The following is a 72,089-nucleotide window of genomic DNA, read 5'->3' as shown; positions in this document are numbered from 1 at the left end:
AAGAGTGAGTGCACTACGAGAACAACTCATGTCTACTGAGCACATGTAAATCTGGCAATACACACATGCCACATAGGGAGTCAGGCATGTGCTACATGCCCAGGACACGTAAGGATGCAAGGTGACACTCCTTCCAAGACCCAGCTACACACGGTGATTGAGAACCTCCCCATGCCACGCCATGGAAATAGCTGTGTCCCAGTGCAAGTGCACTGCCCGACGCAAGACAGGAGTGACATACACCCACACATCAGCAGAAGTGTGATGCCGATTGCAGAGACTGGTAGCGGAACACTGGAGCCACAGGTCACATGACATTACACTAGTCCAGCCCACACACCTTGCCATGAAGGTGCACATGTCATGACTCACCACACATTCCTTGTGAGTTTGCTGACATGGCCTTGTCACGCTACTCCGTGTCCCATGCATACATGTGCACCTCACATCCGATAACACATGTGGCATGGTGTTGGGAACAGTGTGCAATGACAATCTACACACAGCCACATGTTGGTTGCTGCAACGGCTGCAGCTTTTGAGGGTGCTACAACATCAACCTGATGTAAATCCCAGACACATATATGACATAGTCACATTGTGCACTGTGGGTAGTGACAAGTCATGTGTCATGACCCCTGTACCGGGCATCATGGGACACTTCCGTGTGTTGGTGTCCGTGCCATGCCAGTGACGCTCACCCCAAGTGCGCAGTCCCACATGCACACATGTCAAAGGAGTCAAGGGCATGCCTGGCACACATTGCACCCTCACACAGTACACCTGTACACATCTCATCATACATCTGGTGCCTTCTCCACTCAGGAGGCATGTTCCACATCACAGCCTGTGACACCTGTGCCCCACACATGTAGTAATGCACAGACGATGCCTTGATGTCCATTCCTGGACAAGTATGTCCATCCATGGACAAGTATGTCCGCCCTATTCCTACATGTGTGTCGCCTATCACCACAGTGATGTGTAAAAACCGCCGTACTGCTGCTGAGAGGGCCTGTGCATGTTCCCAAATCACTGTGGGAGTGCTGCCGTATGTGTACCCATCGTGATGGCGAGCGTACAGGCATTTGTACGGTCCGTAGCACTACGGGTACGCATACGCGTGCAGACCCATAGTGATAGTGAGCGTAGATGCGTGTGTACGTTCCGTACCACTACGGGTACGCATACGCGTGCAGACCCATAGTGATAGTGAGCGTAGATGCGTGTGTACGGCCCTATCACTATGGGTTTGCACGCGTATGCGTACCCGTAGTGCTACGGACCGTACACACGCATGTACACTCACTATCACTATGGGTCTGCACGCGTATGCGTACCCGTAGTGGTACGGACCGTACACACGCATGTACGCTCACTATCACTATGGGTCTGCACGCGTATGCGTACCCGTAGTGCTACGGACCGTACACACGCATGTACGCTCACTATCACTATGGGTCTGCAGGCGTATGCGTACCCGTAGTGGTACGGACCGTACACTCGCATGTACGCTCACTATCACTAGGAGTACGCATACGCGTGCAGACCCATAGTGATATAGAGCGTACATGCGTGTGTACGGTCCGTAACACTACGGGTACGCATACGCGTGCAGACCCATAGTGATGGAGAGCGTAGGCATGCATGTACGGGCCGTTGCCATGCATTTGGGGTGCCCTAGGGCCCAGAAACGCACCGTACCTGTGTGTGATGCTCCAAATTACATAGGGGACAAGTATTAAGGCCTACATGCATGCTGGTTGTCATGGAGACCAAGTTCAAAATTCGAAATTGTTCTGGAAGGTGCACAGCAGAAGTCAGTTGGAATTCTTCTACTTTGTTGCAATGTGTTTGTGGGGCTGACATCATGCAGGAGAATGAAACCGATAGAGAACCCACAGACTGCTAGGTTTGAAGGGATTGGTGGAAACAGAGGATGCAAATGTGAGTGACCAATCACTCTGTACTCCTGTGCATGAGACTGGGCAGAAGGGCACATATAAGGCAGCCAGGTCCCATGAGGGAGCACTTGCCTGCACATCTTTGCATTCGTCGACCCAGCTGCTGCTACTGATTCCCTGGAACCATGTCAAGGGCTGTGGAGAGGACACAGCCATTCACCCTGGAGGAGAACATGGCTCTGCTGGATGTGATCCTCCCACAGTACTCCATGCTGTATGGGCGACCAGGGTATCAGGTGAGTGCATAGGCCACTGCCACAGACTGTCCCTATGTTGTGACTGTGACTTCTGCCATTGCGTCCAGGTGTAACACACATGCCATGTACTGTCGGGGGGGTCCCGGGGGGGGGTGCCTGATGTCTCCCAGCAGTGCCCTGAGACAGGAGGGGTGGGGGCCTATCACTCCCAGCAGTGCCCTGAGACAGGAGGGGTGGGGGCCTATCACTCACAGCAGTGCCCTGAGACAGGAGGGGTGGGGGCCTATCACTCCCAGCAGTGCCCTGAGACAGGAGGGGTGGGGGCCTATCACTCACAGCAGTGCCCTGAGACAGGAGGGGTGGGGGCCTATCACTCACAGCAGTGCCCTGAGACAGGAGGGGTGGGTGTGATGCACAGTGTGAGCCTTGATCATTGATTGTGACATTGCCATCATTCCACCTGTGTACCCACTGTGGCACGTACTGCTTTTTCCCTCACCAGAGGAGTATGTCCCTATGACAAAGGTGCAATGCGTTGGCTGCATGACATGCCTTGTTGTAACCAGCTAATTTGTACCCATATGTCTCTCTGTGACATGTGGCTGGTGTATTGATGTGGTGTCACTTGTTCCTCCTCACAGGTAGGCGCCACTGCCAAGGAGCAGATCTGGCTGACCGCCGTCAGTGCCGTGAGGGGTGTGGATGGTCGGAGGCGGAGCCTGCCCCAGGTGAGGAAACGCTGGCAGGATATCCGGTGCTGGACGCGGAGGATTGCACGGCTCCTGCTGGGGGACTCACCTGAGAGCCACAAGAACCGCGGCCGCCGCCGTCTGAGCCACCCCCACAGGCGTGTGCTGCCGGTGGTCTTTCCAGACCTGGAGAGGCGCTTACAGGCGATGCAGCAGCCGGAAGGGGGTAGGTACATATGTGTTTGTTGTGTGTCACCGGCATTTGTAGGGGCACAGTAGCATGAATTCACTGGCAGGGTTTAAAGGTGCTGTGCAGATCCTGTTTGCCCCAGTATAGCGCTGTGCCCCTGCCACCCTTCCCCTCCTTGCAATGTGTTCCCTGGTCTGTGTGTAGTCACTCCTTCACAAGGTAATGTAGGCTGGCGCTTTGTCCACGAGAACAATGACTGTAGCATCATGTGTGGGGGTGGTGTGTAACAGGTTGTGGGACCTTGCCTGTGCACTGTCAAGTTCACTGCATGTGGGTTCCATGTCAGTTGGCACTGATGCTGACTCCAGACATGGGAGTTGGTCTCTCATGTGTCATGCCTTACAGCGCGCATGTCCTATGTAGTGGCCTGTGACATGATGTGCATGAGTGTGCGATACACATATTGCAGGGATGGTGACGTGTGTTGCAGTCATTACCATTCAGTAGCATGTAGTTGTGTGCCCACTACTGTCCCCTGGGGCAGCTCTTCCTCAGTGGTGTATGTGTCATCATAAACGTGGCCAATCTCAGTGTCTACAGCGTAGGTTGTGCTCTGTGCCATTGTCCCCTGTCACCATGTATATTGACGTGCTATTTTGTACAGGTGTCCACTGTGCAGCCTGACCTGATTGTCCTTCTTCATACTCACAGTTGCCAGTGCCTGTGTGTCTTGTTATACTCATCTGAGGATGGGCACTGGTACCTCATTATTTGTACAGGCGCACCTTGGCTGTTTGGCGTCCAATCTTGCTTTTTGCCTGCCCCTGTGTGTATCACCCAGACTATGAGATGTTGGTGCCACCTGTGTCTCAACAATTTGCCTCGTGTAGGGTCTTGTTGGGGCGGGCAATGCCTATGTGTCAAATCCTGATTTCCACTTGCTGGGTCTGGGCAGTGTGTGATGTGTCTGGACACACACGCAATGTGCAGTGACCGAGTCATGTTGGGCATGTTTTCAGCATTACCTATGCAGCATGTGTCTCAAGTTCATGGATATGGTCCCTGGTCATCGGTATTTTCGCCAACGCTGTGTGGTGCAGATGCAGTGCTGGATTGTCCCCAGGGCCTGGGTGCTATGTCAGACTCCGTTTCCTGTCTTTAGCTATTGTCTCATGCTCTCCATGGTATTTCAGTGGCATGGTGGCTCAACCAACTGTGTGTTTCATGCCCTACATCGGTACCCTGTTCAGTAGATGTTAGGGATCTTCCTTTTCAGGCTATGCAATGTTACCTATGTAGATTGGACTCATGTGACAGATGTGTACAGGTGTCTGATTAATTTCTGTCTCTCCACCCTGCCCACAGCATCGTCGGGGGACACAGAGGGAGACATGGACACAGACCAGGCGGAGGGACCGAGCACCAGTGCCAGCCGTGACATCGGGTCTGGCACATCGAGTGGGACAGAGGCGGAGGAGAGTGTGGCCGAGGACCTGTCGACTGGCACATCAGACTACGAAGCTGACAGGTCCGAGGAGGATGTCTCCGAGTGGGCGGAGGCTGCACCAGCAGCTGACAGCGGAACAACACCTCGCACCGCCCCCTCAGTTTCCATCAGCCGCCTCCCACTTGCTCGTGTCCCTTCCCAGCGTGCCCGGTCACAGCATGTCTCCTTCCTGCCAGGCACCGCACCCCCTGCCCCTGTCTCCACTGCTGCCGCCAATGCAGAGTCTGTGGACATCCAGCGGCAACTGCAGGTTGGTCAGGCTGCGATCCTTAATGTCCTCCATGCCCACGGCAAAACCCTCACCAACATCGAGGCTTTCTTGGAGGGCATTCATTCATCGCAGGCTGACCAACGCAACTTGCTGAGGTCCATAGACTCCACACTGACTGCAGCAGTGGGTCTCCTGCAGCGCGACCTCCCCCCACCTACCCCTGCCCCATCCACACTTCCCACTCCCATGCCTGTCCCACGTACACCCAGACGTCGGCATGCACCCACATCAACGGACACGGCCACCACACCAGCAGGGAAGGTCCACCGCACTCCTCCTGACACGCACACACAGGGTGAGGTAGGCACACCCACTGGGTCGGGGGGCAAACGTGTGACACGCAGCCATAGTGGGAGTCCGCATTCCACCCAGTCCACTCCCTCCAAATTCCCTCCCCTCAGCTCTCCTGGCCACATCTCCCCCAAGGACTCCTTCATGGCCGCTCTGTCCCTGAGCCCCACGGTTACACCACCACGCAAGCGGTCAAGGAGGTCCCCGGTCAGGGTGGTTGAGTCTCCCCCCCTGTCTCCACCCTCCCCCAGTGGCGCTGCGACCCATCCCTCTGACCCCCCCCCCCTCCTTGGGGCCTGAGGTCCCTTCGGGTGCAGGGGACTCCCTGGAGGACCTTGCAAAGGTGTGTAGTGCCATCCTGGCCTCCGCCTTTGGCCCTGCCCCACCCCCTGTGGTGGAGTCCTCCATCCCTGCACCCACAACGCCGCCCCTTTGCCCTGATGTCCCTGCGGTGCCTGTAGCTTCCCCCCCCCCCCCCTGATGCCCTCACCAGTGTGGAAGACGATGCCATTTGACTGTGCAGGCAAGGTAGGGGACACGCATCCCACTGTGTCCCCCATCCAGCTGAGAATCATTGACTGCCCTATGGGCTTTGTGAAGATTGAACTGCCTGCGATCCACGGACATTGTGCTCATGCTGAATAAAGCTTAAATTTTTTTTCATTATCACACTACTGCTATGCTGGTATTGGTGTTGGTGGGGCTGCTACATGGTTTTGGGTGGTGTGTAAGGGTTTGGGTGTGTGGGATGTGTAGTAGTGTACTGCTCATTGGTGGGACCCTGGGATCTGTGTGCCATCACAAGGTGTTGGCTAACTTTCTTTGTTCATGTAAGCAGTTACTGCATGGTGCACTTGTCCCAGGGTGTATTCCTTCCTCTGTGTACCCAGCGTTCTTCCCTGCAGGGTGTTCCCAATGTTTAGCGCAGAGCTGTGTCTACATGAGCTGTGTGTGTGACGGAGCCCTTCTACTTTGGCCATGCATGCAGGGCCATGTCTCCACCTGCAACAATCGTGGCATCCTTGGTGATCACTGTACTTGTGTGTGGAGTCTGTTGACATGAGTTCATGGGGACATGTTCCCTTGTAGCCAGTATGCATGTGGATAATTCTGGCCTCACACACATGTGTTACACCCCTCCTGTCTCAGGGCACTGCTGGGAGGACTCTGCACACACCCCTCCTGTCTCAGGGCACTGCTGGGAGGACTCTGCACCCACCCCTCCTGTCTCAGGGCACTGCTGGGAGTGATAGGCACCCACCCCTCCTGTCTCAGGGCACTGCTGGGAGGACTCTGCACACACCCCTCCTGTCTCAGGGCACTGCTGGGTGGACTCTGCACACACACCTCCAATTTCAGGATATGTACGCTTGGAACATACACGGTGGGGGTACGCTCAATGCATTCGAGGTGAGGGTACGAGTCTACTTACACTGGTGTGGTGGGGGTACGCTCCATGCATACGCGGGTGGGGGTACGGGTCGTACTTACACTGTTGGGCTGGGGGGTACGCTCCATGCATACGCGGGTGGGGGTACGGGTCGTACTTACACTGTTGGGCTGGGGGGTACGCTCCTTGCATAGGCGGGTGAGGGTTCGAGTCGTACTTACACTGTTGGCATGGGGGGTACGCTCCATGCATACGCGGGTGGGGGTACGGGTCGTACTTACACTGTTGGGCTGGGGGGTACGCTCCATGCATACGCGGGTGGGGGTACGGGTCGTACTTACACTGTTGGGCTGGGGGGTACGCTCCTTGCATACGCGGGTGAGGGTTCGAGTCGTACTTACACTGTTGGCATGGGGGTACGCTCCATGCATACGCGGGTGGGGGTACGGGTCGTACTTACACTGTTGGGCTGGGGGGTACGCTCCATGCATACGCGGGTGGGGGTACGGGTCGTACTTACACTGTTGGGCTGGGGGGTACGCTCCTTGCATACGCGGGTGAGGGTTCGAGTCGTACTTACACTGTTGGCATGGGGGGGTACGCTCCATGCATATGCGGGTGGGGGTACGGGTCGTACTTACACTGTTGGGCTGGGGGGTACGCTCCATGCACACGCGGGTGGGGGTACGGGTCGTACTTACACTGTTGGGCTGGGGGGTACGCTCCTTGCATACGCGGGTGAGGGTTTGAGTCATACTTACACTGTTGGCATGGGGGGTACGCTCCATGCATACGCGGGTGGGGGTACGGGTCGTACTTACACTGTTGGGCTGGGGGGTACGCTCCATGCATACGCGGGTGGGGGTACGGGTCGTACTTACACTGTTGGGCTGGGGGGTACGCTCCTTGCATACGGGGTGGGGGTAGGGTCCGTACATATCCGTCCCTACGCTATGTGATGTTTGTGTGGCCCATACCCAGGCCTTTGCCACGTGGGTGCGATCCGTCCCGCCATTGTTGGGGTGACGTGTGTGGGCATGGTCCGACTCGTACCCACGCTCTTCAGGCGTGGGTACGGGACGTACCTGTCTGGTTGTGTTGCCGGTTCGCGTGGTGACGGACTTCCGTTGTGGCGGTCGCTGGCTTATCAGGACACGCCCCCACCCCCTCGTGGTGACCAGGGCATGGGAGTCAGGTATGTCCAGGCCATGTGTGGTGTGTGACTTATGTGGTTGTTTTGTGGCCTGCCCTGGTCGTGCCACCCCCACCCCACCCCACTTTCCCCCCTCCCTTAGTTATTCTGACCTTCTGCGGCGTCTGCGTCGTAACCTGTAGAGGAGGTGTACTGCTATGAGGGCAGGGATGACTCGTAGGTTCGGGTCCATGTCTGTCCGTCGCGTACTGGTACTCCTTGCTCGCGTCGTCCTGTCGCGTACGGGTCCTCCTTGCTCGCGTCGTCCTGTCGCGTACGGGTCCTCCTTGGTGGCGTCGTCCTGTGTGTCCGTCACGTACTGGTCCTCCTTGTTCGCGTCGTCGTCTGTCCGTCGCGTACTGGTGGTCCTTGTTCGCGTCGTCCTGATTTCCCGGCAGTTTTTGGCTGCCGCAAAATATTCACCGTGCGGGGTGACGTCGGTGCGAATCGTGATTCCTGGTTCGTGAATGGCTGGCTGCGAGCGTCCCGACGTCCGGTCGGCGCTTTCCCGGATCGCATTGGTAGGTGTTTTTTTGTTCGGTCGGGCTTTTTTACGATTCGTACGGTAATGGTGTACCCGTGCGAATCGTAATTCCTTGTTTGTGAAAATTGACGACCGGGTACGCGTCGGGCGGAGATTGTGCTCCGTCCGACGGTTCGTACCCGGTTTTTGCAGGATCGTGATCGGCACCTTAGTGTCCATACTCTATCATGGGTTATAAGGTGATGTTGAGTACCCTCCATTTCCGGCACATGCTAAATGGTCGCGGGAATTGGGCCAGGATCTCACCGATGCACAATGGCTGTACTGTTGTCGGCAGACAGAGCGGATCTCTGCCAATAGCAAACTTTGTGTCATACATTACAGATTTCTGCACCGCTGCTACTATACCCCAGTTGCACTGCATAGATTTGGCTTGAGGGACACACACAGTTGTGATAGATGTAGGATGGAACATGCTGACTTTCTTCACCTCACCTGGGACTGCCCCGAAATTCATACTTATTGGGACACTGTCCTTACGGCCATAGATTCTATGGTCTCTGTGCAGATTCCAAGGTCGCCACTCGTACCCCTGTTGGGGTACACTGAACAACACCCAATCCAACGCCGCAAATTTACGTCCTTTTGTCTTATTTTTGCTAAACGGCGTATAGCCTGCCGATTGGGTAGGGGTCATGCTCCCAAATTTAAGGACTGGCTTTCTGATATGATACTCTGGCAAGATCAACTTTGCACTTATGCTGAACTTCTTCCTCGCTCCTCTCGTCCCCATGATATTTTGGGCCCAATTCAGACATACCTCTTGGACCACCCATTCACTGATGAGTCCACGACTTGAATTTTAACTCTGTCTCCCTCTACATTGGGCCACCATTGTCTGCTTTGGTCCCTTTTTTAAACACAGCCCTATTTGACTATGAATGTTTCCGTTACATTCTGCTGGAGCCTCTGGCATATCCAAGTTTACCTTCTGGCTATACTAGCAAATCTATAATGTCCGCCTTTGTTTTTGCTCTCTCTGTATGGTTTTCACTCTTTGATTATGTGTACTCTTCCACATTATTTGATTTTGATACATGACTATTGATGATGCTGTACTCCGATGTGCCTTTTGAACCTGGTCCTACCTGTCCCAAAGGTATACTCCTTACAGTTTTTGAATGTTTTTGATGTATGGAAAAAAATTCTTAATCAATAAAGTTAAAAAAAAAATGTTTTAAAAAGCAGTGTGATGTCCTTGTTTCTGTTTATCACTGCCAGGTTAAACCTGTTGAGCAGGAACAGAAATAATCATAATAAAGACCATCACACCCCAGGAAAAAAAACTCAGTGAGTGTGTGGCTATTAGTTATTTATTTATCAATAGCAAACTCTCATTTTAGAAGTTTATTTTTCGAAAACAAAAACGTTGTTAAAGATTGGTGAATGGCTGTCAGAATCGTCGGTGGCAGTCAACCAAACATTTTGCATCTGACAGGGACCACCATGGCAGCCGTTTCTATCAAGGTACAGAGATCACTGCTGAGACAGCGCTGATCGCTAAATTTGGCAGATGATAGTCCATCAGGATGGCGGAAGTAATGTCTTCTGTCCCCCTGATGAACTATCTTCGATCAGCTGAACTTTCAATTTGGCACTTAGTAACTACCCTTAAAATGCATTTGTTTCAAGCTGAACCTTTAGCCAGTACGGATAGAGATAACGACAATTAGGAAATCCCCCAAAATTATGATTTTTTTTTTAATTTCATATAAAGTTCCTTGCGACAGAGACACATTCATGTCCTGCAATTGTATGCTATTTACATAAATATAGGATAAAGCATTATGATTTTACCAGCGAGGCCTTTTCTTCATGATGTCTATCTTACACCCAACCTCCATCCATTCTTTGGCAACATTGACCATTTTTTATCTTCTCTTTTTAATTTGATCAATATCACTTGAGGGCCAATTTATTATAACAGTGCACATATGGTTTTAATAATTGAAACCTATATTATAATGACTAACCTCCTGCTCTTTTACTGTATATTGATTTATCTAAAGAATTCCATGAGGTAAAACTATGAATGATGTTCTGTTTCAATGGACAGTTAAAATTCCATGTGGCATCATTTTTTAATGTCTGGCTGCCTCAAGCAGATTATACGCGGTATCTTCATAATATAGAGTAGTACATGTGCTCCTATATTTCGAGATGCAAGTATTGAAAATGATGGTCGGTATTCAAATTTTGGAGGATGGGGTGCTCCGTCAAAAGTCTTTTATATGCATAATAGGCAATAGTGCACTATGGGTGGCGAGACTTCCATACATTTGTGACAGAGTATTCCATCCACCAAACTCTTAATCAGGCCCCTGTGTTTCCCATACAACCCCTTTTGCAACATATCTTGGGGTTAGGACTCAACTGTGCTACAACAAGACAATTTTGGAATAAGAAATAATAATTTCCTTTCAAAATTGTAGCAAAATATTGGTTAGAAGTTCAAATGTCACTGGTGAAGTGTTTGCATTGTGTCATAAAATCATAGAAAAAACATAAGTTACCCTTAACATATACATCAGGGGCTCATATTGAAGTCATTCCAAAAACTAAACAAAGTCTTATTTCTGATGTGCTTTATATAGCTACATTTACTACAATGTTTACTAAAGGACACTGGAGCAGCCCCGGGCAGTGCTACTAGTATACGAAAATAAATAATTAAATACAAAGAATAAAATACATCAGTTAGCAAATGAATCGTTTTGCTGTGAGGTTATCTACATTCCCCAAAGGCCAGTGGTAAAACAACAACAGTGAATACTGCAAAAGACGTCCTTTGTATTCTGCACACTAAGGCTGCCTACTGATATCAGAGCCAGAAGAAGTCCATTGTGAAATAATATAGCCTTCTGAGCAAATGTTACCATAGCAATGCCAAATCAGAGAATGAACTTTTCGAGCATGACAAATTATAGTGGCCCCAGGCAAGTATCATAAGGGTATTATTTTCAGAAATCTTCTTTGAATTGTGCATGTTTCATTGCACTCATTTTAGTCCTTCTGTGTGCTTTCGCAGGAAATCACATTTAAACGAAAGTACTTCAGATTCTTACAAGGAAAGTGTCTAATTGCAATGTTATTCTTTTTATTCCTATATTAACATATGATAATCTAGCAAACTCTTTGCTTTATGGCGTTTTTCTTTACGGATCTATTTTAGAAATAAAACATGAATTGGTATACATACTGTATAGTGGTTTAATGAATGTATCATTTTGCCATACAATGTAAGCTTTTGTAAAGCAGAAACTAGAGAGTGTGTGCAAGTCCAAAGTTCCACTTTTGCAAATAAATATTTCCTCTGACTCGCATACTGTCAAACAAGGTAAACCATTGTTCGAGTTCCAAAATCCTTGAATTTTCATTTTGTTAGGACGTGATCAAAGGACATGAAAGCAATCTGCATAGTAAAATATGTCCAAAACGGGTCATAAACGTTGTCATAACAGGTTGAAAGGCCCGCCTTAGGATGGTGGGACATGGCCTTGTGTGCTCCAGACGTTTCGAAGCCTAAAGGTTAGTTTTTTTGTCCCTCTACTAACTTTACCATTTAGCACCCTGGAGCCAGGGCACTTAGGGCAATCTCTATTCTATTATATGTGTAAAGCACGTAGCTACCCAGAAGGGCCTCACAGCACTAGGTTAGCAACAGGTAGTTCGACTAAAAAAAGATACTTAGTTGAACAGAATACTTTTTAGCAGTTTCCTAACTGTTAGGGGGACTTCTGATTGAGTTTCTCAGAGTTCCCTGCTTCCATGTGACCAGGAAATGAAAATTAACCAGGCACACTGCACAATTGCAAGTCTATTTTAGGGCATGATCGGTCAGTGTAGGATCTGGGCATTTCCCTTTTTCTCCCCAATACTCCTGCTTTCCACAATATTGGGATCTGGCCTCTCGTAGGGGCATATCAACAAGGGCTTTATCTCTGCTTTTTTGGCTTTAAAAGCCAAAAAAGCAGAGATAAAACTAGCGCCCTATCAACAACAGGGTGCTAACACGCAAATTTGCATGTTAGCACCCTTTTACTCTACGCTTCCCCTTGCATCTCTAATGAGATGCAAAGGGGGCGTTCCAGAGTAAAATAATAGAAGAAATGTCGCTAAGCGACATTTCTCCTATTATCAAGAATGTCGCTAACCCTGTTAGAGACAAAAAAAGCAGCGCTAACCGCGGTTAACGCTGCTTTTTTACGTCTGGTATTTTTCTGACTTAGCCATGATATCCTATGTAAGGTGGATATCATGGCTAAGTTTGCCTGTCCCTATCAACAAGGTAACGTGAGATTATCGCTGGGTTTCCAGTGATAATCTCACGTTAGCCTGTTAGCGTGAGGATTTTTATCGCTATTGAGATAAGCGTTGCTAATAGCACGCTATCTCAGCGATAAAAATTCACGCTAGCCGGCGATAATTATCCTAGAGCTAAGTGCACTTAGAGATAATTATCGCCGGTTGTTGTTGATATGCCCCAGAATGAGTTAAGTGCAATTGTCAGCGCTTAATTTGTGCGGGTGGTTGCAGGCACTCATTACTGGGGGCCCGGACTTATTTTTCATCATCAGAGCAAGCAAAAATAAGACAGGAAATGGCGAAAGAACGAGATAGAGAAAGGTAGGAAAACAGTGAGAAGTGGATAAAGCAGGGGAAAAAAAGAATCTTCAAGCTGAAGGACAAAGCGACAGTGGTTGAAGAAAGTGATGAAGTGGAATAATGGGTTGATAGCTTTAGTAATTCTCCCACCCTAGCAGTCGACAGTGCCGAGGGATGGCTTCTAAGAAAAAAGATGCACCTCTGTGCTAATGTTTTACAAAATAAGCAGTGGCCAGTGCAGATTTACCAACTTCTCATGCAACACAGTGCAGCAACCACATTTGCTGCATTGCATTGAGCAAGGGGGAACACAGCATTGCGTCATATCTACAAAGAATGGCCTACTGCTGTTGTCATTCCCTAGCTGGGGCTCTACTGAGACTGCCTTGCCTGATTCATGGCCTTGCAGCATAGTGCAGAGATGAGTCTGGGGCCTGGGCAGTCCAGCTTTAGAATATGTTCTGGAAGCATAACCCTTTCAGTACAAATTCCATTGCCAACACAACCTCAGAAGGATGACACACATTGGTAAGTGCTGTGAACTTTAGTGCACATGCAATGCGTTTTAAAAAAGATATTTAAAAAATGACTCCTTCTGAATTCATGCTGCACTTTTTTACACAGAAAATACTGTCTGTTTTTTAGCAAATCGACTGTATGTCAAAACCTATGGGTGTTTGTGTTGATCCACTCGAGTAATGCCCCAGTAACACCTCTGGGTGATGCTAAGCAGCTCAAACATTTTTAGTGTTGAGACAAAACCCCTTTTCAGTGCAGAATACACCTTTGGGCTGCATAATAAATGCCAATCCTTCACCTTGCGTCACTTCACAAAGGTGAATAGTCTTAGTAAATCTGGTGATGAATGTCTACCTTCAAAATCAAAAGAATTCTATTAAAAGCAAATATGTTCTAAAATCTACTGTGCAATATGTGTTTGTATGGCCCAACATTCTCAACGTGAATAATATCCAATTAATGCTAGGTCGCAAATGCGTAAATCACACAATTTAGAGGATTAACAGAACATAATTTCCAAATACTCTGTGCTAATTTTACCGAAACTGCTCACAGCAAATTATTGTAAAACAAAAATGCTTTCTACTAAAATGTTTTTCCAATAAAACATTTTTCTATTAAATGTTGTTCTCAGAATTTGTTTTCTATGAGTTTACATATTTCACATGGTAACATTTTAGAGAAGATATCTATGGGACCCTAAATTCTTGCACTTACTGCATGGAAGTCCCTTCAAGCAGCTGTCGACTAACACAAGCACTGTATAAAAACATTTAAATTGAATAAATGCAAACATAAATAAATGTCTACATAGTTTATATGCCACTATTCGACTTGGTCTTCTCTACAGGGTCACCCCCAAGCATTTTGCTTTCACCTTTCATGTTTTCTGAACCCATTTCTGTTGGATTTTATGACTCTGTGTACGTTACCATTGTTAATCAGTGATAAAGTGCTTTTGTTCTCTACTCTAAACATAATAAAATTAGCTTAAATCAAATTGCCACATTTTATTGACATATACATCCCTGGTTGAGTAGTACTACACATACCCAGGGCCTGTAAATTAAATGCTTCTTTTAGTCTTGCAGCGCCTATTGTTCCGCCTACTTAAGTAGTCAATTAAAACTTGTCTAAGGCCTGCCACTGCAGCCTGTGTGCAGTTTTGAACTGCTTATTCAACTTGCCAAAATAAAGCTTACCCAAGCCTAAACCCTCCTTTTTAATACACATAACTCAACCCTAGGGTATGCCCTAAACAACCCATAGGGCCAGATGCAGTGTATTTAAAATGTTGGAAATTTATTTTTAAGTTTTACAAGTCTTGGTAAAAAAGCATTTTTAAATGTGTTTTTCTCTACTGCAATGTTTCCCTTTCCAATAGGATGACATTGGGTTACCTTAATATATGTAATAAATGATTACTTTTGACTGGAAGCAGGTAGGAATATTGTGTTCACACTGAAATTAATTGTAATGTTAAAATCCTCTTTAATGGTAAAGTCAGAATTTAACTCACAATTCTGAAAAGGCCGCTTTTAGAAATGTGGCTTTTTCTTGTTCCAACCATTCAGTGCCTGTATCCTTGGTCATATGACTAGGTGCAATTGGTATTTGGCCTTGTGAATTCCTTCCAGACAGTTATACAAAGGGGGACTAAGTGTTGTCAGGATGGGCCATCTTGTCAGGATGCGAGGGGCAAGTCTATTGTTACCCCAGGCCAATGATAGCCAGGGCAGGGGAAGGAAGGAAATTCCAGATCAGACGTGAGGATGAGTTTAGAAATTTCTCCCACTTCAAAACTGGCACCTGATCTAAATATTGGACACTGAAACAAACTCTTCAGAACACTGCTGAACATGTGGATGCCACAGAAGATGGACTGCCCGCTGTCATAGAACTGCCCTTCTCTCTGAAAAGTGAGACTGGACTTGCTTCCTTTATCCCAGGCAGAGGGCTTCAAGGGTCAGGTGACTGACCTTCTGTCCGAGGCAGAGGGACTGATCAAGCCTGCCTGCAACTGCCCAGCGCACCTGCTGCACTAACCCTGCAACTGGACCTGCCTTAGCCCTACTGGCTCTGCTGGAGTGAGCTCCTGATTCCCAAGAGGTGTCTCTCCACGTCCTGGACACTTGGCTGGAAACAGTTGAGTTCCTCTGGTGTAGAAATGGAGAAATCCTGATATTTTGGGCTCTTTCCAACCACAAACGGGCCTGTTTGCACCAAGATGTGGCTGCTTGCAAAGATCAAAGTAATACAAGAAGGTAGTGAAGAGGTAATGCTCAAAAGAGCAGAAGAGGTGGATTCGTCCCCCTCAAGTTATATTGTCAAAAAACAAAGGGATCCACCCTTATGGGAAAGTATAGAAGTGTTCCTCCAAACTATGTGTGTCTCCTACAATGGTGGAAATCACACAGCTTTGTTTAAATACCCCTCACCCACCAAAAGGACCGTTGGTGGCATGCTTCATCATCGGGGTCTTCCCGCCCCCCTGCGGGACGGGGCGTGCTGTGACCTACAACTACGTGGGAGCACTGGTTATGAAAAACAATACTTTGTGTGGTGTAGGAGTGTGAGTGAAAGGGTAAGAAGTGAGTGAATGGTGAAAAATTAAAAAATACCTGGTTCAGTGGAAAACATAAATTGTAATGTTCCTTTGAGCTGGTATCGTTAAAAGTGGGGAATGAGATACCAGCTCAAAGGAACATCAAAATGTATTTTTTCCACTGAGCCCTGTATTTTTTATTTTTTCACCATTCTCTCACTTCTGACCCTTCCACTCACACTTCTACACCACACATAGTATTGTTTTTCATAACCAGGGCTCCCATGTAGTCGTAGGTCGCAGCACGCCCCGTCCCGATGAAGCATGCCACCAAGGGTCCTTTTGGTGGGTGAGGGGTATTTAAACAAAGCTGTGTGCTTTCCACCATTGTAGGAGACACACGTAGTCTGGAGGAACACTTCTATACTTTCCCATAAGGGTGGATTCCTTTGATTTTTGACAATATGCTTGCAAAGATCACCAATGAGAAGCTCTGGTGAACTTGAGTCTTCGCTCTACTGTGGCTGCCAGTAATGACCGTCAACTTGAGAATCAAGGTCTGCACAAAGACAGGATCTTCGGGCTATAGCAGCGACCGTCCGCAATGCCTGACCTCATCTTTGTACTACAGCAACAACCATTCTCAATACTCTCTGCTCCTTGTGTCGTCCTCCCTGGTGAACTGGACTCTCTTCGCTCTGGACTTTGAGAAGGCAAACTTTTCAGCAGCACTGACCTGCTCCCTCTATCTGGCCCGCTTTCTATCATGGTTGGCCTGAACTTGTGACTTTTTGGCAGTATAGCCTGACCACATAACCATGAGTGGTGCTTTGTGTTTTTGGTGCTGACATTTCTCAAGTGTATAAACAGACATGAGGATCTTTGTAAGTTTTATGAATTTATATCCGAAATAAACCATTTATGATGGAAAGGAATCAACATTAAAAGGGGGATTAGCAACAATTATGTTAGATTTTTTCCAATGCAAGTCCTTGTTTGAGGCTAACTATACGATACTAAAAAGATAAATTAAATCAATGTTAAACAAAATGGGTTTCCATAGTCTGAATCACTGTCAGACGACTATGGGGATAATTTTAACCCTTCCAGGTTGTCCGCCAAGACCGTCATGGTGAAAAAGACTTCACCTTCGTCAACTCTATGGCAGACCAACCTCTCTTCAAGCAATTAAATTGCTGTAGTAGTGGTCTATTCTCATTAAAAGTGCTCCTGCTGATACAACGAGAACACTTTTGCCAGAAACGAATGCCAAGCTGCTGGCATGTTGTTTTGGCCTGCTCCCCATTCTTTTCATTGTCACAAACTCCCAAAGCAGGTATTTGCTAGTTAAAAACAATGGTCCTAACGTACCAGGCGATTTCTTTCTGCACATGGGTGCTACCCATGTTTTCCTTGGCCATGACTACTATGCCTAGACAAGAACAGTATGCAACAGGAGATCCCCCTTGAATTGGGTCGACTCACCAATGCATGTGAGGCGACGACTCTGTGGTCAACAAGTCTCAACCTTTGATTAACAATCCACTGGCTGTCGATCGGCAGTTAACCCGCCTCTAACTGCAGCGGGTACTCGCTACCTTGGTATGTTGTGGGAACGACCAACTTACAGCAGTACTCTCATCTCTCCAACTTCAAAAGACTTTAACATCCACACAACCCTATTCAAGAGGTGGCAAACTGATTTGGCTTCATACATTTTTAATACTGAATTTATTGTTTTTTCTCCTAAATACATTTTATTCAGAAGATGTAGTTACCAGTTAAGATGAATTCTGAGTTTGACCTCTGCATTTGGAAAGCTGGAGATGCTTTCAAAGCTAGTTGCTTCAGTCTATCGATTTGGTTGGTGAGTTTCTTGGAGGGAAGAACGAAGCATTAAGTTTGCTTATAGGAAAACCACTTTCCAGCACATAAAGTACATAGCATTCCACATTTTTTAAAGACATTTGAAGGCCAGCAGTTCAGAAATGCATTGTCATCCTGTGTCACAGAAGGAAATAGTTCAGGATTCCTGCTGTTAAGAGGTAAACGAGTATTGGTAAAGCCAATACTCCTGGCTTGTAACTGAAAATGCCTCTTCATTGAATGTTGTGTGTGTGGTATTGTGGATGTGTGGGTGTGCGTATGCAGACAGGAGACAATGGATGGATGGATGCATGCGTACCAGGATAAGTGACTAATGTGCATGGATGATGAGTGAGTGAGTTTGAGGACAGATAAATCCGTGAGTGCATGAAGAGAAGCACTTTGTACTGTGATCTGAATCGAGAAGCACTATGGCTGTATAGCTCGTGAGCTGGAATAGTACCAGCATATCCAGGGGATTACCGGGGCCTATTTTTTGCATTTCTATCCTGTACTCAATAACGTTTGCATTCACAATAGCAATGATAAAATGTGTATTATTTAGTTCTTGGTGCTGCACATCTGTCTTTTGTAAGTGCTTTAACAATCTGGTGTTACTTTTACGTAATTAAATAGTTATTGACCTCAGTAGGATAGCAGACTCAGTTAGCCTTGTCCAAATTTGAAATGGAGCAAATGACTGACGATCACATCAGATGTTGTTAAGCGTTAACTCACTTTGTCATTAACGGTAATTGTGATCCTCAAAATGCTTTTTATCTGCCTTATAGACTGGATCCAATAGTTATCGTTATTGTTAATGAGTATTGGGATAGCAAACAATCTGCGTTTGTATGGTATTGCAGCGCCATTTAAGGTCATGGGAGGCTCAGTTGGATTGCACAGAAAGATTTTTGAAAACTAAATTAAAAGCCAAAAATACACTTCCCCTTTTCTCCATCGCATCCACCCCCTTTCAAAGTACAGCAAACATTTAGAGAATGATCACTGTTTCAAGCGTGTGTGCCTTCACTCCTCATAGAGATGATGGTAAAAATCCGTCCCCACCATTGGCCCCGGCCTTGTTTCTGTGGGATAGCTGGGACACGGCAACGTTTATTGTCTCGGCGGATTCAGAACCAGTTGCTACAAAATGCCAACTAAAAGTGTGTCACAAAAGCGAAAAATCTCCATCAACCATGGACAAAATTTTATCTTTGAAAGATGCGTGTTAAGCAACCGCTTAAGAAAACACACTTTGGTAAAACTATTTTTCGATTGGTTGTCTTACATATATAATGGAAGTTAAAAAATAAATAAAAAATATGTGATAGTATCTATGTTTTAATGTAATACTTTATGGCAGTAGAAGCCAGTAAAAATGTATGAGCATAGACAGACATGATATATTCACATCTTTCTAGAATTTTCAAGGGCTAATCATTTTAAATAATATATCCTTTGACTCTTAAAAATTAAAAAACTGAAACTTATTGGTAAAATGATAAAGCTGGATTGCACTCGACCAGATGTTCTACAGCAAATAGCGAAATTGATCCAAACATGATGCACTAAGTATGGCTAACACCTGAGATAAAATATAGAATGTGTTTGGTCTTTTTTTTCCAGCACGTTTTTTACATAGTTGCACCACTAATGTATTCATACTGAGGAGTCCAAATGTATAATAAATCATTGGGTTCAGATGTTCTCTCTAGATGGGCACAGCCTTCTTTGTGCTTATTAGGAAAGCCATAGTCGGGGTGGAGCTTGACTGATGACCAAGATGGCTGCGTATTCTAGGAGCTCCCCGGCTGAGGGAATGCTGATGGAAGACAGCTGGAGTGGCGCAACTATAACCAGACTATTGGCACTGGATGTGTGAGTGAGGCCACCCTGAACACAGAGGAGTCCCTTGAAGCCCAGCATATTCTATAATAAAGCCAGTCGTCCCCTGTGTACCGCTAGCAACAGTGAAGTGCATTGTAATTTTGGCTGGCGGTACCTCTGACTGGGAAGGTGGGTTGAATGCTGAAGAAACAGAGGACTGCAGGATCAGTCTCTAGAGAGACAAGGATGGTGCCCTGAAACAGGGCAGTGTGGTGCCAATTTAAGAGGCCCGGCATGAGTAGGATGCTACACCGAAAAGCTTTCGCCATTTTTTTATCCTGGCTCCACAGCCCCTAGTGCAGAGGTCTACAAACTTTTGTAGGTTGAGCCCCCCCAGCTGCATTTTATTAAGATGTCTGCCCCCCCCCCCGACAAAAATTTCTGGAACCTGGTACACTACATAATCGACAATCATCCGCTTATCCCAGGCCGGATCCGGCAAATAATGTTAAACTCAGTAAAAGTGTTTCCTAAAGAGCAGGTTGAGGAGGTGTGGTTAAATGACATAGGCTTATTACACAGTTCAAAACAACATTTTCCAAGATTAAATGTGTGCAAATTGTTTCTGGTTCTAAAACTAATTATTGCATTCTTGCAAATCCTCCTCAAATAAACTTCTGTGGTCAATAAAATGACTATCATTCAAAGACCATGCTCTCCTCTGAGAAGCAGTGTCCAATGACACAAAAAAAACAATTTCAACACTGCCCATCCTAAGCAGCACTGCCCCATTCTCACTTCCTAGAAAACACGCCCCATTCCAAAACTGCCAATACTATCACAGCTTCTCTCTCCGTGAAAAAAGCGGCTGACTCCCTCTGCCAAGGGTTGAGGCAAGCAGTTTCTTTGATACATAGGTTGCAGCAGGTGTCTTCCCTGGCAGAGATGTAACACCCATAACATTTTTTATTTTAGAACAAAACAGCACTGCACATACGAGAAATGGGAAGGCGTCACAGAGATTATTTGCAGTAATACTAGTAAACTGCTGCTGTGTTACAATATTGAATACACATGAATATTAAATGTCAACACATTTAGAATTTGGACCAGTGTGCCTGTGCACCGTCAGTGACCAGGCCAAAGAGGGCATGAAAGACCTGAAACTGGATCATAAATTCAAAGCTGTTCTGAACAGGGCCCCCAAAAATACGTTTGGCCCAGGGCCCCTAAAATCCTTAGATGTGCCTGTTCCCTGGACCTGGGAGTGAGAAAGGTGTCTTCTTTGAGTCAATGGGAGTGGCCGGGGTTTCTGGGATTGGGTGAAGCAGGTCGCTTCTCTTGGGCAGTGATTGTGGCGAGTTCTTATCTGGAATAGACGTTGAGGCTGATGGCTTTCTCCTACAAATCTGATGAACAGGAACTTCCTACTCCAGTGGTGCTCCAGACCCTGCATTTTGATCATAATGCTAGTGATTTGCTTCTGAAGGGTACAGGTTATAAAATATAACAATAGGCTAGAGGATACCCAGCGTCTGCGATGTGTGCCCTAGGAGGTTAATGCCCCGGCTGCTGTGCCTAAAAATGTCAGGTGTTTACCTCATTAAGAAGGGTGCCCTGGGTGCATTTTAGTAGGGTGCTGTATTTAGGGGTGCTCTGGCTCAAGATGCATAGTCTGTCCCATGTCTAAAGGAGCTTCCAGGAGTGTGAAGTTTGGAGAAAGGGGCTGTATTTGGAGGTGCTTCTCTGAAAAGGACAACCCTGCATCATATCTAGCTGAGGGCCTGGGATGCTGAGGTTAGAGTAGGGTGCTAATCCTGAAGATGCAAAGCCTGTGACTATTGTGCAATGGCTGTTGAGGGGGGCTTTAACTGGCGTGTTTTATGCCAGTTTTATCTGCCCAGTGAAGTAACCAAACGTTTACTGGAAGGGGGTTATAAATAACAGAGATAGAACTAAAGACAAGGGCAGAGATTAAGTGAGACAGTCAAAAATAAGATAAAGGGAGTATGCGAAGTTTACTGTGCTGTGAAACCGAAAGTGTACAGGCTTCTCTCAGGAAACCAGATGCCCTGGGAAGGAGGACTGTCTGTTCGCTTTCGCTTACCTGTTGGTGATTTAAAATGCTCCGAGGCGAAATCCTTCACAGCGAGGCAGCAGGAAAAGGACAGCAACCAAAGAAGAAAAGTCACCAAACACGAGGCAAACGGCATTAGTGAAGAAGCACCACACTACCAAAAGGTAGTAGTATGCAGGAGCTTTGTGCACACAAATTTCACTGCACTTCCTGCCACCTATGGTCCTGTCCACCTCATTTGTGGAACGTCAGTGGTGACATTCCTATGTGCTGATTGGTTGCTGTTTTCCAATCCAAAAGCCCCATTTGAAATGAATGAAGAAATACAAGAAGTAAACGTACTTGCGACGTGGAACAGTGGGAAACAATGAAAGGTGAAACTTTAGTGTGCAGTGTGCTCCCCCCTGAGATGGTGTTGCGCGCCCTGCCCCAAAGATTGCAGAACTCTGCCCTAGTGGCGAAGCTCAGACAGAAGCATGCGCAGTATGCACTTCTGTTTCTTGATGGTCTGTTTATGTCTCACTCTTTGCAGACCACATAACGCTCTACTTTGTTGTGAGGTCTCCATAGGAGCTGAAATTGCATCTTGAAAGAATTTACCGGAATTCCTACCTATCAGGCTACCTATTAGGCTTAACCATAAGCATGTGTCCTCCATGGATGCTTTGTTAGAGTGGGAAAAAAACAACTCATTCCAATTGCAAAGTAATTGCTCTAGCGTTATTTCTGGTGAACGTACAAGTGGCCCACTTCTGGGGATGTGGTCGGGTTCCTACAATCAAACTTTGGATTTCTGATCTCAGCTACTGAAGTGAACTTGAATTATACAAGGATTTGCAGTCTATGGCCTCCAGTTCAAAAGACATTTGGACTTGATTTAGGCAGTACCTGATTTCACAATCGGACGAAGAAGATATTATGTCAAAAAGCAAGGAGGATTGGGATGAAACTGAGGAGCACAAAATGGATTACAGTCATAGGATAGTATTTATAAACTGTTAATTGGCACATGGATGCTACTGGTGGGTAACTTATGGTAAGGCTGCTACTGTTAACTGATTGTAATGTTATTTTGAAACACACAAACTCAATAAAAAAAAAAGCTATAGTCTTTTCTCCTCTTGGGACCCAGAAAAAAACTGATCCAAAGTCAGGAATTCATCATCCTGTATAGCTGGTCGGGATACATAGGGTCTTCTTCACAGTTAGAAATTCATAAAAGATGGCTGCCGAGGTCTTGCAAGATGTCGTAGCTGAAATCCACTTGGTGTGCATGACTTTAAGATGGCACCCGTTTCTTTCTTTATGCCTATTGCGCCTGACTCTAAAATGGCCGCTGAGGTCTCACAAGATCTCATTTGTGACTGAGATTAACGCAGGAGACCTGGGCAGCTGTTCTGTGTTCGTTGAGATGGTCAGCGGGAAGCCGAAGCAATGGCGGTGCACACCACTTGCTTGTGGCTTGTGGTAAGGGGTGGCACCCTTTAATCCTAATGATTGCGGATCAGTGCTGGATGCGTCAGCAGGCGGGGCAGCACTTACCGCTTTGCTTGTTCTTGTGCTTCATGGTGTGCAACCGGAGTGAGCTTCCTACTTTGCTGTGAGCACCGCCTATGTCGTCTTCTGTCTTTTTGCTATAGATGAACCAGGGTGGGCTCCTGGCTCCGTTCTGTCGATTGCAGGGACACGATGCACATGCATCATGCTGCATCTTCTAGTCATTCACCACCTTTGTCACTAGAAGACATCTCCCCTGTGCCCCACCCCAAAAGAACAACATGTGGAGACTGGTGAGTACCTGACAAGTTCATTTATTTGTCTTGTCAACATGGTGCATGCAGGCACCTCCTTGTGGGTGCAGGTAACAATCCCCAGTGTCCCCAACTGCTCTCAAATGAAAGAGGAGTTCTTTCAAAAAGTTTATTAACTGTAGGTTGTATTAAAAAAGACAGCTTGTCTGTCCATTTCCAAAATAATCAACTAATCCAATGCCAGAAAAGGCCTGTCTTTTTGCTGTGAAGAAGTTACATATCTTTAGACCCAGCACCAGAGATAAAGGATGAGCCGCTGTTACAATAGATGCATATTTCCTACTCCTTAATACATTTCAGGTGGTTGTCAGGTAAAGAGGTTCACAGAAGAGGGACACATAATCACATCAGACATTCAGGATTTACAGACAATTCTTATTTTTCAGATGGAATTCAGATAGAATTTCATTAGCAGCCGGCACATCTCAAACCTTCTTCATTGTTCACAGACACATTGTCAGTAGGTCATCTAGGTTATTTAAGATTGGAGTGATAGAAAGGACACAACTCTTCTTCTTACAAAAGAGTTCTCAAAATATAACAAATCAAAACACGATATGTTTCCATTTTTTGAATTCACACAATGTTGCCATCATAAAATGGAAAGAATAATTTATTTAAAATAAACTTCATTCCTACGATACTAGGCCATGTATATCAATATGAAAGACATTTATCTACATATGCCTAATGTAAGAAAGCAGGCTTTTTGCAGGTGTCCCCCCTACTTTTTGCCCTCATTTGGACTACCAGATGCTGATTTTCAACACTGAAAGTGCACTGGAGCCAGTTAACTAGGACTCAGTGGTATTGAGTCTCAAGACCCAATTCTCCCTCGCTGTTTGGCAATGCTCTTTTCGTTGTGGGTAGGTCGCTACTCCAGGTTTGGATTTTCTATGCCTCTATATCAATGTCTGTAATGGGAGTGTGTGTGTCCTCCCAATTGATTTGAATATATCATTGTTGCATTATCAGATGATCTGCACTATAATAAATAGAAATGTGGCTTCTTGTGTGTTGTCTCAGATTTTATTCACAGTTGGAATTTTCCATCTAATATAAATGGAATGTTCCACAAGAAGACGGATGTCGAGGCAGCCTTCCAGCAGCCCCCTCTCTGTTAAAGCAATGCAAGCTCCTGCATGAGGCAGGTAGCTGGCTGGGACCGCGCAGGCCTTCAGTCTTTTGCCACGGTCCCATAGCACAGGAAAAGAAAGCGAGCAAAAAGTGGGATGATAAAGGTGAGAAACGAGCAGAAGGAGGCAAAATAAAGGTGAACAAAGAGCAGAAATAGCTAAAATAAAGGTCAGAAATTGGCAGAAAGATGCAAAATAAAGATCAGAAACAGCCTGCTGAGACCACGTCAGAGCCAACGCGCCCTTTCTCAACCACTCTACCTAGAGGCCTCCTGGCGCATTACTGGTTGGGAGATAAAGTTCCCTTGGCTGCTAAAGTTGTTGGGGGCCAAGAAGCCCTATTGTTGCCACAAGTAAATACCCCACAACCAGATTGCTGAGATGTTTTCGGAGGCCCTACTCCCTTTCTGAACCACTCTGCAGTGGGGCATGTTGGTGTACTACTGGTTGGGGGAGGAAGTGGCTGCTGAGGTTGGTGAGAGCCAAACTCCCCTATTGTTGTGAAAAGCTTTTTGTTTTTGTAAAGTTTTATATAGCACAAACTAGACACGAAGGTATCAGAGCGCTTTACATGAGCATCAGTTACATTACAGATGGACACATCATTTTTTTTTGTTAGGCACAGCAGATTAAGTGATTTGCCCAGAATCACATAATGTTGAGCATCCCTGCCGAGACTCAAACCCGGTTTCCCCAGCTCCAGGGTCAACCGCCCTAGCCGTTAGGTCACATTCTCTCAAAAAAAGTAAGTCACCCACAGCTGATTTGCTGGGATGTCATTGGGAGCAATGCCCCTTTCTCAAACACTATGCACAGGTGTCTTTGGCGAACTACTGGTTGAATGATTAAGTCCCCTTGGCTGCTGCGGGTCGTTGTGGGGCAAGAGCCCCTCTTGTTGCCACAAGTATGTCCCCAACAGCTGGATTGCTGAGACGTTGGAAGTCCCACCCCTTTCTCAACCAATCTGCTAAGGGCCCAAACCTCCTGCAGCACTACAGGTTGCAGCTGGGGTCGATCGCACTTGATCGCGCTCACCTATGGCACAAAAACATCTGCTCCAATGCACAGTCCAGAGTTTATCGGAGTTTATCAGTAACTCCGCGTTCTCTGCAGAATGTAGTGTTGCCGAGTTCTGCAAACTCAATGAACAGAGTGGAATTTTCCACTCAGGTCTCGTTACCATTCACAGACCCACACAGAGACTCACACACCCACTCCCAGACCCACTCAGACAGTTACGGACCCACTCACAGACCCAGTCTGACACTCAAACAAGCACTCACAGACCCACTCAGATATTCAGTTGCCCACTCACTCACCCACTCAGAGACACACACACCCACTCTCAAAGGTTACAGGTTACAGCTAGGATTTTCTTTTTTTAAATGCCAAAATTAACTGAATAAACCAAAGGTTACAGGGACATTATAGTTAGGAAAAAGAATTATAAAATGTTAGAAATTCACTGAAAAGAAACAAAAATGACAGAGACGGTATAGTTAGGAAAGAGAATTTAAAAAACCTTAGAAATTCACTGAAAAAGCCAAAGGTTACAGGGATGTTATAGTTAGGCTCAGATTTCACTCATACAAAACCAGAGAGATTCAAATTCCCTGAGCTAACTTTACCTTGCACCCCCGCAATTCAATGCTTATGACCTCCCATATTATATTACTCATGGCAAGGTTAGTGGCATCACTGATGATATCTCATATGATATCACTGATGATATCAGCCACAGAACCACTCACATACTCAGTCACAGACCCATACAAGTAATCACACAACCACTCACTCCTCCATTGAGCCACTGACACACCCCCTCAGTCACCGAAACAGTCACTCACACAGCCACTCACACAACTACTTATACACCCATACAGACACTCACACACCCATACAGGCACTCAGACACCCACTCACACACGGATACACACAGTCACACTACTGCTCACATAATATATGTTAGAAATAGTACCACTCATTAGTAGTACACCTAGGGCCGTATTACACATACAGTGCATTTTCCTTGATTGGGCCAGGCACATGTTTAAAACGTGGTCTGGGGCAATCAAGGAAAATATGCCATATATGGGTGAAAGCGCTGCCCCCAGGGCAGCTGTGAACTCACGCTGCACCCAAGGCAAAGCATTCATGTGAAAAAAGTAGCGGCTGCTTTGAAGCCGTTCTGTGTTTTCACAGTGCAGGCAGTGACCCGTCTGCACTTCTAAAGGAGATTAGAGAGCCCCTTACAGGCAGATATGTCAGTGACTGCACCTGCCTGCAAAGAGATGCTTGAGGGGTCCATGGGAACTCTCTTCCTCCCTCCAAAGGGCTGCAATCGGGTGCATACTGACAGTGTGCCACCTTTTAGGTGACGCACTGTTAGTGCACTTCCTGAGAGCTTCTTTACCACTGTGCCACATCTGTAATACGGCGCAGATGCAGAGGCAAAGTGATTTCCTCATTTGCATGTCTCATGACCCCATAAAAATGAGGGAATGCCTGCTTGAGAAGGCACTTGCGCTTTATGTGCACAAGAGCTTTCAGTATTACAGAAGGGGCCGCTAAAGCGCATTCGGCCCCTTCTGTAGGACCAAAGTGCCCGGGCATGCAAAGTGGGCACAAATGCCCGTTGCGCCCCTAGGGCACTTTTATAATACGGCCCCTAAAATACTAATTTAACTTTTGTAATAACCTCGTATACATGTTCAACAATCAGAAACTCCCAGAAAATACTTACACTCACTTGATGTCATCAGTGATGTTATCAGTGATGTCATTTGAGATGTCATCAATGATGTAATATGTGAGGTCATAAGCAGTGCATTGCAGTGGCATACGTTATAGTTAGCTCAGCTTAATATAACTGCTGAATTCCATTGGTTTTGTACAAGTGAGCCTAACTATAACGCTCCCGTAACCTTTGTTTTTTTCAGTGAATATACATATATATGTATAGATATGTATGTATATGTAATATGTAATTTTCCATGAAGGATCCAAGGTAAAAAGAACAATTTTGGGGAAAATTTTGTGATAATGCGTCAAACAGTGCAAAAGGTATTAGCAAACAAAAAGGCCATGGAAAAGTAGTTCTAACTATAATTAGCAATGGGCTATGAACACTGGGTAAAGAAAAAAAGGTTAAAGCTTAGTGATGGATAGGAAACCTTTTTCCCTATACAAACCAAACAGACTAAACAAACTTTAAAACTTTAACAGTCAGAGTTATACTGTTCATTTACAATGTATCCATCACCTTCAAATTGCCATACGTTGTGGACCTTGCTATACACTCTTTTCAGCTCACTAACCAAAAAACACTACCTATAACTCGCCACTCTACCACGTGCTGTGTCATAGAGTAGAGTACAGTAAAGTGAAGTTTAGTAGCATACTAAGAGTTGTGTACAGTGTTGTATAGTGGACTAGAGTATCGCAGAGTGCCAAACAGTGGAGTATACTGTTGTACAGTGGCATACCATATAGTACTGTGTAATACAGTGGAGTGTAGGGATATAGGTGGGAGTATGGTTTCAGAGAGCGGCATACAGTATAGTAAAGTACAATAGAATGTATTGGTGTGCTGAAGAGTAGAGTGGCATGGAGTGGAGTGGAGTCGCATAGCATTGGTAGTAAAATTTGATAAATTGGAGTGGAGTCTCATACAGTAGAGTGGAGTGGTTTGTTGTATAGAAAAATGCAGAATAGTGGAATAGTGGAGTAAAGTGTTTTACAATGAAGTGTATGGGCATAGACCGGAGTATAGAGTGGGACAGTGGATTGCATAGTCATAGAGTGGCATAGAATTTCGTAGAGTGCCATAAAGTGTGGTATACTTTTATGGAGTGGAGGAGAGTGTCATGCAGTGCAGTGGTGTAGAGTAGATAACCATAAAGTGGAGTAACCTACAGTGGAATTGCGTACAGGGAAACATTTGTAAAGTGGACTGTAGAAAAGTGAAGTGGCATAGAGTGGAATAGTGTAGGGTGGAGTGGCATAGAGCGGAGCAGGGTACAGTGGATTAGCGTAGAGTGGGGTGGTGTACATTGAAATGTCATAGAGTAGAGTTGAGGAACCTGTTATAAATTGGAGTGGCATCTCATACAGTAGAGTGGGGTGCTGTGCTGTACAGTGTTGGAAACTGTCATAGAGTGGAGTAGAGTGTTGTACAATAGAGTGTACGGGCATAAAGTTGAGTACAAATTCGAGCAGTGGAGTGTATGAGGAAAGAGTGGAGTAGAGTCTAATAGAATGGCATAGAGTGTAGTTGAGTTTTTTACAGTGGAGGAGAGTATACTGGAGTGGTGCAGAGTGGAGTAGCGTACAGTGGAGTGGCATAAAGAGGAATAGCATAGAGTGAGTGGCGTGGAGTGAAATAGCATATGATGGAGTAGTGTACAGTGGTGTGGCATAGAGTATAATAGCATATAGTGTAGTAGATTACAGTGGAGTGGCAAAAAGTGAAGTGGTGTAGACTGAAGTGGTGATGTATATTGGAGTGGCATTCAATGTAATAGCGTAGAATTAAGGGGCATAGACTGGAGTGCCATACACTGGAATGGAGTAGAGTGGAGTAGCATACAGTGGAGAGGCATATAGTAGAATAGCATATAGTGAAGTGTTGTATAGTGGAGTTGCATACAGTGGAATAGCAGAGCGTGGAGTGGGGTATAGTGGAATGGCATATAATGGAATAGCGCATAGTGGAGTAGCATCCAGTAGAGTGGGGTACAGTGGAGTGAAGAAGACTCGAGTGGCGTAGAGTGGAGGTGCGTACAATGTAAGAGCTAAAGGTTAAAGTAATGTTAAACTTAGGGGAAAATCATCAATGATGTCATTGAGATGTCATTAGTGATGACATAAATGATGTCATAGAACATGTCATGAGTGGTGTCAGCCCCCCTGGCCTTTTATTAAAAAAAGGCCCTGGGGATGGTGTTGGATGGGTTTGGCTTTACATATGGTAATAAAATAATACTTTACGTTAAGAAAAAACCCTAGAAATTCACTGAAAAACCAAAGATTAAAGTAATGTTGTATTTAGGTGAATATGTGAGTGACAATATTAACACTTTGAGCTAAAAAAACAGAAATTCACCAGTTATAGTTAGAAGAGCTAACTATAGCTTGTGCCCCCACCATGCACTGCTTATTACCTCGCATATTACGTCACTCATGACATGTTCTATTACATTATTTATGACACCACTGATGACATCTCAAATGAAAGGTGAACAAGAGAATCAGGGTAGACTGCCAACCAAACATCATTTTGAAGGGCATTAAAGTCTACAAACCTTTGTTAGGTAGTTGTGAACAACTGTCATTTGGCCAGGCTCAATACATAGGAAGTATCGCATAAGTATATTTTCTGGCATTGATTGCCATCCTTTGACTGTGGTTAAGTTAGGGCAAGATCAATGGAAATGAGAGACCAATCTGCTGAGCAAGGGTGCTTGAAACCACTGTCCTGCAGAAGGATGTCTGCTCTGCAGCTCTCTGTTATCATCTATAGTGTAACACTCACGTATAGGGCTGTGCAAAATTCATACGATTTGCTGTAGTGTAATTATGTGGATTGTTTGGCAAATTACATGAAATTACACATAATTACCAGAAATGCTAATCCATCATTTTGTGCTATATGTTAGCATAAAATGTGTCTTAGTGTCGATGTTCGACAGGAGGGTGCATTTTAAGATGAAAAATTAGAAAGACACACACACTACAAACTAAAGCCATTGATGTTCTAGTTGTTTGCATTGTTCCTACACTCCAGCACTATAAGTTTGCCAGAACCAGTGGTGTCCTTTCTCAATGAGGCATAATAGCACAGATTTTGGGATATCGCATAACAAGTACATAACGAAATTCTGAAAATTACATGAATTACACTGTTGCAATTTAAATTTCACATGAGCCTAATGGGATTCAGTCAGCAATTCTGAATTTGAGATTCACTTTGAGGAAGCAAGAATGATTTGCTGCAGCCTCTTTGTAGTAATTGTTTTTTGTGCCAGAATATAATCAGTATTTCCTCCTTAGAACGACATTTTGACTGAGACAAGCTCCTCTGCATTTGTGAATATTGTTGGAAGATTCTGGGCCACTCAGTAAAGGATGGTGTCTGTGATGTCTGTGGAAGAATCTTGAAGATGGTGCTGATTGAAGTGAACGAAACATGATGGAGCGACGCAAGGAGTAATTCCATTCAGGTCTCCTGAAGAGGCCTCTTTCATGTGAATCCCAGAGAAACTATTGAATTATAGACCTACCTAGAGGGCCTCTCAGACCTAGCATTAGAGGCCTCCAGACTCTGGATTTCATGACCTGATTCAGTAGAGTCAACCCTTATGTGAGTGTGGCACAGAGGAGGGAGGTGCACCTTGTGGATACTATTGTAAAGATGTACCATCAGGATCCCTGAAGAGGCCTCTTTCATGTGAATCCCAGAGAAACTATTGAATTATAGACCTACCTAGAGGGCCTCTCAGACCTAGCATTAGAGGCCTCCAGACTCTGGATTTCATGACCTGATTCAGTAGAGTCAACCCTTATGTGAGTGTGGCACAGATAGGGAGGTGCACCTTGTGGATACTATTGTAAAGATGTACCATCAGGATCCTGTTCAAGTGGAGTTGTATGAGAGTGAAGATTATGGTGAGTACTCCCAGAGAAAGTTGAGGCAACTGAGTACCTCAATAAAGTGCCAGGAGATTTGTATTCAGTCTCAGTCAAAGTCTGTCTTGCAGAATGGGTATTCTAAAACACATCAGGGTTGTTTCCAGTCAGAAGAACGCCTCTCATTTGACCACAAGGATATTATGAGACAGTTGCTATTTGGCATTTTTGGTGGATTTGTTGTGAACATCCCTTGTTCAATGTTAGATATCATCATAGTCAGGGAGAGTGCATTTACATACATGCCAACAGACTCGGTTCAGGCGGTAAACTCGATTTGTGAAGCCGAAACTGGCTTTATGTTAACTTTCTCCCTCCTAAAATTGCCTCTGTTTTAAAAGAAGTCAGTGGGGACTATATATATCCCCGATTTTTTTTCGAAATCTCCCGCTTTCCGGTTCCAAAATGTTGGTGTGTCTATAGTTAAAGGGACTAACCGAACAGTAAACATTAGGGATGAAACCTCAACAGGGTTTAAGGGAAGGAGCATTTAAGGGAAACTTCCCATGTTCCTGAAGACATTTATTTTTATGAAAGATTTATTGATGATCTGACCTGAACTAAAGGACTCAGGTCAGAATGTAATATGTTAAGCAACAATAAACCTTAAGTCACTGGTCTGAAAATTTTTTAGTTGCACAGCCGCACTTCTGACTAAGGCTTATATTTATCAAACAGGGTTTTTGGGGTGAAAAGATGCCCATCATTCAGTTATCAATGTAGGTTGACAGTGAGCAGTTTGCAGAGCTCCAGAAACCTGTTGTAACTAATCTTAGTATCGCTCCAACCAACCCAAGCAGTGCCTGATTAACTGCATAAGAACCCTCAATGGAATTTAAGGTACCAGAAATTTTCATTTCTTGTCAAATTAATACAAAGAGACTAATAACATAGTACATATTATTATGACTTTCCCTAATAGGTAGAATGCAATGCACACTATAACAAGTGGAGGCAATGAGCTACTATGTGATAATCATTTATTATGATGGGATATTTCTATCCAGACCACAGACGCATCGAAGACAGGGCAAAGTCTCTAGCAACTATGGGCCATATGTACGACCCGCCAATTAGCGAGTTGCAAATTGCGTCACATTTGAGACTCGCAATTTGCGACTCACTAATTGGGATGCACAACAGTGTCTGATACACTGTTTGCGATTCCCAATGGGGTCGGAAATTGCATGCCTAATGCATATTAGTGAGGCTGTCGCAATTTGCAACCCCATTGGGAATGGCTGGCACTCCCAGGAATGGTGGCCTGCTGGGGTCAGCAGACCTCCATGTCAGGGACTGCTTTTAAATAAAGCATTTTTTTTTTTTAATGCAATCCATTTTCCTTAACGGAAATCGGGTTGCATTTAACAAAGAAAAATGAAACTTTGCAGTTTCGTTTTTTAAGGGCAGGTAGTGGTCACTGGGACCACTGTCTGCCCTTAAAAACATTTGAGCATGCATTCACAAATGGGAAGGGGTCCCCTGGGGACCCCTTCCCATTTGCGAGTGCTTTACCACCCGAGAAGGGTGATAAACTGCGAGTATTTTGCAACCACAATTGCGGTCGCCAAGCATTCTTACATAGCTCAAGGAGTCGCTATTAGAAAGGGACGCCCTTAGAACGCCCCTTCCTAATAGCGAGTCGCTAATCCTATTTTGTGAATCACAAATTGATTTGAGATTCACAAAATAGGATTAGTACATGGGCTACAGGTTTTTTGCGGCCACAAACGGGTCTAAAACCCATTTGCACACGCAAAAAACCTTTGTACATCTGGCCCTAGGAGAACCATTTTTCACGTAAAGACTGCATAATTGAAAGTATATGAACTCATCTTGGTTAGCTTCTCTCATGCAGAAGATTGAGACCCTCTCTCTTATTCTCACAGCATCTATACACTGACATTTCTTGCAGCTCTGCATTGCACAAAAGAAATTATAAATCTGTTCCAGAGAAGCCAATGACAAAAGTGAATAGACCTCCTAGTAGCCAAAAACAATTTAACTTCTCTATTTTTAGGCATTAAGGGGCATATTATCAACGAGGCGATCATTTTAACGCTCTATTAGCAAGGACACGCTAATGCGTGAATCCATGCTTCTTCGCCCTTTCCCTTAACGCCCAGCTTTGCATCTCTAATGAGATGCAAAGTGGGCGTTCCTCACAAGAATAACGGGAGAAATGTCTCTAAGCGACATTTCTCCTATTATCAAGCCTCACGCTAAGAAGCATAGCGACAAGAAAAGTAGCGATAACCTCTGTTATCGCTAATTTCCTTACGCCTGCTTTGAAACTGACTTAGCCATGATATCCTATGGAAGGTGGATATCATGGCTAAGTATGTGTAGCCCTATCAGCAAGCTATCGCCAAAAGTTATGCGATTATCGCTGCATTTCCAGCGATAATCGCACAGTTGGCAGCTTGCGCTCTGAATTTTATCGCTTTGGAGATAAGCGTTGCTGATGGCACGCTATCTCCGCGATAAAATTCAGAGTTGGCCAGCGATAATTATCCTCGCGCTTAGTGCGCTTAGCGATAATTATCGCCGGCCCTTGCTGATATGCCCCTAAGTGCTGCGGCACTAAAATGGCTCTATGAGAGGGTTGGGGTACTGATTTCGGTGCACGACCAGTGAGCGGCCCAGTCCACAAGTGTGCTACTTGAGGGCATATCACTATACCGCTGCTAAGTAGAACCATTATTTGCACAGTGCTTCTCTTAAGCTACAGCAGAATATGGTCTTGAAGGCAGTGGCCCTGGCCAGTCTATCATTTCTAATGGCCACCTGGGTCTGCCTACTTTTTATACTCTCACATGACTAGACATTATCACCACCAGTGAATGTGCATATAATATGATACTACCCAAACTCCTTCTTTGTATGCCTGTTTAAATAAATGGGAGCCATTGAAGTATATTTTGAATGTTTTGAGTACATAAAAACAAAGTTTTACGAAATCCTAATCCCATGGCAAACAGCACAAATTCCTGCGGTTTTCGTCTTTCAAGTTTCATCATATTTGTACGCTCTAGCATAACTCCGGAAGCAGCATGAAATCAGAAAACAATCAGTGGAACTGATGCCCGATGAAGGTCCGAGGAGTATTAGAAACAGCAAAGGAAACATAACAGGTCATGCATCCAAAGTGGATGAGCGTACGCCACGAAGTGCATGTTTCTTTCTAGAATATATCTGTTTGATGAGCAAGCAGGCACATGTTGCTGCTAGGAGCTACAGACAGACAGACAGACAGACAGGCAGGCAGGCAGATAGATAGACAGACAGACAGACAGACATACAGTCAATCAGTTAGTTAGTTAGTTAGTCTTGACAAAGCAATCCCTCCTAGAATGACAATTTGTCTTCAGAAGGCCTTAATCTAGTCTGTGCTGGTATTGAGAGGTGTTGGGTAAAGTTGAACATTGCCACTCTTCGATGCCGAGGTGCATCAGCTCTCGTGTTGTGCATTCAACCATTAATCTGGCACTATGGGCTCTTTTTACTGCTACAGGCTGCTCAGAAATTAGATTCTGTAACTCTTCTCTTCCCAAGCATTACTGCTTCCATGGTTGAATATACAGCACAACCGTCTAAGAGAAGCATATTCTATATTGGGGTACTAAATGATGAGACAGACTTGCTAAATCACCTACACTAACTCACCACGTGCTACTCTGAGTCAGTATACTTCACCCTGAAACCGGGCGAAGAGACTATCAAATGATGAATACGAAGATGCAAACTTCCCAGGCCGTGGAAGGCTGCAACAAGGTGGGTGTGGCTGATCAGCTGCTCATACAGCACCAACATTTTAAAGCCACACCCCGTGTCTAGGTGCCTGCCTCCAACAAAGCCCTCTTCTTCCTCCATCCCTCATAAGATCACAACGTCGAAATCATAATGTTGGCAGATCTAGATAAGAACGTATTGAGGGGAAGTGTTGTGTTGTAAGGTGTGATTTGTGAGATCCTATTAGAAGCATTGTATATGTGAAACTAAGGTAGTCAGCGGCCAAGCTAACGGAGCAGGATGAAGAGCTCGGCTGTGGTTTTTCCCAACGCTTGATCCGCATTTTGCAATCTTTTCCTGAAGAAGTCAGGGAGGATTAGAGTTCTCTCTGTGGCAGCCAATAATAATGCGTAAGACACTTTCAATTATGCATAGGTGGCTTAATATTAGCGAAAGCGAAATGCAATAAGACCATGGTTTCTCTTCGGAGTACACCTGTTTATTAAAGATATAATCCCAAAGAGACTGCTTATCCTTTCTAAGCACCAGCTTTTATAAAAGCCAAAAAACAATACTGTAATGCACCTAGGAGCATTGCTCTGCTGAGGCGGGGTCCTAGGTTACTGTGTTGGACACATTTACATGTATTTCGTATACATGTTTTCTCGCTTCTCATAAAATCACCAGAGGAGTTGACTTCAGAAACAAGATCACCAGAGGATTTGAATACAGAAACAACCTCTTCTAATCAGCTAATGTAAATCATTTAATTAGCATTTTGATAAAGAATAGGGAGTTTTATTTAACCACAAGAGACATTTCCATTTTATTGTAATTGTCTGTTGCGTTGGCCTAACACACCTACCTTTCACTGTTAACAAGCACTTCGTGCTGAGTCTAGATTTCCTCCATGGCCTTTGCATGCCTATTTTACACCTGTGAGTGATTGCTCCACTCCCTAAGCACTCACTCAAAAGGTGGGCTTTGAAATCAGAAATAAGACTGTGGGCTTTGAAATCAGAAATAAGACTACCAATACAGAGGGCAGGAAATATTTGATATTGTTCTCTTTGTTCTGTTATAGCTCCTTGGCCCATGATATTATTACTTATTGACACTGCGATACACGTGTAATTGCAAAAGAAATAAAAAATACTACACTATCATAAACCTGAAAAAAGCTGGAATTTGATCTTTCTAAATGCAACACGTGTATTCATTTAGAAGCTTGCCTTTCATTGCTTTTTAAGGTCACCTGGATACTCAATCTATTTTATTCGCATTAACTGTGGATCCTGTTGTATTTCTTGTTAAAGCATGTTGAGCTCAAGTGAGGACCACACAGCAGAATGCCGTTCTAGAGTTCTAAGAAACTATAGTATCAGCTGTCAGACATCTGAGGACAGTTCCAAGCTTGTGCTGACATCCCATGTCTTCCTTTGGAAGAGAAGGCAGGTAAGAAGGGAACAGGCCTTTCCAAGTCCCTTTGAATGAGGGGCGGCACCACCTTAGGTCAATGAAAAAAAATGAAACATCAACTCATTGATGATGGTCCTGAAAGAAAATACTCTCACAGCACTGAAATCCAACGAACTGTTGGTGAAACATATAGTAAGTTCACCTAATTTAGGTGTAATTAAATATTTTATGAATGAATGAAACACCAGTTGGTTTACACTGCAGAGGCAAATATGTGTCAGGAAAAAATAATGTACACCAGAGTTTGGACACATAGGAACATACATTACTGGTTTGGGGCACTTTTGGCCTGCTTAAAGAAGTCAATGCCTATTTGGTTCTGTTCTAGGAAGCAAGGACACTGAATGCCATACTGTGCCCGCATTGCCCAACCATAGCACAGGCAATTTCTGAGCTCTATGTGTGCATTCACCCACAGAACAATGAACCATATAAGAAAGTGCACAGGGGCAGTAACTGTACTCGCTGAGTTTATAAAAGAAGTCACTTGGGGTACCCGCAAGACATCCAAGGTGCATTGAAGATGATCAGCAGAGTTCTGCAGACCAATCCATGCACTCTACGTGCTCCCAAAGGTGGTGGTAAGAATGTCAGTTTTTCAACATTACAAGTTGAGAGACTTCAGCTATTAAATATAGGAGCCCTGGCACTGTACCAAATTGGTTACCAGACCAGCTAGGGAGTGGATGGTAGATTACACTCTGATTGGTTTCTGGAAAAAATCATACTGGCCACAAAAACGGATTATATTATTCCAGTTAATGCTCTTTATTTTCTGTCTGGTATGTGTGTTGGGTCTGGCAAGAATACAAATACCACATTTCAACACAATGCTGTCAGATCTTTAGTCGCACTGTGGTAAATAAAATTCCTTTACCGGGACTGAATTTGATACGGAATCATAATAAAATAGCTCAGTAAAATGAGAGGCAAAATCCGTGATATTAGAGTTTCGGAATGGGCTTTATTCCAATGATCGATTATAATCGGATGCTCCAAGTTCCATCACCACGGGGGTTCAGGAAGTGAAGTACATACTTTATTGACAAGAAGTAACTTTTATAGTACATACATTACAATGAAGCGAATACAGTAGGCGTAACAATTGATAAGGAAATTGACGTTGTACCTGCGTAACCGAAAATGGGTGTAATAAGGAGTGAAAAGGAACATAATTGGTTATGATGTCATATATAGGTGGATCTATAAGATAATACTTGGCATAGATGCGCGCGCAGCAGCATGACGTGTAATTGACGTGTAACTGGGGGGTGAAGGGGACTTGACATTAGCTCTACGTGTGGAGACGAAAAGTCTGGGGGGTCAAGTCAACCTAATCCCAAATCATATCTAACATCCTATGTTTAAAGAACTATGTTATCCACAAAAGAAGGACTCTCGGACCGAATCTATTCTATACTGACTGTGCGTGCGTGTACAAGCGTCTAAGTGTCTACACTGAATGCGAGGGGGTAGGAATATTCCATGGTAACAGGGCTATGAATTACTTGCATGAGGACAGAGAAGCCGGGCCTTTTGCTTGGTAACTGGAAGAATGTTTACTTAAACTACTAGGCAGGAATGCATCGGCTGAGGGGGAAGCAGATAATTCGAAGGTGAAATACAGTTCTTGGCAGAGAATAGGCTGATGTCAGGCTTCGTGAGCCGCGCAGAGAATGAGACAAAGTTCATGGTCACAGATGCAGGTTCAGACTGGAGCTTTCAGAGGCAGAAGGCAAGAGGAGTTTGATGACAGAATCAGGGCCTACTTGCCTGGACTGTAAAATGGCATAAGTGAACCATATAAAGCCGGTGGCCTTTCATATTTAGGAATGGAATATCCGGCCTATTCATGGCGGATCTGACAGAGGACATGTTGACGGTGGACGCACATGTATTTGCGTCTTCATAACTGGAACTGGAGGAAACATACATGTACTTGTGACATGCACATAGAACCGTTGGGGTCCAAGATAGGGGACATAACTGACCAGGAAAATCCACATTTCCACATTCCCTCCTTGTCCCCTACTTGCCCTTCAAGAGATATCAATCTTCATCAATCCATTGATCTGTTCATGTAGCATCATTTGTTCTTCTTTCTTCTTCCGTGATCTTGAATGAAATCTTGGTGGTGGAATACACGATGTGGTACACAGACCACAGATCGCTGGTCCACATTGTAGACATAGACAGCAACTGAATAGTATGAAAAGGCCAATACCTAGGAAGGATAAAACTCTCCATCCCCAGGCTGATATCACACTCCAAAACCAACTGGACCAAGTCCAAGTGCCTGGGTTCTGGTGTATCTGGTTTACAATCTTATGAAGGCGAGTGATGGCTTTATATACAGATGGCGAATTTTCTGGTATGAATACGCAGCAGCTTGATCCGATGACCCTACAAGCTCCGCCCCTATCAGCCAGGATGACGTCAAGGACAAGACGATTTTGAAGCACAACAATCCGCATAGCAGACTGCTCTTCCGTTAAATTGCCTAAGGCGGAAATAGTCTCATTCACTACTGCTTCAAGGGTTCTAGTTAATCTACGTATCAGCTTACTATTAGTAACAGTACCTATATAGGGAAAGATGCCTTTATTAAAATCTACATACTTGTCCCATGCCGTCTCAGTGTAATCGACAATGGGGAGATCTCTCCGCTCTCTGTTATGTACTAAATGAATATTTCTGTAATAGTCAGGAGGAGCTAGAAAAACAGGTGGCAAAAGGAATGCAATGTAGCAAGTTCCATCCCAATCTAGAGGTAGGCGCATATATGCAGTCTGACCACATATAAAGTAGGAGTGGCGAGAAGCTTTAAATGAAGATTTGCCTTGATCACTGAATTCTACTATAGTAGTGCATTTACTATGGCCCATATGTATGGAACCAACCTTTCTTACACACAATTCACCCTTCGCTGGGAATACTGACATGGTGGGTAAGACTAGTTCAACTTCGGATATGACATTTAGAATCATGAGATTAGGTGTAAAATTACCTAATCCATATACTTCATTTTCTAGATCAGTTCCTGTTCTTTTGGGGCGACCCTCCTTGTCAGGGTAGCAGACCTTGAGTAAAACTAGGTTCAGGTTTCCCCATACCCAATGATCTTGGTAAACTGCGGTGTCTGAGTCTATGGAATTGATTAAACTAAACCATGCTCCACAGGAGCCATTATGTGTGAATGGATGTGGAAAGAAAGGCAGGACTCCTTCATAATTCTGATAGGGAGGGAGTCGGCCACACACCCAACAATTAGTGGCATTACTAGTCTGATGGGAATGATGTAACATACTAATGAAAGTGTTATTGCGCAGCGCAAGTCTATAAGACAATTCATGCGGAGGTAAGTCACTAAAAGAATGTTCAGCAGTAACATTATAAACGTGTCTAGAAATAGGGTAATATATGTGCAACAACATACTTGTAATAATTATTAAAAGACTCAATAAAAACAAAATTAATAATGTCCCTATACAGTGGCTACGCAGTGATTTACAATACGCCTGTCGTTTCAACATTTTTCGCGACTGTCCATGATTCAGGTCTAGAGGATACATGTCAGGGACAAATTCAACCGCTTCACCTTGGAGAGGACTTAAACAATCAAATTGTCTGACGTTCTAGGCCTCAATTTTACTTTATAGAGTTCGGTTTCAGTTTTTTCAACCAAAGGAAGTTTTGAATCAGTCTGTGAGGGAGTGCATGGCACAATGTCTATATCCGAGGATAGTCCATGAAATTTCTTGATATGACTTGAATGAATCCAGCCCTTGCGGCCCTCGATCTTCACGGCTGTCCTTGTGGTCAGCAGGACCAACTTGGGTGATTTCCACCTGGGCTCCAGCTGAGTCTTTCGGTCGAAATTCCTCACAAAGACAAGATCACCCGGAACAACGTCATGGGGTTTCACCTCAGTGTTGTCGGGAAAAGCTGCAGCTACCTGTGAACGACAAGATTGTAGTGCAGACATCAAGGAAGCCAAGTAATCTGTCAGCATATTACAGTCAATATCAGTTATTTTGCGTGGTACAGGCGTCCCCCACATATTCGGTGGTCTGCCGAAGATCACCTCATACGGGGATAGCCCTGTTCGTGAGTGTGCTACCATTCTCATGTAAAAGAGTGCAACGGGTAACGCTACTACCCAGTCGACACCTTTTTCTCTGCATATTTTGGACATTCTGATTTTCAGTATCTGGTTATGTCTTTCTACGAGACCTGCTGCCTCGGGGTGTCGGACACAGTGGAATTTCCACTGATATCCTAACAGAAGTGAAACGTGTTTCATTAATTCGGATGAGAACGGCTGGCCGTTATCTGAGTGAACAGCACGTGGTAAACCGTATCGTGGGAAGAATTCTCGAACCAACTGTTTGGCAGTAGTCGGGGCAGTGTAATCTGAAACCGGGTATGCCTCTGTCCAACGGGACAGAGCGCAGACAACTACGAGAACATATTTGAATCCTCGACATCGTTCCATCTGGATATAGTCCATCTGGAGTACTTCAAAAGGATGATGAGGAGGATGAAATCCACCCTGTTCTACGGGAACGCTTTTTCCTGGGTTAAACTGACAACAGATCATACAGGTACGGACCTTTTGTTTGGCTGCTGCTCGTAAATGTTTATTGAACCAAATGTGTTGAATGCTGTCTAGCATAGCTTTTTCTCCTAGATGTGCTGGACTATGTATAGTGTTAATTATAACTTGGACCATTGAGTCAGGAAGGAACCATACAGACTTTTCCTTCATCATCCATCCTTGGTCCGTTTGGATCCCTCCTAATTCAGTCCATTTCTTTATTTCGTCTGGTGTAGCATGTGTCTGTATGTCAATTACGTCAAGAGTAGGATCTTTAACTGTCATACAATGTGTCGGTGTCGGGACTATTGTCTTTGTCATGTCGGGGGTTTGAGTTTGAGCAGTCTGTTTAGCTGTTCTGTCGGCTAGATCATTGCCTTGGGAAATGATATCAATAACCTTCGTATGAGCCTTACATTTCATAATTGATATTGCAGTGGGTAGATGTATTGCATCTAATAAGGCATGAATGAGGGGTCCGTGCTGAATGTGGGCACCGTGGGAAGTTAAATAACCTCTCTCTCGCCACAGCACACCGAAGTCATGTACAACTCCGAATGCATAACGTGAGTCAGTGTATATGTTGACTTTTTTATTCGTGGCTTGAATACAGGCTTGTGTCAGAGCGATGAGCTCTGCGGCTTGAGCTGACAAAGTATTTATACGATTAGTTTCAATGACTTCAGTATCTGTTGTGACTGCGTAAGCGGCCACTAACTCTCCTGTACTTGTTCTCATACATGAACCATCTACATACAATGTCAGGTCTGGATCTGACAATGGAACATCGGTTAAGTCTTGTCTGGGTTTTGTCGTTATCGTAATAACTTCAATACAATCATGAGCTAGTGGGTCTGTTCCGATTACAGGTAAAAGTGTGGCAGGATTCAATGTGTTACAGCGTCTGATTTCTATATGTGGCTGAAACAATGTAAGTTCGTATCCTGTAAGTCGCGCTATAGTCAAGTGTTGTGTTTGCGTTCTATTTACAAGAACCTCTACTGCGTGTGGTACTTGAACTGTCAATGGATGTCCTAACACTATGGCATCGCTTTGTCTGATTGCTAAAGCTGTCGCTGCCACTGATTTCAGGCATGCAGGCAAAGCCTGAGCTACGGGATCTAATGTACTAGAAAAATAAGCACATGGTTTGTGTGCTCCTGCTTGTTCCTATGTGAGTACTGACAAGGCAGTACCTTCGCGTTCTGTAACAAAGAGTGTAAACTGTTTTCTGTAACATGGCGTTGCTAAAACAGGTGCTTGACATAAAGCTTTCTTTAGGCTTTCAAAAGCTTGTGTGTGTTCCTGAGTCCAAGGGAGAACAGTCGGTGTGGCTGCCTCCTGTGTGGTTAACTGAATGAGTGGTTTTGCTAGAAATGCGTACTGAGGGATCCACTGCCTGCAATATGACGTGAGGCCTATGAAAGCTCGTACTTCCTTTTGTGTCTTTGGTATTGGCATGTTAACTATTAACTGAATGCGGTCGGGTGTAAGCTGCCTTCCCTCCTTGGACAGCGAGTGTCCAAGATAAACAACTCGCTGGACACAGAATTGCAGCTTAGAAGGGGACACCTTGTGCCCCTTTTCGGCTAGAAATTGTAAAACTGTCAGTGATGCTTTTTCACATTCCGGTTCGCTTCTCGCGGTGATCAGCAGATCATCGACATATTGAAGCAAGGCAGTGTTAACTGGCATGTGGATACTGTCAAGTTCTCGTTTCAGTGCTTGGCTATAGATGCTGGGGCTTTCTGTAAATCCTTGAGGTGCGCGTGAGAATTTAAAGCTACGCCCATTTAAACTAAATCCGAACAAATATTGGCTTTCCGGATCTATTGGGACGCTGAAAAAGGCATTCTTGAGATCAATTACAGTAAAGAATGTTGCTTCGGAATCAATAGCTGTCAATAATGACGAGATATCTGGGACCACAGGAAATTGTGGCACAATGCATTTGTTTAACTCGCGCAGGTCAATAACCAATCGATATACTGGCGGGGCTGTAGGATCTGTTCGTTTAAGAACCGGAATTATCGGTGAATTACATACATTGGAGTCTGTTTCTACAACTACTCCTTGGGCAATTAGCTCGTCAATGATTTGTAGTAAAGCCACTACAGCATCTGGTGGTAACTTGTATTGTCGCATTCGTGGTAGCACCACTCCTGCCTTTAGTGTGACTCGATATGGTGTAATATTCATGCAACCAACATCAGTAGGGCGTTGTGCCCATAGATGTGTAGGTAAAGTCTGCAGTCGGGGATCCATGTCTCTAGACACATAGTGACCTTTAAAATCACGTAAAAACAACCTTACTCCTTCCGGGGAACAACATATTATGGCTCCTAGGGCTTTCAGAGTTTTTATTCCTAGCAAGTTTTCTGGACACGATTTAGTAAGCAATAAATCTGTAGTTCGGGTCAGAGGTCCTATCGTAAGTGGAAGAGGCTGTGATACTTCATTAACAATAGGTTTTCCTGAAAAACCAAGGGAAATATTCTGAGAGCCTGAGAGGGGTGCCCCTGGAACTTCACTACGTTTTATAGTTGTTCGACTTGCCCCTGTATCGAGTAAAAATTTTCTGTCTTGACCTAATAATTCACTATGTACATAAGGTCCTTCTTGATCTACCGGAATCTCGATAAGGGGTAAGTCAACTTCCCTCTCTAGGCTAGTTCATGCGTAACGCTGATACTCAGGATATTCATACTGTGCAGTCTGATACATTTGTCGTGTTGTGGTCTGTGTGGCAGCAGCAGGCAACGGCGGTGCAGCTGGCACAAACTGTATTGGTTGTTGTGCGGCTGGCATGGCCTGGGCATGCTGCATAGCTCCTTGTTCATTCTGATCTTGTCTTAGTGGCCGTGATCTTTCTTGTGTTTTACCTATAGAGATATTATGTTTTAGAACTGGACAATCGTGTACGTAATGACCTGGCTTTTTACAATAATTGCATGTCCCTTTTACAGGTCCTGCTGAATCGGAATGTGTCATACCCTTTTTATGTCCTTCAGCTGGAACTGTCTGGGAAACTAGCATCTTCATTTTTGTGTCTTTCATGCGTCTGTGTTCATGTTCTTGTTCCTCTCTAATTCTATTGTGATGATACTGTAACATTTGTAACATTTGTGATGGGGTGTTACCTTGCCAGGTACTCTCGAATTTTAATACTCTATTCTTTACTGGGGGCAGGGCATTTTCTACTAATTTTGTTACAAACAGATGCAGGTATGATTCGCTACTTGCTTTTATGCCACTGTTTATACCAAAACATTTCTCGAATCGGGCATAGTAATCACTAGTGTCTTCATCTTGCTTCTGTTTACAGGCTGAAATTGTACCCCAATCTTCCTTTTTCGTAGTTAATAACCGTGGCAGTACCTGTACTAGTAGACCTGGTAGTGCTTTAGTTTTGTCCCCAAGCCCCGAACCTGGACCTCGGGCCCTTTCTTCTGCTTCTAATGCTGACCATTCTATCTTTTGGTCTCCTACCTCCCACTCTTTTTCCTTGAGTTTCTCATAAATGCCAGCAGGCATCAATACCTTTAATATTGTCATAATGTCGGGATAGGTGTACTCTCCCATGAGTAACATGTCTTTAATTTCTCGGTGAAAACCCGCTGGATCTTTGTCATGACTGGGTACCACTTTCTTCATTTGTAACAGTTCTATTTTTGATATGGGCGTATATACAAATACGCGCCTAAACTCGTTGTCCTCGCCTTTTATTGGGTGCACTTCTCGTAAGGGATTCTGTCTATCCATGTGATACGTGGTTCTTTCCTTGCCGGGCAATGAGACATGTTCTGAGCATACAAAAAGAATATACTGCTTTCTTGATTCTAGAATTTCTTTAATTAATTTAGTACCTGGACTAGGCCTGGGCAAAAATTTCGTTCCGTTCGCGGAAATTGCGATAATTTGACATTTTTGCGTTCCGCGGAGAGCGCGAAAATGTCAAAAATTCCGGTTTCCGCAGCTTGGCGATAATTTGTTTCTTGCTCGCGCTGTAAAATGATACATTCTCGCGCGCGCGCGATCGCCTTACCTGAATCCCTGCGTTCGCCGACAAGTTTTCTTGATCTGGTCGCGTTCTCCATGAGATGTTGTATTGTTTTTAGCCATTTGCGCTGTCTCGCGACAGTTCGCGCCCGCAGTGACGTCATGCGTCGCGCGATCACGTCTTTCTTCTCGCGATCATGCACCGCGAGAACAACTCAAAACAAGATGGCCGCGCCCGCAAGCAACCACATGGGTAAGTTGGCGACCCGCAACCATGCAGAAAATCTCGCGAACATGCCGGAAAAAAACTTCCGCATCTTCGCGATATTTCTGCTTGTTTGCGATAATTTTAAACATTCTCGCGATAATTTGCGAAGGTTAATTCCGCAAATTCCGCCCACCCCTAACCTGGACCTCTCCATTTATTCATAAGCAATTCAGTCAATATGTCAGGTAAGGGACCAGGGTCCGAATGCTGACTCCGATATAATATAATGAGTTGTTGAATCATATAAATCCCAGCTAACCTCTGTTCATCTGGGGTGAGATTCAAAAATGTGCGTACTACTGTAGCATCACTATATTTTCCGGGACTGTCCACCCAGTGGACAGCTGCCCTGGCTAAATCTTGTTCATCCATAGAATCGAGAAAATGATAACCCCTTCGTTCTCGGAGTAGTTTGTCGGCGGTTTGGAACGAATGCTCGTTAGACCTTATATTAATTATAGGTATTTGGAAATTCTTGTTATTGTCTGGACATATCGGACGTATTGAGTCAGTATGACATCTAATCTGATTTCTATTACAAGATCTTCCTCTACCTACATAGGCTATGGTGTCCGACTGTCCTGCGGGCGGTCCTGACCCTTCTTCCTCGCTTTGTTCGAACTCGTCTGCCTCTAATCTCTCTTCGTGTAGGCGTTCTATTTCTTTACGGATCTTTCGGCACATGGCTATTATACAATTTTGCTTATCGTGTCTCCCTTCTGATATATTCTGGCTCCATCTTGTAAGAATTTGCATTGCATCCGGGTCTACCCCCGGTCGGTCTTGATTTCTGATCACACAGTTTATGAGGAAACGTAACAGTTCCCCCTGTATCTCTACTTTCTGGTATTCCATAGCTCTGTTAATACATTCTGGATCTCGCCCTGTTTGGACAAAATGGTATATTTTGTCTAGATGCGCAGTCATTCCTGGTAACTTCGCTAAATACACTGCGGCTCGTCTGATACGTAATGATGCCAGGATCATTTCGTCCTCTTTACCGGTCACCGGGTCATATCTACAATCTATAAGAAGTTCCTTAAGCGTACGGTCACTTACGAATTTGGGTGTACGTGAATGCGCTGACTCTTGAAAAATAAGTTTATTTATTCTAGGTGGCGTAGAAAAAATATTGGTAGCACCTCCCGTGGCCCCATCTGGGGCGTCGGGTGTGAAAGGATTCGTCGAACGTGACACAGCAACTATAGGTGTGGACACAGCTATAGAAGTAGCTGTAGGAACAGATGCAGAAACGGATGTGCTTGCCGGAACTTGGGACTCGATTTGTTGCTGTAGGGATACGGGTGCTGGATCTTGGCGTTGGACCTCCCTGGTATGCGGTCTATGTGGGGCGGAATTAGCATACTCGGGAGCTACGTCATCTAAATATGAGGAAAGAAAAACATCTTCTGCGGTTCTAGGATGCCCCTCAGGATGTACCTTAATTGGGAATAATGGGGGTGGCAAGTCTTTCGGTATCTCTGGAGTAGCCTTAGGTAATCCTTCGGCTAGAAGGGGATACATACCATTCATGAGGGCATTTCTTTGTCTATCTATTTGTTCTGATTTCACTCGGATACCTTCCTCAATTAATAGATTGTCTCGAACTTTATTTGAACTTTCTTTACTCTTCTCTTCCTGTCTACGTGCTTTTTCTGTACGTCCATGAGATTCTTTACGCCATAACTCAACGGCGTCTTTCTGTGACTGTCTGACTTTCCTTTTCCATAACTCTTCCTCGACTTTCATGATGCATTCTGCATCCCAGGTCCCCGCTGCGGGCCACCTCTGACTTTCTGGCAATCCCTTGGTGTAGTCTACCCATAAATCAAGAAATAATATAGCGTCTAAGCCATGTTTGTGATACATGAAGTGCCCTGGAGTATCCCTAGGAGGAATAGGGACGGCTTCTTCAAGTACCCCTTTTCTCGTAGTGATCTGTCTTAATTTCGAAAAGAGCGGCATATTGACAACTGATCCGATACTTAATCTTGAACACACTTAATACAAAAGCACACTAATGAACAACCATTCATACCACAATATGCAGGACGTTTAACACATTAAACATTGAACATTAAGCATTTTTAACCTTTAAAATAAACAACAATGATGATCGTCTGCATAACTGATCACCAAGCATAATTCTTGACAATAACTAGATACTTCGGAATACTTGATATACTGCTAAACAGTACAGATACACTGCTAAAACAGTGCAGACCGGATTTGTGTACCCAAACCCGTCTTGACCGGCACAACCTATGTGCACGTCAGAAATGCCTCCCCAGTAATGGTACTCACCGGGTAGCTTCGGAAACGGAAGGCCTCGGAAACTTGAACTTGAACCGGACTGGACTCGACTCGACTCGTCGGAAACTGGGCTTGACTTCAAACTGGTGGGCCTCTGTATACCTCGGATCTTGCTCTCTCAGCTAGGCTCTGGTCGGGATACTTCGCACTTCTCACCGCCTCGTCTGGGTGTTGATCGCAGTCTCAGTCGCCCCCGCTTGACCGGAGGGAGATACAGGAAATCCTGCTGGTACGCGTAATTGTCCGTCCAGCTGTGGCAGGAGACCGGGCCTGCAACTCACCGCCGGCGCGTGAGATGAGAAAGTGTCCCTGTTCGGGCGCCATCATGTGGTAAATAAAATTCCTTTACCGGGACTGAATTTGATACGGAATCATAATAAAATAGCTCAGTAAAATGAGAGGCAAAATCCGTGATATTAGAGTTTCGGAATGGGCTTTATTCCAATGATCGATTATAATCGGATGCTCCAAGTTCCATCACCACGGGGGTTCAGGAAGTGAAGTACATACTTTATTGACAAGAAGTAACTTTTATAGTACATACATTACAATGAAGCGAATACAGTAGGCGTAACAATTGATAAGGAAATTGACGTTGTACCTGCGTAACCGAAAATGGGTGTAATAAGGAGTGAAAAGGAACATAATTGGTTATGATGTCATATATAGGTGGATCTATAAGATAATACTTGGCATAGATGCGCGCGCAGCAGCATGACGTGTAATTGACGTGTAACTGGGGGGTGAAGGGGACTTGACATTAGCTCTACGTGTGGAGACGAAAAGTCTGGGGGGTCAAGTCAACCTAATCCCAAATCATATCTAACATCCTATGTTTAAAGAACTATGTTATCCACAAAAGAAGGACTCTCGGACCGAATCTATTCTATACTGACTGTGCGTGCGTGTACAAGCGTCTAAGTGTCTACACTGAATGCGAGGGGGTAGGAATATTCCATGGTAACAGGGCTATGAATTACTTGCATGAGGACAGAGAAGCCGGGCCTCTTGCTTGGTAACTGGAAGAATGTTTACTTAAACTACTAGGCAGGAATGCATCGGCTGAGGGGGAAGCAGATAATTCGAAGGTGAAATACAGTTCTTGGCAGAGAATAGGCTGATGTCAGGCTTCGTGAGCCGCGCAGAGAATGAGACAAAGTTCATGGTCACAGATGCAGGTTCAGACTGGAGCTTTCAGAGGCAGAAGGCAAGAGGAGTTTGATGACAGAATCAGGGCCTACTTGCCTGGACTGTAAAATGGCATAAGTGAACCATATAAAGCCGGTGGCCTTTCATATTTAGGAATGGAATATCCGGCCTATTCATGGCGGATCTGACAGAGGACATGTTGACGGTGGACGCACATGTATTTGCGTCTTCATAACTGGAACTGGAGGAAACATACATGTACTTGTGACATGCACATAGAACCGTTGGGGTCCAAGATAGGGGACATAACTGACCAGGAAAATCCACATTTCCACAGCACTGAGGAGTCCAGAATCTGGTACTATCTCTATATCAGAAATCCTATACCACAACCTTCTGGCTATTCTGTGAAAATTAAGATGCTTTTATTTGTGAATATTTAAGAGATAGTACTCAATTGTGAAGGTTATGACTCCTAGAGGAAAGGCAGTGCAGCTGCCGCCAGACAATTATGTGAGAATCACTAGAGAGGTGCTTTGGCTCTCCCCTCATGTTGGGTACCAGGGCCACTTTTTAATGGGGGAAAAGTTGTGTAATTCCACAAAAAAGTGCTTGCCTTCCACTCAACTGTGATCATTTAGTTTTTTTATTCAGATGCATAAGGATTAACTTTCAGGAGAACACACATGGGGTTGTAACGCTATAAAAGTGTCTTAGATAACTAGATAATTGATGGTGGTTTCTCTGGCAGCAGCACAGATGGGAGGAGGGCAGACATTAACCTACATAGAGCTTTAGATCTGGCTAGTCAGTGTCATAGGCCAGACCAATTGCCAATGCTTGTTTCGCATGGAAAACAGGGTTAAATCTATAAAACACTGGTCACAAATTAATACTAGTATTTTTGCAACCAGTATGGGAGTTTTCTACCTTACCTATGTTCTTATAAGCCAATTCACAAATTCTTGAATCGTAGTGGGTCTCAATCTGACCTACTTCATCAATATTCACTATGATTGGTGGCCATCAGAATGATAGTGGGCTGCTTGGATCAGCAGACCACAATACCTGTGGTCACTTTTAAAATATTTATTTCCCTAAAGGAAACATAGCTGTGTTTAAAACGAAAAGTTTTAAACTTGTTAAAGGTTTATTTGAGAGTAGACAATGGTCCCATAGCCGACTCCCCAACACACTTTTTTTTCATTCACAAAGGGAAATAGCTTGCCACCCCATCTTGGAAGTTGCTAACATTTCAGTGGTTTGCTACCAGAGTCTGCTTGCAAAACATTGAAACATTCCATAATAATTCATACTTGGAAGGAATGCCCTAAACATTTGTGCAGGAAATTGGGTTACTGGTTGGGGGGGGGGGGGGGGGGGTGAAAACCTACTCAAGTGACAACCACAATTTATGTTATGGTGAGACAGTAGCAAACACCAAATTATCCAATGCTCGACTCTCTGGTAGCTTGGCACGAAAGAAGTCAGGCTTAACATAGAGGCAGTATGTAATGTATTTTTACAGCACTTCAAACAGTAATAAAGAGAAATCACAACACAAGAAAAATACTACACCAATTTAGAAAAATAGAGTAAAATGTAATAAATAATTAGAGACAAAAATGACCAAAATCAAATCAGTAGAGTAGGTGGTTTGCAATTCTAAGGCATTAAGTGGAAATAGTGTCTAGAAGCCCAAAGTGCCAACTCTGGTTATCAAGGTTGTGCTAGACTTGGACAAACTCACAATTTTAGTTCAACTGCAATGGAGCAAGTTAGGCCTGCTAAACAAAGTATACTAAATCCTGGTTGAGCGTTGTGAGATCCCACGTCCAAGATTCATCGCACAGCGGCAGTTCCGAGTAGATACGAGGCAGTAATGTGAAGACTTGCGTCATCATCGAGGTTGCTGTTGATGAGGGGCTTGTGAAGTGAAGTCCCGCGTTGAAGATGTGCCATGCTCCGAAGAGGCTGCGGGCTGCGATGAGGAGTCCTGCATCATCATCAAAGTTGCTGTCAATGAGGGACTCGCAATTGCAAGGCCTGATTTAAGGCTGTGCAAGGCAGCAGCGGTTCCGAGAAGATTGAAGGCTGCAATGCGAGGTTCAACATTGGAGACGCATCACACTGCAGCAATTCCGAAGAGGCTGCGAGGAGATGTGTAGCGCTATGTCAGTTCTGCTCACAGGACCCCTGCTGGGCTGGTGTAGCACTTTCATGTCCACTTGCAAGGGTCCAGGAGTGGAGAGCACCCCTTGTGGGGTAGACTTTAAAGCATACAGGGTCCAACTGCTGGATTTAAGGTGGCTGGAGCCTTTTCTGTCCCTGAGGCTCTGATCTGGAGGCCAGCCAGCCAACCCTTGGAGTCACTTTGCTGGCCTGGATTTAAGATGCAAGACCATTCCTTTTTACTCAGTCAGCAGGTTAGCAGGGCAGCAGAGCAGCAGGGCAGTAGAGTAGCAATCCTTCTTGCAGAGCAGCACAGCAGTCCTTCACAGTCCTCCACAGGGCCAGAGATGAGAGTTGGATCTGAGAGTCCATTATTTTTACCTGGTTCCCTTTTTGAAGTAGGAGAAGGTTCTGGACATTTCACGCACAGAGATGCTTGTAATTTCCTGCCTCCCTACCCTGCCTCAAGCTTTTCTGGGGTCACAAAAGACTAGTGTCAAACCCTTTGTGAGTGTGCTCAGGCAGCATCTTTGTGACACGTAAGTGTGGTAGGTAACAGCCCTTCCCCCAACACGCCAGAGATGGCTCATCCCGCCGAGGCCTATTCTCCTATGTCTCACTGTCTGGGAGCAATACACAATGGCCAACTGCCAGCTACACCTAGGCATGTAGCAAAATCACAGGGTTTGCAACCACAAATGGCTACATACATATGGCCCACAATTCTTTGCATTTACCTGAAATATTGTTAATTTAAAGGACTTGCCTGCATTTCCGCATTCATTCTTGATATTAATTTAAAAATAAGATTATTTATTACAGAGGAATCTTTTATGGTATTTTGGAAACAAAGAAAAACATTATGAGCACGAAAATATGTGAGAAGATAGGAAGGCCGCATTAGCCGGAGAAGAAAATTCTTATAAAAACCTGCAGAAGACATCCCTTTCTTCAGTACTTGGCTTGCACTCTTCTCTTCATCAACACATTACAACAAGGAAGCTGGGCCTGAGAGCCCTTGTGGATCTGAGTGGCCAAGTGGCCAAGGAAAGAAAGAGATACTAGTAATGTATCTATCATGCATATATCTGTATAAATGCATGCTGCTGAACTCTCACTGGCTTTGCAACAACTGTGTTACCAATTCATTTATATTCACTGTGTATTTTTGACTCCTACATGCATTTTCACCAGTTAGGAGTTGATTATGCAGACATTATCAAGTTTATAATGATATTTAGGGTCTTCCTCTCCGTGAGACTATTTTAGATTTTCAATGTGTCACTGATAGTTAGTTAAGACGTAGTACACTTTACTGTTTTCTGTGTTGAAACTACCTTTATGAATCTGCTTCAAATGGTCCAGCAGGAATGAAATACTCATGTCATTCTCAGGCTTACTAAAGCACATAATTGTTTTGCACTTAATGTGGGTTACAATGTGAAACTTGTTTAATTTGCATAAAAACACATAAAACGTTTATTTTGGATTTTAGTTATAAATATGAAGTGTTTCATTGTTTAATTTTTGCAATTTTGTATAGCGGTTCTTCATCACAAGTTATTAGGTCTCTTTACATTAAAACAAGGATAAACTACATTATAGCAAGGTAATCAGTTAAGCGCAAAAAGCTGGTGATGGAGATAAATGTTTCAACATGATATGAAGAAGGTAACAAAATAATAGGGTGATGAAACAGAGTTGAGAAGTCTGTAAGGGAAGATGGAGGGAAGTAGCTAGGAGTTAGCAATCAAGACTGGAAATGTTCGTAGGATTGGATGAAAGTTGAATAACTCGTGTATTTGGAAAATATGCCTTTTAATTTTTTCTGAAAATCAGGGGTGTGCAAGATTTCGAAGCTCAGTAGAGAGTTCCAAACAGATACCGTGGGAAGGGCTGTGTAAAATTCAATGAAGAAAGAAGTCCAAATGATGTAAACTTCAGGAACAGCTTTAATGCGAGGAGGCACAGTACATCCACGTTACAATCTCCAGGTAGAATGCCTCAATAACAGTAGTTAATAATAGTTCTATACAGAATGTACAGGCAGTACACGTCTGACGTTTCACACCTTTCCATCCTGTGTTACAACACTATTGTAATTAACTTTAACAATTTTAATGGGTTTTCCAAATTTGGATTCACCTTTCTGCACTAAACCAGGCTTTCGCACTCTAACCCATTCTCCAACAGTAAAAGATGGTTCTTTGACCTTCATACGGAGATCATAGTAGCATTTGCTCTTCTGTTGCTTTGTCTCAACCTTTTCAGCCACATCATCCAAATGAATTTCAGCGTCACAAAGATTTACACTCTTTTTGAACCACCAAGGGCACAATTTAGAAATAAGATCCCTACCCCTCAACAACCGAAATGGTGAGATTTCCGTTGTAGTATGAGAAGTTATGCGATACAACCAGAGTTTTTCTCTTAACTTATCCTTCCATTTAGCACCAAACTCACGGGACCACAAGATATCTTGCTTAAGGACCCTTTTGTACCTCTCAACCTGTCCATTACCTTGAGGTTCATACAACGCTGTTGTCATATGCTTGATATTACGAAATTTGAGAAACTCTAACATTTCAAGGGACTTGGGGGCATATCAACAAGGGCTTTATCTCTGCTTTTTTGGCTTTAAAAGCCAAAAAAGGAGAGATAAAACTAGCGCCCTATCAACAACAGGGTGCTAACACGCAAATTTGCATGTTAGCACCCTTTTACTCTACGCTTCCCCTTGCATCTCTAATGAGATGCAAAGGGGGCGTTCCAGAGTAAAATAATAGGAGAAATGTCGCTAAGCGACATTTCTCCTATTATCAAGAATGTCGCTAACCCTGTTAGAGACAAAAAAAGCAGCGCTAACCGCGGTTAACGCTGCTTTTTTACGTCTGCTAATTTTCAGACTTAGCCATGATACCCTATGGAAGGAGGATATCATGGCTAAGTTTGCCTGTCCCTATCAACAAGGTAACGTGTGATTATCGCTGGGTTTCCAGCGATAATCTCACGTTAGCCTGTTAGCGTGTAGATTTTTATCGCTATTGAGATAAGTGTTGCTAATAGCACGCTATCTCAGCGATAAAAATTCACGCTAGCCGGCGATAATTATCCTCACGCTAAGAGCGCTGAGCGATAATTATCGCCGGTTGTTGTTGATATGCCCCTTGAATTGTACTCCATTATCAGAGATAAGAACTTCGGGACAGCCTTCTCGAGCAAAAATTTCTTTGAGAAACAAAATTACACTTTCAGTAGTGGGAGGAGGCACAAGCTTGACTTCCGGCCATTTTGAATGATAATCAACTAAAACCAAGGCAAACCTACAGTCCTGCGGCAAAAAATTGAAAGGCCCAGAAATATCCAATCCAAGTTTTTGCCAAGGATGGTTAGGCCATTGTACTGGAATCAAAGGAGCAGGATCACATTTACACATTTTACCACTACTGACAACACAATCAGGGCATTCCCTTACAATTTTATCTACAAACCTGTCTAACCCAGGCCACCAGAACACAGATCTAATAAGTCTTTTCATTGAAGACATACCTAAATGGCCTTCATGGCCCACAGATAGAATGTGATCACGAAGTGAGGAAGGGGGAATACACTTTCCTTGCCTGAAAACCATGTCACTCTCCACAACGAGTTCTCCAGAAACCTTCCAAAAAGGAGCCATTTCAGCTGGAATTTCATTTTTGGATGGCCATCCAGTTCTAGTGTAGTCAACAACCTTACACAAAAGAGAATCCTCACTCATACTCTTTTTCCACATTTCTTCAGAAATGAATCCAAATTTACTTGAAGTTATTTCAGTAATGTCAGCAACCACTTCCTCACACTCATCCTCAGTGACACATGGAAGCCTTGATAGGCAATCTGCAGTTACATTAATCTTCCCTGGGACATATTCAACATCAAAAGTGTACTCCTGTAACCGTGACATGAGTCTGGCAATCCGAGCCGTAGCTCTTAAACCTCCCACAGGAGATAAGATAGAAACTAAAGGTTTATGATCAGTTCTCAAGGTAAACCTAGCACCCCAAATATAATTACGGAAATGCTCTATTCTCCATACACACGCTAATAACTCCCTTTCAATGACTGCATACTTCCTCTTAGTAGTATTGAGAGTGCGAGAGGCGAAAGCAACATTCCACTCCTCTTTCCCAGCACATTGAGACAACACACACCCCAACCCGTAAAGACTTGCATCGACTGTGAGCACACATAATTTGTTCATACAGAATGGTTTAAGTGTGGGAGCAGCCATCATTTCAGCTTTTATGTTATCAAAAGCATCCTGTTGTTTTTTTTTCCAAACAAATTCCACATTCTTTCTGGAAAGTTCTCTCAGTGGTTCCATTTTTGTAGCAAAATCCTTGATAAATTTGCTATAGTATTCACATAATCCAGAAAATGAAAGAAGTTTGTCTTTACAATCAGGAGCAGGCGCCTTCAAAATAGCATCGACAAGGGATTTTTTTGGAAATACACCTTCCTTAGATACAGTATGTCCTAAATACTTAACAGAGTCTTGGAATAATTTACATTTCTTGCTTTTCAGAGTAAGACCATAGTCACTAAGAATTTTACAAACGCTCTTAAGATGATGTGTATGTGCCTCTTTGTTAGAAGAGAATATTAAAATGTCATCTTGGAAACATTTAACATAATGTTCCAAATTCCTAAACAAATAACACATTGACCTCTGAAAAACAGACGCCGCTGAGGCGAGCCCAAAAGGCATCCTCTTAAACTGGAACAGACCTTGAGGCATAATGAATGCAGTCAAATGTCTTGACGCCTTGGCCAACTCAATTTGGTGATAAGCTGACCTTAGATCTAGCGTGGAGAACACAGTAGCTCCTCCCAACATACTCACAACCTCATTTATGTTAGGTAACGGGTGACAATCAACAATGATATTAGCATTAAGGGCTCTAAGGTCCATGCATATCCTCAAAGATTTATCCGGTTTCCGTGCCAGAACTACCGGAGAAACCCATTCTGATGATTCTAATTCTTCAATTATGCCTCCATTCAACATCTCCTTCAACGTTTCTCCCAATTCTTGTCTGACATTTATAGGAACATTTCTCAATTTTAGTTTGACTGGAGACACACCTTGTTTGAGTTTAATAACATGAGTGAAACCCTTAAGTTTCCCTAATTTTTCTCCACATCATGCATCACTGTATTATCTTCAATTACCATTACCGGTTCTCTGTTACGGGGATTGAGAATTATACCTAATTTCCACTGGTCTCTCCAGCCTAGGACATTAACCCCTTTCCTGGCAACATACATTTTAATTAGGGCAGATATTCCTTCCTGCCATCCTCGTCCCCAGTGTAAAATTCAATGAAGAAAGAAGTCCAAATGATGTAAACTTCAGGAATAGCTTTATTGCGAGGAGGCACAGTACATCCACGTTACAATCTCCAGGTAGAATGCCTCAATAACAGTAGTTAATAATAGTTCTATACAGAATGTACAGGCAGTGTGGCATGCGCCACACTCAAAGATATACAAGAAATTAAAGGGGCCAGATACAATAAAATAATGACACTGATGACAATGTAACAGGCTGATTCAGCGCTTAAGACTGGAGTACAAGAATACAGGCAGAGAGGTTGAGTTGGTGCTGATCAAAGGCAGTCTTACAGCAACCACAGTTACATAACTGCACATTCCTATCATACAGACACCAACTACTTATAAGCTATAGTTGGTTGCTGCTGTTACATATTTACTAGTCAATGCTTGAATACTCAGTGATGTTGGATATGGTATCGGTGGTTTATGAAATTACATCTACCTTTAGTATATACCCTTTTTTTACATTTCTAGAGCCCTAGTTGTTTAATTCTGCTTTGGGATGAGTCTGGCTAAACTGTCCTCAGTCCCTTATACATCAAACGGAAAATTCATTCACCATGACTCACCCTGATTGACATGTAGTCAGCCCACATTGTCGACACTGGGAATTGTAAAATATTAATAAATATTTTATTTACGGTAAATGTAGAAGTAAAGAATACAGGACCCAATTAACAAAAGTAAACAGAAATGAAAGTCTAACTTTATGAATTTTGGTATACACAAAGGGCATTTACTGCACATAAATGCTCTTTGTGAATACCAAAAGTTGAACTTTACGACTGTCGGTATTCACAAAGGGCATTTACAAATAGTAAATGCCCTTTGCGAACACCGAAAGTCGTAAAATTAGACTTTCGCCTCATTTTACCTTTGTGAATCAGGCCCATAATGTAAAGTTTAATTTAATGTATGATTCTAATGTTCACAGTCCAGACCAGAAATAGTCTCTGTGACTTGTTGGTCACATTCTAGACTATAGGCTTGATTTATATTTTGACAGATAGTCCACTTCCCCGCCAAGGCAGCAGAGTAAATTTCGCTGTCATCCTGACAGAAGTGTCACTCACCAAATGAAGGAGTCAATTAATATGTTGGCAATGAGGGAACTCCATTGCAATTGTTTCAGAGTTCCCTCCCCCTTAATACTGTGGCCCGCCCACCCTATTTATATGCAGGTGGTCCATAGGTTTGGCTACAGTGGTGACTACTCCATCACTGCTATAGCCAAACTTCTCCAACAGCCTGACGGAGTAAGGGCATTCGGAGAACTGGCTATATGTCCATCCTCCCAATTTGGATGGGCAGACATACAGACATATAGATGTATATTACAATCCATCACCCCCAGGCACCCTTGGTGGTAATGGACAGTAAAAACACAAAATGCTCCCCTTACGATGGAAGAGAACTCAAATCCCCCCTTGGACAGTTTCTTTTTGAAAAGAAAAAAGAAAACAGTTTGGTGCAAGGCTCTGTCATGTTGCTGGAGACCTGCACCAAACTGCGAAAACCATTGACAGGAACCGCCATGACAATGGTTCGTGCCAATGCTTTAGATATCACCTCTATAAAAAAGGAGACTTAGGGTTAGATGTACGAAGCATTACTGAAATTACTGAATCAATACCCAGTCGCAGACTGGTTACCGACTGCAAAAATTGCATTTTCAAATGTATCAAAAGCATTCGATGCATTAGTTTTCGGAACCAACAAGTTACCAAATCGGTATTTTAGAGACAGGGTTTGAGAGTCGCTGTCACCGATTCCTAAATACCAATTCATAAATAGTATGTATCAACCATTCGTAAATACCGAATAGTCACAAAATGTGGACATAGCACGTGCATATTACCACCAACTCTGTTCAGGTGAAACTTATGTAAAAGGCCCAAATGCATCAGGGTATTTCCCAGTGGTAGCACTGTACATGAAGGTGAGGAGGATGCAGATTCTCAATGCCCTGCAGAGAAGGAGGAGGAAACAGGATCATATTTTCAGAGTGAGGCGGACACTAGTAGTGAAGCTATTTTAGACCTAATCACAGAGATAAGGTCTCAGCTTGAGAGAAACACTCTCAGAAGCAATGCCATACCCACCCATATGCAGGTACCATGCTCACTCCATCTTTTAGCCTCTGGAAGTTAATAAGGAGTCATTGCTGCTATAGGTGGGGTATCAGAGAGTGTTCTTTCTAGGCTATTTAATGATTTCCTAGATGGAATGGTAGAGATAATATGTCACTGTTAGACCTGGCATCATTGGTGTGGGTTTCCCCTGTATTTTTTGCCTTTGCCTCCTGTGTTTTTGCTGTGTGTTGGACTTCCTTTTGCTGGTCTAGATGCTTTGGGTACTTTGCCACTGCTGTTCAGTGCCAAAGTGCAAGTGCTCCCTTTGTAAATTGTTGCTATGGATTGATGTTTTCATAATTGACTTATTTGATTTACTAGTCAGTCCCTAGTACAGTGCACTCTGTGTGCCCAGGGCCTGTAAATCAAATGCTGCTAGTGGGCCTGTAGCACTGATTCTGTCACCTAAATAAGCAGCCTGTAAATTTAACTAAGATCTGCCACTGCAGTGTCTGTGCACAGTTTAGCACTGCCATGTCGACTTGGCAAGTGCACCCACTTGCCAGGCCCCAACCTTCCCTTTTCTTACATGTTATTCACCCTTTAGGAAGGCCCAAGGTACCCCTGTGGGCAGGGTGCAGTGTTTGTGAAGGGTAGGACATGCCTTGGTGTGTGGCATGTCCTGATAGTGAAATACTGCCAATTTTGTTTTTCACTATTGCAAGGCTATCTATTCTCATAGGATAGAATGGGGAGGTTGCTTATAACATCTTATAAGCATAACTACCCCTGGGAACCAGGTAGGAAAATAAAGTTTAGTAAGTTTAGTATGCCTGAACTCAGAATGTTAAAATGCATCTTTTAGTGAGGGTGATTTTTACATTCTGGGGGATATGTACAAGATCTGCCGCTAACTAACGCTAACGCTAGTTAGCGGCAGTTTTCTTAATGCGGCCTATCACCAAAACCTATCGCCCTGTTAGCGATGTATTTACAATATGTTGCTGCATGGCGATAGTTCCAGGTAGCTGCGGTGAAAACTGTTGTTAACACTAGCGTGAAGGCGATACAAATTCTGGTGTTAGCGGGCAAAAACTGATGAAAGGCCAATTTGAGGGCAAAAAACTCACGTTAGTCAGCCTAACGCGAGTTTTTTTTGCCTGTAGAGGCAAAAATAGCATATAAGTCCACGCCCAATGAAAAATAGGAAACAAATCCAATGTAATGCAGATTGGAGCAGCCAGGGTCAAGTGCAGCACAGATCAACAACCCCCCCTCCCTGTCCCCCAACAGCCAGGATGACCAGCCAGAGTCCCTGGGGAAGAGGGAATCCAGGGCTACAATCATGGGCAAAACCAGTGATGCATCAATGCGTACTGCTTGCAACACCATGGAATTCTAAACCTTGAAAGTGCGGACAGTCCCCAGGGCCCAAAGGCCTCACTGGGCCTGCGTCTCAGCCCCAGAGTGGGATGCAGGGTTGCTGTGGAGTTGCTGGCATGTGGTGGTAGACATTGAGGTGTTGGTGATCACCCTTACCTGGTGGTGAAGCCTGCCAGGTCGCATGGAGACACGTTGCTGACCTGTGTGAGAAGACCGTCTGGTGCCCCTTGGAGCTGTAAACAGTAGAGGCGCTCCTGCGCACCAATGTTGGGAAGTCTGCATCGCATACCAGACACCACCAATACACTGGGGTGCACGGAGGAGATAACCAATGGTGGGCCACGCCTCTCGGCATCACAAGCTGGTGGATGTTGCGCTCTCCAGACTCTGTGGAGGGTGAGGCCCCCTGAGCTGCGCCGAACTTGTGTGGCAGGAGCGCTGCAACTTCACACCTAAGGGAGCCCTGTTGCATCACCTGCGTCTGGAGGTTCCCCAGTGGACTTGGTGTCGACTGCTGTACCCTGACTTGTGAAATCCTGCCTGGCTGAGCACAGATTTGGAGAGAGTGCAGCAGATTGCGCCACAGTGTCAATGCCCAGGTGAGGAAAAGGTAGGGCGCATAGTGGAGGAGGCCCGGGCGTCATGTCGGGCCCAGGCCTAGCACCTGTGGGTGACGCACACCCAGTGGTGGCTCATCCGCTGTGGCGGAAAAGCTTCACCCCACTGCTTTCAAGCAGTGCAAGAAGAGGAAACATAACATGATGATAACTTACTGATGTACTTATGCTATGTTTCCTTTGCTGGGTCTGCACTACCCACAGAGCAGGGCGGGGGCGGAGTGGTATGCCCACTCAAGTGTGCAATGACTGGTCGGCCCTCTCATGCTGCCCAAAGCAGTTATGCGCACATCCCTGTTCGCAATGAAGGCTGCATTACAGCCTGCATGGAGAACATGCCCACCCATCCAGCCCCTGGCTGAACGCCTCTGCACAGTGCTCAAAAACAATCACAACACCGCATTGCAGTGTTTTGATTGGCTTAGGGGAGGGAACCTGGGTGCCTGCTTCCTGTTCCTGGAAGCAGACTCAGGAGATCAGGAGCACAGAAGATGCGGGAACCGGCCTCGAGGTAAGAATAAAAATAAAAAAAATTTACAATCCCCACTCCCTCCCTGTGCCCTGCCCCGTCCAGGGTCCTTTCCTGTGTTTCCCGCCTCCCAGCTGTCCAGTCCCCCAAGCAACACTACATAATGGCAGCCGTTGTGCGGCCATGGGCAGCGGGCGTACCACTGGTGCGCCAAAGGCAAGCTCGTCTGCGTCCGTCTGCCCCTTAACCACACCCTGCTTCAAGGACCCTTCCCCTCGGACACTCCACCACTACGATGCCAGCACCCTCCTCGCCATCAACCCTGGGCTCCACACCGCCTGCCAGCTAGCAACACTGTAGACCAGAACACCACCCCCCTCCTGGGAAATCTCACCAACATTGGACTCAAGCAGCTACTCGCCGCAGCAACCCACTTAGCCTGACTCACGTTGGAGCCCGTCTTCTCCACCAGGGGGAACTTTAACTACAGCTTCACATCAGGACTCTCCTGTACTGACCATCATTATTTACATCATACCTTCACCACGCCCACCGTACACCATTGCCATAAATGCCCCCCGTCACGGCTTGATCAAGGCCACCAAATAACTTCTTGTCAACTTCCTCAGCACCACCACTCCGCCAACGCTTACAGACACCAACACCACAGCCCACAACCTCCACCAATGGATCTCCAACTGTGCCAACACCCTGGCACCCCTCAAGAAAAGACAATGCAAAGAACACTGCAAGAAGGCCAACTGGTTCACTCCTGCCCTCCACTAGTCTAGCCTCACCTGCAGATGTTTTGAGAAGAGGTGGAGCCACAACATCATTCAAATCCGCAACACAGTCAGCCATGCACCATGGCGCAAGGGTGGCTGCGTTGGCGCATGGCAGCCATTGTGCTCCAACTTAGGGGGAAAAGACAGAGGGGTTTATTCATGAGCCCCTTCTGACAGTTTCAACCCGCCGGTGCGTCATTTCCTTGACATACTTGCAGCATGATTTTTGCACCACGTTGCACTGTATTTGCAAAGTGACACATCTAGGCATATGCGTGACCTTATGAAGCCCTGTGCCACATTATACCTGCATCAGGTATGATGTATGCAGGGTGGGCATTCCCACGCAACAAAGCCTCATAGGAATGGTGCAGTAAAATCCATCAGATTTCACTGAAACAATTGTAGGACGCCACTGCGTCAGTACCTTACGCCTGCCACAGGGATAGGGTGGCCCCATGCATAGCTGGAGTTGCGCCATGCTTGTGACACAGCTGCAGCAATGCATGACTTTAGCGCTGACAGATACGCCAGGATTCCAGACGTATCTGTCATTATTTGCGACATGGAGCGATGTACAGTGAATACAGCGCATCCATGGTGTCGCAAGAAGGGCGTAGTGAAAAGTGTTGCAACGCTGTTTTGTTGCAGCGACGCAACACTTTTCATGAATGAGGTTCAGGATTGCGCCCTATCTTATTGATTGTGCGCATTCCTGCCCTGTAGTTTTGTCGCAGGGTAGCGCAGCAATATTCCTTGCAGCGCTGTCCAGCACCAAAAATGTTTGAAATGAGGCCCCAAGTGTTTGTACCAATTTTAAGACCAGCTATTTTCTGGTCTTAAAAAACTGCCTCTAACTGCAGTTAGAGGCAGTTTTTCTGGTTTTGCTCCATACAAGGAAATCCTTGCAAATATCGCGAAGTGGGGTTAGCGGCAGTTTTTGCACAGGAACGCCTACCTTGCATCTCATTTTCGCTAACTCCCACTAACAGAAGTGGCGATCTTAAAAGTTCACGTTTTTGCCAGAAAACTGCCGCTAACTGAGGTTAGCGACAGCTTGTAAATAAGGCGATAAAAAAATTGCTGCCGTAACATACAAAAATTTACGCTACGGCGGCGTTAATCCTTGTACATATACCCCTCTGTGTTTGAAAATACAACTTTTAGAAAATAGGTATTTTCTTGCTTAGCCATCCAGTGTGCCTCTGCTAGGTTGTATATTAATTGTCTGGCTTTGTGGTGACAGGGGCTGGGGAGGTGCAGTCGCTCCAGACTGTCTGGATGAGTCAGAGCTGGGCTGAATAGACCTGGGCAGCATTTAGAGTAGGGGGGAGATTTCCTTTCACCTGAATGGGCCTGGTCTGCCTTCCACAATGCTGCTTCCACCTCCTGCCAGGAAGTTGCACCAGAGAGGACAGAACTGGTTTTGGCTGGGCAAAGAGCCTCTCTGCACTAGAGAACAAAGAGATTTAATGTATAAAAAGAGGGGGCAGGCCCCAGACTTTTAGATCACTTCTGGGAATCAAGAGGAACCTTTGCCAAGGAGAAGAGCCAGAGAAGCTGTGGAGGAATACTGCCCCTGTGCTGTTTGCTGTCTGGGGTTGGCCTGCAATGGCTACTTGCTGCCAAGGAAAGGAGAAATAACTTTGCTGTTTGCTGTGGCCCCTGCTTCAGGAAGATCTCCAAGGGCTTGAATTGAGCTTGCCTCCTGTTCTGAAGTCTCAGGGAGACAAAGACTTCACCCCCAGTCACCCCTGAACTACTTTGCTGGGAGTTCTAACCTGCTGAGAGGTGCCTGCCAGTGTTCTGGGCCTCTGGAGGTTGTTTTGGGACTGGAAACTGCAAGAACTATGAAAATCGGCGCATTGCCTGTTTCCGATGCATTGCAGCAGTGCGAGAGAAAATGTCTGATGCATCACCACGCCAAAGAATCAATTCAGTACCTGCTTGCGGCTAAAGCTTCTGCCGTGCAACGAATTCTGTGCACCGATCTCCGGCGTCCGGAATCACCGCACCGATTCTGACGCAAGCCCGGTTGGAAAAGAAACGACGCATCGCCCAGATCATCATGCAACGCATCAAAGCGTCAAGTCTGTTGCATCGTTGGGGGACGCAGTAAGAAACCAACGCATCACCTGTCACCTTCCCACGCATCCAAAGTACTTTGTGTAAAAGTGTTGCATCTCACATTTTCTTGGAACTGAAATATCTCTAGCTTTGACACCACCAGGAGGATATAATATACGTGGGCCGATGATTCTGTCAGGCACCTCCTTCCAAATCCTCAGAGTGGTGTTGATGCTCTATGGGGGCCTACCTCCCGATAACACCAAGTCCGGAATGTAATACTCACAGACTGTTGGAGCTATCAAGCGGGGGAAGGAAAGGGTAGGTACAGCAGGGAGGGAGACCTGGAAATGACACAGGAAAATAATATCAGTAGGCGTTTCACAGCCTCCCTGCCCAGATTCAAAACAGATGCGATTGTAAAATGACTTTAGAGCAATTTGCCTACCCCTACCTGTAAAGGAAAATAACCAGAACCATGAACACCAGAAGAGAGTAGGGCGTTTGTGTATTCATCTGCCTGGCACTAGGGATGACAAAGAAGAACAAATACGTTGAGTGACACCCTGTTCCCCAAACCCCTCAGTGGAACGTCCACTTCACAGAAACCCATGCAACACGTACCACAGAGATAGGCTGGTATGGCTTTAGGCGAATACTGCGGGCTTCGCCCTACGCTCTCTCTCTCTTCTGGATAAAGAAAAAAAGGAACAAATACAGGACAACCAAGTTTCTGAGTATCCTGAAGGGTAGCAGTGCATTCACAGTCTATAGGATACATAAGCAGCCCAGAACATTGATACTCCTCAATGCCCTGTGGCAGAAGAACATGCACCTTAAAAGCCTTGGTACCAATACAACCCCTGCGATGCATACAATAGCGGTCTGAGTGTCAGGGAAGGGGTTCACCAATCAGGCGTCCTGCCCCACAACTATGGCAATGAGGTACTTTAAACGACAAGATGTAGGATTGTCTCGCAATAGTTCATCAAAATGACCATGAGCAGTGTTTCACATCCGAAAGACCGTCGCGTACTGGTCTCGTTCCCCAAACACAACCACCCGTGGCAAGGTCCCTTGTTGAGGGTGCTTAAAGCCTCCTCTGCACGAGCCCAGCCCAGGACTCTTCCAACAGAGGAGGAGGGCCTAACAAGGAAGTGAAGCCCCAACTCTCGCGGCTTCAAGGACTCGGGGAAAGCGGTACCTGGAACGTGCTCTACAGCACTCTTACCGCCTTGTCATGCCGTCCTCTGGTGAAGGCTGACGTCCGCAAACAACCTGAATCATCGGCAGCGTCCTCTTCCCTGACCGCTGCCTTTACGCTATTTCCGACGTTGCCTCGCGGTCACGTGGGGCGTGACTCGTGGAGCATGCCGGGATCTGTAGTTTGTTAGTTCTTTACTTCCTGGTTCGCGCTAGCGGTACAGCCAGCCCGTAACCGGGAAGAAATCCTGACACTCACTGCCAGGAAAAAATGTGGTATTTTTAACTCAATTCTCTATTTACCAAACTGCTATTTGCGATGCTTAAATAGCGATTGGAAATCGTACCAAGTCGTTAATGGCCTGCTGCTCGCTTTCGTACATACCGAATGCTGATTCGTAAATTGCGATTTGGTACCAATCGCAATTTACGAATCAGTATTAATTTTCTTCGTACATCTAGCCCTAAATGCTTCCATTAGGAAAGAGTCTAACTGTCTTTTTGTAGACCTTCCCTGGAGATCGCTTCTGAAACTTTCATCACTTCATTTTCAGGTATGTCCTTCATTATGCCATATGGTATTTCATGTTCAAATGATGCTGGCCATTCTGCTTGTCTCATGCTCCATCTTATTGTTACAATACACACTTTCATCCAGTGCAATGGTGTGCTCACCTATTGTTCTGGTTGTGCAATAATGCATCTTTCAGGTGAATTTCTACATGCATAAAAATGTGTTTAGTTCCTAGGACCACTCACTTTTTTGAGCCAGGGACCTAATTGCAAACCTAAAATTATTCTTTCCGACAAGCTACCTTGATTCTGCTCCATTCTGTTTCAAGCCATCAAAAGAAAATAACATTAATTACATTCATATTCATTTGAAGAGGACAGTAAAGTGACTGACTGTAGCACTTAGCTTGTAATGCAGTCATTAAGAAAAAACAGATTTCAGATGCAAAATATTTTATCTGCATGTAATGCAGGCATATTTTTTGTCTCATAAGGAGAAAAGTAAACTAGAACACCTCTTGACACTTTTCATTATGGAGCTATCAGATGTGTAAATATATACCAGCTCTTTGGCATTGTATCTTTCTATTAGTGTTTTTGAGTTTAACACACAATACAAAAAATGATTTTTAGTTTAAGACCAACGTGGCCTGCTGTTATGTTAAATCTGATGTAATATTTTATTTAGAAACAGAGAGATGAGCTTGGCATACTAATATCTGAATTCATTTAGGATTTGTTTATTTTTCTTGATGTCTGGGTGAGCCCTGATGTTGTTAGATATTCTCACTGGGGAAGGGAAGATGGTGGACCTCAGTATCATCTCCTTTCTTCACAGATGCATTTGAAATTAGCAATCTGGTCAGTATGAGTAACATTGTGGACATTGCTGTTTTTCTGAAGTAAAATGAATCTTGTTACATAGAAAGGAATGCATCAAGATAGGCTGATCAATGGAGCTAATCAGCTGATCCCCATCTTGCTCTTGCTTCAGAGGTCCCTGCAAGAAGGTATTCAACAGCATGAAAGTATGACAGCATAAAATTGATAACTAGAAATAGAACGAACGTTCTACATATCTAATAAAATAGTTTAATAGCCAAAGGAGAAGATTTATAAAGTGGTTTGATGTACCAGACCTTTAGTATGTACAGATCCGAGGATTCTGCAATGCTGATGTTTTAGAAATGTAGTAGGACATTGAGTGCATGTTTTGACAAATCACGGGAGAGTGGATACTTAGAGAAACTGAAGAGTGGGCACCTAGGGAAACCCTGTCTAGAAAAATGTAGCCCACACTGGGTGCTGTGCTTGACAAGGATATGTTAAATGGAAAGCAAATCACATGGAGACACTCCTGTATTGGCTGCTGTCCTTGGCTAGAGTTGGTCAAATGGAAGGCAAACTTCCAGGATCAAAATCCCTGATGTGGGATGCGACTACCCAATGGAGAAACAATTCAGTATTGGATGGGCAACAGTTGAGGAAGAAGAAGGAAGCCTAGTGGGACATTACCAGAAAAAACTACCACCACAGGATTTAGGCTTTTGGATGGATAATCATGGCCTGCTGCATTCTCCACTTGATGCTCGATTGCTCTGATCATTTACCATTCCATAAACATGGTTAGTCTAGCTGAAGTACCCTCAGTACCTGTAAAAGAACGGCAGTAATTCTCACTATACATGTTCCCTCCCAGAAAGGCTAGCCTTATAGCCTGAGATAGGAGGGCTATAAAGCTGTTAGAACATTCCACTCAAAGAGAGTGACATTTTTCAATTAAAAAGAGAAGCAGAAAGTCATATATCGGAATGTTGGAACATACCAGTCAATATTGGCAGAGTACTTCATTGTGTTCAGTGGAGCTGTCAACATTACCACCACTTTCTATTATGGTTTTTAAAGGACCTCTTTCCAAGCTATAGGCCTGAGCCTTGGACAAAGGATATAATTAGAGAGAGGGTCTTTAAAAACCATTATGTCTTCAGACAGAAGGATTATAAAGTTATTAGAACATGCCACCCACTGAGGGAAGAATGTTCCTAAAAAAAAGAGAAACACAAAGACAAGGAATGTTGGAGGAGAAGGCCTATACAAACCATTATTGTGCATGAACCCCTTCATTGTCTTCTATAGAACCCCAACAACGTTCTTATTAAGCAATATTATCCAAGGGGGTAGGCACTCACAGGCAGCTATTGAACGGGGTGGAGTCAGAGGGCCTGAAGCTTAGGGACCTACTCTACCCCAGCCATTAACTATCTAGGAGTGCCCCCTCTCCCTTGAAAGATATTGATATTGTAAACCAGAACCTTTAAATTACTTCAAATTCAGAAACTAGTTTGTTAGTTGATGTGTGTGTTTCAGGGGACTATTTAGATGGAAGTTTACAAGAAGCATACCTGTCAGACATTTTCTTTGTTGATAATGGTCAGCCATTTTTGCCTCATTAAAAAGGATTACAGGGAATGAATGGCTTTGAAGGCACAAAATGGGTATTTAGAAATGGATCATTTGGTGGTGTATCATACTCATTTTAGGAATTGTGGTGAGTTCTAAGGTGATTTTAACCTGTGAAAAATACTGAGTCTCTGCTGGGATTGATAAGCCATGTTTGAGAGGCAATGATTTCCTCTCATGATTTTCTATTAATAATAATGGAAGGTGCTGCACTAGCTAAAAGATTTCTACAAATTCGTAAATATCTCTCGCAAAAATATCAGAAAATAGACTGGCATGCTGAGTGAAACATACACTTTCAACATCAGCAGTCAAGGGCGTCATGAAACCCCCGCTTTAGCAACTACAGCAGGGGTGAAATTCTTTATGGGACTCTTCTGTCAGCACTCGACAGAAAAAAGGATTAGAATTAACGTGAAAGGGTCGGTGGGTGAGTGGGCGAGTTAAAAGATGGATGGATGGTTGGATGAGCAAAAGAATGGATGAATGTATGTATGTGCGACAGGATGGATGATAGATAAGTGAAAGGATGTATGTATGTGTAAAATGACTAAATGTAAGGATGGATGAGTGAAAGAATGGATCAAAAGTAAAAGGGAGGGTGGATGGATGAGTGAAAGGGTTGGTTGGTGGATGGAAGAAAGGGTCAATGGATTACTGAAAGAATGGATGAATGGGTGAAAGAGAGAGGGTCAACGGATGGGCAGGTGAGTGAAAGCGTAGCTGGATGAGCGACTGAAAGAATGCTGGATGAGTAAAAGGGTAAATTGGCAGATGAATGGAAGGATGGATGAGTAAAAGTATGGATGAGTGAAAGGGTGCATGAATGTGTGAAACAGAGGATGGACGGGGTGAAAGCATGGATAATGGACAGAATGATAAGGTGGACAGATGGATGAGTGAAAGGATGGATAGCTGATTGACTGAAAGGATGGATAGATGGATGGATGAGTGAAAGGGTGGATGGATGGAGAGATAGATGGAAGGATGGATAGGATTGATGGATAGTTTTGGAGATGAAGGGATAGGTTTGGCTATGGATGGGCAAATGGACGGAATGGTGAAATAATGAATGAATGAATGACAGAATGTAGAGGTGAAATGGTGGATATCAGTGGGTGAAAATGAAATTAAATGAAATACCAGTATTTGTAAAGCGCACAGCTACCTCCGAAGTGGTGTCCCGGTGCTGGGGGCCCTCGGGAAGATTAAGCTAGCTATTGCCCAGAGTCACATGGTGCTGGGCTAACCTGCCGCCCGCACCAGGGATCGAACCGTGAACTCCATCCTTCTATCTTGATTTCTAAAATCCTATAAGTATAACTTCCCATTGGGACAAGATAGAAGATCTTCTGGAGAGTGTTGCAATAACTTGCTTTGCTAGCTGGATATCATATGAGCTTTGATTCTTAGTGGGGAATATTTACATTTTCTGGCTACTCCCTTGTCAGCAGTCATCAGTCAGTTGACTCCCCAGTGTTCTATTGTGGCTTCACCATTGAGTGCTAATGAACAACTATACTGCAAACATTTTATATTTAAGACTGAAGTGAGGCATTCCTGAACGTAATTTTGCTGTAATAGGAGTGGTTCACCATGAAGCTTTTCAAACGCTGCATGCTGGAGTAAAAGAACACTGAGGTGGTAATTGAGATATAAAACCAGCTAGTTTAAAATAAATTGAGAAGTATGGGTTTTAATTATTTAAGGCATAACATGTTTTTAAAGGGGTTAAAGATAGCTAAGGAGAGAGATCTCCAAAGCCCAGCATTCCCTTTTTTTGCACATCTGTTTACTTAGACTATCTATCCTCTGTCATTAATGCCACCTCATGTTTTTTTAGTTATTCAAAAAGGTCCTCATATATTTTACATTCAGAACTGTGAATTTAGGAAAAAGAGTTTTAATGACTGCCTCTTGCCTCTGCCCCTGGTTCGAAGGTAATAGTCTGACTTCTGGTATCTGCTGCTCCACAGCACATGCGATGGTAACTCAAATGGTACAAATTAACCTATTCATTTTAATACTTGTGCAGACCTGTTATAATGGAAGTCACAGCTCTGTTATCATAAAAAACACCACATATTCTCAACCATTTTCCCTTGTTAAGTAATATACATCGCTACTAATAGAAAAAAACCAATGTAGGATTCACACTGCCTTTTAACTAGAAGTATGCAAAATTCCTGTAATTAGCTGTAATTAGCTTTTGCATAGTTACTTAATATTTCAGGAAAACTGCATGAAATTATGAGTAGTTTCAATAAGTGCAAATCTGATCATTTAGCAATCTATTTTAGCGCAAACTGTGCCCCCATACCAAAAATGGATAAAACAATACATTTTGCATTACTAAACAAAATGAAAAATCACAAGTACTGTGAATTACAGCCCCTCTGTTTGTACGTGTTTTTCTCGTGCTCCCGGGCTATAACTGTACAGCAAATGCGGAGTAGTTACATGATGTTGTATAATAGTGTAATTTTTGGAATTTTGCATAAAAAGCTCAATTGAAATTGAAATTGTGCCCTGGCCTACTTTCTGCAAAAGCCAAAATCAAATTTGTTAGAAATGGGGGTCTCTAGTTGGCAGAGGTAGGTGCATTGTCCAAGTAGGGACCCTTCTTCCTAGTCAGGGTGAGGGGGGTACACTTCTAAAATAACCCCTGCTCATCCCCTTGGTAGCTTGGCACGAGTAGACAGGCTTAACTCAGAGGCAGTGTGTAAAGCATTTCTGCACACATACAGAAATACAGTGAAAATACTACAAATGGACACCACACCAGTTTAGAAAAATAAGTAATCTTTATCTAAACCAAACAAGACCAAAACAATAAAAATCCACAATACAGTAATCAAAATATGACTTTTAAAAGGTAGAAGCAGTTCTGTCCATAGAAAATGGTGGATGCAACGCTTTCAACACAAAGTACCTTGGATGCATCAAAAACACAAGCAAAAAGGGTCGCAAGGAAAGTGATGCGTCGGTTCCTTACACAAAGGAAAGGTGATGCGTTGGTTCCTTGCTCTGGGGGAGGTGATGCGTCAGTTCCTTACTGCTGCACAGGGGAGGTGATGCGTTGGTTCCTTACCGGGGAGGAGGTGATGCGTCGGTTTCCTACTGGATGGGGAGGTGATGAGTCGGTGTCTTACCCCCCAGCGACAAGACAGACCTGGCACCTCGATGCAATGCGTGATGATCTGGGACACTGCGATGCGTGACAATCCAGGATGCGCTGCGACGATTCCAGCCGCGTGCCCTCGATGCGTCGGTTCTTACACAGCAGGGCTTGCATCAGAGTCGGTGCGGTGATCTAGGACATTGGAGATCGGTGCACAGGACTCGTCACATGGCAGACGCTTCAGCGGTGGGCAGGTGCTGCATCGATTCTTCGGCTGCGGAGATGCGTAGGAGATTCTTCTTGCACCACTGCGATGTGTCGGAACCAGGTGATGCATCAATTTTCACAGTTCTTTAATCTTCTGCCAGTCCCAGCCCCAGAAACAACCTCCAGAGGCCCAAGATCCTAGCAGGCACCTCTTGGCAGGTCAGATCTCCCAGCAAGGGAGTTCAATGGGACTGGGGGTGAAGTCTTTGCGTCCCTGAGACTTTAGAACAGGAGGCGAGCTCTACTTAAAGCCCTTGGAGATCTTTCTCAAGCAGTCCTTGTCCTTTCCTTGGCAGAAACAGCCACTGCACACCAATTCTTAGACAGCACACAGCAAAGGGGCAGTATTTCTCCTCAGTTTCTCTAGCTTTTCTCCTTGGCAAAGGTTCCTCTTGAATTCCGGAAGCAATCTAACGTTCTGGGGTCTGGGCCCCATTATTTATACAGCATTTTCCTTTGTTCTCTGGTGGCAGAGAGGCTCTGTGCTCTGTGCAAAACCAGTTCTGTCCTCTCTGGCCCAGCTTCCCGGCAGAAGGTGGAGGCAGCATTGTATAAGGCAGACCAGTCCAATTCAGGTGCAAGGAAATCTCTTTCCCTTACTCTAAATGCAGCCCAGTTTTATTCCGCCCAGTCCTGACTCATTCAGGAAAGGCAGGACACACATTAACCCCTCCCAGTGGCTGTCTGAGAGAATGCACATCCCCAGTCCCTGTCACTCCAAAGACAGACAGTC

This window comes from Triturus cristatus, chromosome 9 (assembly GCF_964204655.1).
Source record: "Triturus cristatus chromosome 9, aTriCri1.1, whole genome shotgun sequence".
NCBI classification, from domain to species: Eukaryota; Metazoa; Chordata; class Amphibia; order Caudata; family Salamandridae; genus Triturus; species Triturus cristatus.
Note: the sequence above shows the minus strand (reverse complement) of the source record.